This window comes from Cervus canadensis, chromosome 1 (genome assembly GCF_019320065.1).
Source record: "Cervus canadensis isolate Bull #8, Minnesota chromosome 1, ASM1932006v1, whole genome shotgun sequence".
NCBI lineage: Eukaryota > Metazoa > Chordata > Mammalia > Artiodactyla > Cervidae > Cervus > Cervus canadensis.
The window spans coordinates 119,116,359-119,188,447 of record NC_057386.1 but is presented as its reverse complement, the minus strand read 5'-3'; positions in this window follow the sequence as shown (position 1 = coordinate 119,188,447).

Sequence of the window (72,089 nt, the reverse complement as noted above, 5' to 3'; positions counted from 1 at the left end):
TCCACCTGCCAATGCAGGGGACATGGGTTTGATCCCTTGTCCAGGAAGATTTCACGTGCCGTGGGGTAACTAAGCCTGTGAGCCACAACTACTAAGCCTGTGCTCTAGGGCCGTGAGCCACAACTACTGAGGCCCACGCACCTAAAGTCCATGCTCCGCAACAAGAGAAGCCACTACATTGAGAAGCCTGCGGAGCACAATGAAGAGTAGCCCCCGCTTGCCACAACGAGAGAAGCCCACACACAGCAGTTAAGACTCAGTACAGCCAAAAATAAATAAATAAATAAAAATTTAAAAGAAACAACAACCAAAAAATCACATGGGACTTAATACACAGGCAGGTGTGCTCAGCCCTGTCTGACTCTTGGCAACCCCACGGACTATAGCCCACCAGGCTTCTCTGTCCAAGGAATTTTCCAGGCAAGAATACTGGAGTGGGTTGCCATTTCCTTCTACAGATCTTCCTAATCTAGGGATCAAACCCACATCTCCTGTGTCTCCTGCATTGGCAGGCGAATTCTTTACCACTGTGCCACCTGGGAAGCCCCAGTAAATGGGCACGGGTGGCTAAGAAGCCTGGGTTCCTTAGTTGGGCAACCCCAGGCTGATGACTTGGCTTCTCTGAGCATCAAGTCCCTCACCCAGGAAGTGGGGAGACCAACAGGGCTCTGAAGTCAGACAGACACAGACTTAGATATGCAGAAAGTGCCTCATAAACATTAATTTGAGAATAAATAGGATGGAGGGGGAGATTTGGAATTAAAGGCCACCAGCATGGAGCCAGGAGACAGACCATCCTGTCTGCTGATTCTCCCTCCAGCCCCAGAATTAGAGCGCCCTCAGCTCTTCAAATGAGTTACTGTCTCCCAAGCCACCAAGACTGTGGGTGTATTGACGGCTATAGACAGAACCAGGTATTTTGCAAGGCCAAGTGCAAAATGAAAATGTGGGGTTCTTTGCTCAAAAATTATTAAGAATTTCAAAAGGGGGACAACCGAGCATGAAACCAAGCAGGGGGCCCTTCTAAGCACAGCGCTCTGGACTGTTAGAAAATACGAACCATGAGGTGGGCACTGGGCGGGGAAATGTGCCCTCCAAGTTGCCTCTCTGGGCCTCTCAGAGGTCACCCTGCCTCCAGCCATAATCCTGCTAAACACCTGGAAAGGAAATTAACATTCTACAGCCCCCACCGTGGACTGGAACACAATCAGAACAGAGCCTTATAAAGTAGGTAATATTATTATCCCACGTTACAGATGAGAAAACTGAGGCACACAGAGACGGGCCACCAGGCGGGCCGCCAGAGGGCGCACAGCTGACTGGTGGTTTAAACCCAGGTCTTTGGGAACCCGCGCCCCAGGGGTCTGGAGGAACCTGACCTCCACTAGCTCATTCCTTCCAGAAGATGAAATATACATTTCCGCCACCCCCCTCCCCCACCGCTCCCTGCCCGATGCAAGCAGCCTCTGATGAGGTCAGATTTTTAATCCCAGCCTCGGTGGGCACCTCCTGTCCATTGCACCCGTTTCCTCCAGCAGGGAGCCCCCTGCCTCCAGCCAAGTTTCTCCCCAGGCCGAGGCCAAGAGTTAACGTCGGAAGGGAGCCGGGAGAGTGTGCGAGCGGAAGGACATGTCAAATCAATCATATTTAAACAAAAGCCTCTCCCGCCCAAGGGCCCTTTTAAAAGCTGCTTATTTAATTAAAAGTCCCATTTTCCATATTTATGGCCCTTATTCAGTTAAATATTAACCGCTGGGGCCAGGGCTGCTGTGTGCTTTGCGAGCGGCGTGTGGGGAGGTTCATTACCGAGGCCGGGATTTCTCCGATGGCGGCGCGGCCGCGGGATCAATGCGCCTCCTTGGACAAACACCCGCTCCGCCCGCTCCGCCCGCTGCCCGGCTGCGCGAGTCTCCCTCGCTGCCACCGCTGGCTCTGCCTGGAGCCAGAGACCAGGGGCCGCGAGAGACAGCGAGGGGCCTGGAGAGACGGGGAGAGGACCCCCCCACCCCACACACACACCCAGGGACAGAGAGCCAGAGCTGGAGGGAGACCGTGAGAGACAGTGAGAGACCCAGGGAGACAGCGAGAGACCCAGAGAGACGGTGAGACAGACAGGCCCGCAGAAAAAGTGAGGGGCGGGAGAGACAATGCATCGTTTTTCTCGGTGTCTCCCTGGGACTCAGTCCGGACCAGGTACTTTGTGGGGTCAGTGAAAAATGAAAATGTCCAAAGTCAAGACGCAGAAGACGGTCCTGCATGACTGCACCCGGTGGGGCGGGAGGGGGCGCCCTGGTGTCTGTCAAGAGGGAGGTGTGTGCTGGGTCCCGGATGGCAGAGGTGCCGGTCGCCCCCCGGGGTGAAAAGGAAGGGCCCACGCGGACCCCACTCACTGCTCTTCCTGGCCTCCACTTCACTGGGAGATTGGCCAAAAAGAGGGAAAGGGGGAAACTGGCATCTCTTGTGTTTGGTCCCCAAAAGCTCAGAGATAGGAGGTGTGGGGTGGGGGGCGGGGGCGGTCCCTGGCCAAATATAGCCATTACAAAGAAAGGAACCTTCGGGTGAGGAAGGTGTCTGCACCCCAGGAGGGTGCTGGTGACTGCAGAATCGTCATCACAGTGCAAACTTTACCCAGGCTTCCCACGAGTCTCTCATCACCTCAGTGCTGTCCAAGGATTGACTCATGGAATCCTCTCTTCCATCCTGCGAGGTCGGTACCAATTCTATCTCCATTTTCCAGATGGGGAAACTGAGGCTTGGGAAAGTTCAGTAGAAGTCCAGCGTCACAGAGCCAGTGGGAATCAGAGTTGGGATTTGGCCCTTGTCCTCTGACTCCTAAAGGAAACCAACCCTGAATATTCATTGGAAGGACTGGTGCTGAAGCTGAAGCTCCAATACTTTGGCCACCTGATGCCAAGAGCCAACTCATTGAAAAAACCCTGATGTTTGGAAAGGTTGAGGGCAGGAGGAGAATCGGGTGACAGAAGAGGGGATGGTTGGATGGCTTCACTGACTCAACGGATATGAGTTTGAGCAAATTCCGGGAGATGGTGAAGGACAGGGAAGCCTGGCGTGCTGCAGTTCATGGGGTCACAAAGAGTCGGACACGACTGAACGACTTAACAGCAGCAACAACCTCTGACTCCTAACCACACAATAGAAACTGCCAGGTCACTAAGACCAGGCTGAGGGCTGCCAGTGACTTTTATAAGCCCTGGGACCTCAGGAAAATTCCTGACCCTCCCTGAGCCTCAGTTTCCCCATCTGGAAAATGGGAAGAGAAGCATTGGGGGGCCATTTTGCATCTGGTGTTTGGTTGCTCTGCACCGGGTCCTACACTGCATGCTACAGCCCCTGGTCACTGCAGGTGGCAGACACACTCAGCCGGGTCCAAGAACCACTGCGCTCCCTCCCACCCCCTACCCCTGCCCCCCTTCCTCCTGCAGGTCCCGCCAGCCCTTGTTCTGCCACGTGACATGACCTCTGGATGTCCGAGACAAAGCCAGAGTGCTCCATCATCAAGTATTCAGTGCTCAAAGGGGCAAGGCTTTCTCTGCCCACCTTCCGGCACCACTGCAGGAAGCAGCATCATGAATGGAAAAGGCCCCTTTAGGGCCACAGGGTCCTAGGTTCGAATCCCACCTCAGCCAACTCGGGCTGCTTCACATCACCTATCTGAGCCTCAGTTTCTCCACCTGAAAAATGGGGGATAATGATAGAACCTCCTGTTAGTTATTTCAAGGATTAAAGGACATGGTTCTTATAGAGGGACTGGCTGAGCCTGGCACCTAGGGAGCATCACTGCCAGCCCCACAGGGCCTGGGAGGGGTGACTGCCGCACAAGCTGCTGGCCTGGCCCCCTGCCAAGAGCCATGGCTCCAAAGAAAGGTGATACTCCAGTTGCCACGTCCACTTTGCCCATCTCCCAGAGTACCAACAGGTCGAAGCTTGGGCTCCAATGCCACCTACTATGATCTCAGTTGTTAATCATGCCGCTGTGCCTTCTGGGGCCTCAGTGTACCCATCTGTGGAATGGGGATTGATGGGTGTAGAAAATCTGAGTGCCATTCACAGGGCTGGCACATCTCAGCAGCGGACAGGGTGACGAACTTGACCTGAATGTGAGAATCTTGGTCAGAGGTGCCCGTTTATGTTCTAGAAGGACCACGTGAAGGCAGAGGCAGTGCCCAGACCCTCAGAGGGGTCAGGTGCCCACGCCAGGCTGGGCAAAGTGCCTTCTGCATCACAAACACACAGGGACGCCCATGGACACACGCACACACTGCATGCACCCACACACCCACACACCCGCACACCCACACACCCACACACCCACACACCCGCACACCCACACCGCACGTCGGGCCTGTGCTCTACCTCTACAGGCGCATCCTGTTAGGAGCCTGGTTCCTTCCCCCACTACCCCCTCCCCCAAAAGAAAAAAAATTCTGAAAAGCCAGATTAGAACTTCACACACGCATCGCCGGGAAAAATCTATGTCACATTTTCATATCTAGCAAAATAAAATGACACCAGAACACTCTAGCAAACCCCTAGAGGGGGAAGCGTGTCTGCTGAAGATGAGGGGTGGGGGGCGGGAGACACCTTTCCCAAAGCGGGGAGGCCCCAGGGCCAGAAACACAGGAAGGGGCCTCGGGCCTGGTAAGAGGCTGGGGGTGAAATTGATCAGACTATTTTCTCCCGGGGGGGTCGGAGCAAGGCTGGGGGTGCCTGGGAAGAGGCTGGGTGTCAGGGGTGGGGCTGAATGGGGGGTAGGGCTGAATGGGGGGTAGGGAGGAGAGAGAGAGGAATAAAATCCAGGGGATGGTGGTGTGAGTGAGGGAGCGGGAGAGAGAGACACTAGGTTATCAGAGAAGTGTGAAGACAATAATACAATCTGACATTTCTGAAACAAGACCCCCAGGTTGCCATGGCAACGTCTCATGTGGGAGCAGCTCCCAGGAGACGGCTCCGAGATGTACTATAAATGATGTTTGATTAGAATTTAAATCATTTAGGCAGAGAGAAGATAGGCCTTTTGTCAGCAAGGGGACCTGGGAGTGGGGAGGGAGGGGGACCGGGGGTGGTGGCGGGGGAGGGGGTGCGGCCAGAGACCGCAGGCTTCGGCTCCGCCAGCCTGGGCGTGGGGAGCGGGGATCGGAGGTCAGCCAGGGGGTTGATTACTTTTGCCCTCGGCTTCATTCCCGTTTACAGTAACCTTTCCATGGTGGCCAGAGGGACTTGGAGGGCAGGAGAGGAGAGGCCTGGGGGGACAGGGGGCGTGGGAGGGGTGTGAGTGAGAGTGGAAGAGATGGGGAGAGACAGAGATCATGAAAGGGGAGAGAGACAGATGGGGAGAGAAACCGGAAGAGACAGAGAGAGGGACAGACTCACAGACCTGCAGAGGGGCAGATATGTGAGAGGCAGAAGGGATACAGACCAAGATACAGACTGAGAGACGTGGAGAGAAGGTACAGAGCCGTAGGAAAGAGACGGGGGGAACAAAGAGGGACAGAGAGGCCAAGGAATAGAGAAAAAGAGACACAGAGACAGACGGGGTCAAAGCCAAAGCATTGGTTGCTAAAAGAGACAGGAAGAAACACTGAGACACGCAGGCAGAGAGACAAGAGACTAAAGTGAAAAAGATGATTCCTGAATCCACAATCTGGGAATCACTCTCTAGCTTCTATAAATAAAATGCATCTTGAATGTAGGGGCCCTGGGATGAGGTCAGCACTTAGAAAAAGCTCCCCTTCCACCTCCCACTCTGGTTTCTCCCGCTGACAGGGAAATTCCCTGGGCCTGGAATTCCTGGACAGGGCATAGGGACCCACAGAAGAGGCACTGCCTATTTCTGGTCTCAGAAAAATAGGTCAGGCTGACCCTCCCCACGAAATCTCAGGCAAATCACTTCTCCGCTCAGACCCTCAGTCTCTTCATCTATAAAATGAGCAGTCTGAGTCAGATCAGCACGTGGACAATGAGTTCCGTCTCATTCAGTTTTGATTTTTAGTTGCATTTGTTGCCAAGGAGACCTCATATAAATATTTGGATTTCTTGGTTCTTTATAAAAAATAGGGAAGTCTAACCACACTGGGCCTGCACTTCTGCGTGGCAGCCACCTGCTAGAGCTCAGTCTCACCGCTTTTAGGCAGAGCATCAGTCTCCAGTTTGCCACAAGCCCCACCACTCCTTTTTGTCTTATACTCAGCCACATTTTACTCATTTCCAGGTCTGTAGGAAAGGATAATCCTCTTCTGTTTCTGTCTCCACATTTTACTATTCCTGGATATTTTTTTTTTTACTACTGGGAGGTTAGACTCTTGACTAGACGTGGGCACCTAAAGAGTGACTCCCAGAAAAGCTAAGGCTGACAGGCAGAGCTGGCAGCCTGGGAGGCAGGGAGACGTCATCTGATAGTTTCTGAGAGTAGGTGGGTCATTCAACGTTGCCATGCCAGTGAGCTGCACACCTTGAACTGGAACTCCCATTAGGTGAGAGGCCCTTGGGGGCCTGGGGAATTTGCATGTCCTTTTTATTTAAAAAATGTTTATTTTTTTGTGCCAGGTCCTAGCTGTGGCACGTGGGATCTTTGATCTTTGTTGCAGCATGTGGGATCTTTACTTGCAGCATGCAAACTCTTAGTTGCAGCACGTGGGATCTAGTTCCCTGACCAAGGACTGAACCTGGGGCCCCCTGCACTGGAAGCATGGAGTCTTAGCCACTGGACCACCAGGGAAGTCCCCCAGAATATCCTTTTGACTAGAATGGAAGCATAATCAAGATATTGCTTGTGGTACACTTAGCACAGTGCCTGGCCTCGTGGTGACTGCTTGTGGCATCTGCCTCTGGGTCCTGGTGTCATGTTGCCTCAGCCCACCTCTAATCAAACGCAGGTTCTGTGCAAGCAAGCTGAGATGTGTTGACAGCATCCTGTCTTAAGCAGATCTCTGTGTCTTTCCTCCCGCCCCAGATCTCGTCTGATGCCATGCGAACCCACTCCCACTGAGTGCAGCCTGGACATTGAGGTTATAGCTTTGCATTAGTTTCCTGTGACTATTGTATCAAGTTCCCGTGCTTCTTTCACAGGAACCCAAGCTCAAATGGTGCTCAATAAATGGTAGCTATTGCATTGGTTGAGCTGGAGGTGATAGATACAGCCATAGTGGCTTGAAACAACACACATTTATTATCTTACGGTTCTGGAGGGCAGGAGTCCAACATGGGTCTCACCAGCCAAAATCAAGTGCCGTGTTCCTTCTGGAGGCCCTGGGGGAGGATCACTTCCTTGCCTTTTCCAGCTTCTGGAAGCTACTCCACAGTCCTTGGCTCCTGGCCCCTTCCTCCATCTTCAGACTCAGCAACATTAGGCCAAGTCCTTCTCCCACTGCCATCGCTCTGGTTGTCCATCTTTTTGCCTCCCTCTTCCACTACATGTGTGTGTGTGTGTGTGTGTGTGTGTTTACACGTATATATGGGCTTCCCAGGTGGCACTAGCAGTAAAGAACCTGCCTGCCAATGCAGGAGATGTAAGAGATGAAGGCTTGATCCCTGGGTCAGGAAGATCTCTTGGAGGAGGGCATGGCAACCCACTCCAGTATTCTTCCCTGAAAAATCCCATGGACAGAGGAGCCTGGCTGGCTACGATCCATACGGTTCCAAAGAGTTGGACACAACTGAAGCGACTTAGGCGCGCACGCACACACACATATTAATATATATGTATTTAAATGGGGCATAGTTGCTTTACAATGTTGTGTTAGTTTCTGCTGTGTGACAAAGTGAATCAGCTATATGTATACATATCCCCTCCCTCCCGCCCTCCCCATCCCACCCCACTAGGTCATCACAGAGCACTGAGCTGAGTTTCCTGTCCTGGACAGCAGACTCCCACCACCTGTCTATTTCACACATGGTAGTGTATATACGTCAACACTGTTCTCCCAGTTCATCCCACCCCCGTGTCCACACGTCTGTTCTCTGTGTCTGCATCTCTATCCCTGCCCTGCATATAGGTTCATCTGTACCACATACATGCGTTCATATTTAGTATTTGTTTTTCCTTCTTCCATTTATAAGAGTTCTTACAATGACACTGGGTCCACCAGGATGATCTAGGATAGTCTCCATATTTTAAGGTCAGCTGATTAGCAACCTAAATTCCATCTGCAAATTTCACTCCCCTTTGCCATGTAGCCCAACACTGCACAGGTTCTGAGGTTTACGACATGAACAGCTTTAGGGGTTTTTACTTGCCTATCACATCTCTCAAGAGTCAGCCCGTCAGTGGAGGACAGAAGCCAGGGGATAATGCTCCAACCTACTGGTGTTCAGTAGATAATTCTGGAAGGCGTTCTCTGCACTCCTCAGGATGTGCTGGAGAAACCAAATCCCAATCGTCTGCGGTAGCAACCTCAGTAACGCACCTTTATTTCAACTCTCCTCCTTCCCTGAGTCACGCTCCCTGTGCCTCACTCCTGCTCCCAGAGATCAGCTGCCAAATAAACCATCTGCACCCCAGTCCTCATCTCAAGCTCTGCTTTCAGGGGAACCCAAACTAAGACAGTGCTCAATAAATGTTAGTTATTGCCTTGATTGAGCTGGAAGGGGAGGGAGGTGATACACACCCAGTTCAAAGTGGCTTTCCGTGTATTGTACTGTGCTGAGTTGCTTCAGTTCAGTTCAGGTCAGTTCAGTCGCTCAGTCATGTCCGACTCTCTGCGACCCCATGAATCGAAGCACACCAGGCCTCCCTGTCCATCACCAGCTCCCAGAGTTTACTCAAACTCATGCCCATCGAGTCGGTGATGCCATCCAGTCAACTCATCCTCTGTCGTCCCCTTCTCCTCCTGCCCCAAGTCCCTCCCAGCATCAGGGTCTTTTCCAATGAGTCAACTCTTCACATGAGGTGGCCAAAGTACTGGAGTTTCAGCTTCAGCATCAGTCCTTCCAATGAACACCCAGGACTGATCTCCTTTAGGATGGACTGGTTGGATCTCCTTGCAGTCCAAGGGACTCTTAAGAGTCTTCTCTAACACCACAGTTCAAAAGCATCAATTTTTTGGCGCTCAGCTTTCTTCACAGTCCAACTCTCACATCCATACATGACCACTGGAAAAACCATAGCCTTGACCAGATGGACCTTTGTTGGCAAAGTAATGTCTCTGCTTTTTAATATGCTATCTAGGTTGGCCGCTTAGTCATGTCCAATTCTTTGCAACCGTATGGACTGTAGCCCGCCAGGCTCCTCTGTCCATGGGATTCTCCAGGCAAGGATAATGGAGTGGGTTGCCATGTCCTCCCGCAGGGGATCTTCCTGACCCAGATATCGAACCCAAGTCTCTTGTGTCTGTTGCATTGAGAGGCAGATTCTTTACCTCTAGTACCACCTGGGAAGCCCAAACTGACTTAAGCAAAAACAATTTATTTTTCTCATTGAAAAGTTTATAGTTATATCTAGGACTTCAGGTACAGTTGGATCCAGGTCCTGAAACAATGTCATCAAGAATTTGTCTCTGGCACAACATTGTAAAGCAGCTATACTTCAACAAAAATTTTTTTTAATTGTCTTTTTTTCATTTTGAAAGTTGTCCTTTCCTCTTAGTTGGCTTCATCCTCAGGCAGCCCCTCCTCACACTTTGGCAAAGATGTCCTCCAGCTGCTCCAGGCATCAACCACAGGAAAAACCAAAGTGACTTTTACCCAAGAGTGCCAGCAAAACATCAGTTATCCTGTTCCTTAGCTCTGATTGGCTCATCTTGGGTCATGTGCCCATGCCTGAACCAATCACTATGGGCAGAGGGAATGTGGCCCTCTCATTGGCCCGCCTGAGGTCACCTGCCTATCCCAGGACCAGGGGGTATGGTAAGCCATTTCAAGGCCACCTGACTGATAGCTAGTTAAGCTGAGCTCCCATAAGGAAATTGGGGTGCTTTTAATGTAAGAAGTAAAAAGAAAAACACAGACATCCTCAGCAAGTAAGATCATCATGTACTGTTAATTTTAGGCAAACCTCTGCCAGGGTTGGGAGACAAGATGCTGCGCAGCAGGTGGGGGCCTGGAGCTGGGAGGAAGGGAAGCCAGGCATGGTGCCAGTCAGCAGTGCCAACCCGTCCTGGCTGGAGGGAATTCTCAGGATCGGTAATCTGCAGTCTGAGAACTTGTCTATGTTTTTGCAATTTCTATTTTCTTCCCTCCAAAGCTGAGGGAAAGCCAAAGGAAATAAAGTTCCTTTCAGAAATGCCAGGTTATTTGTGCTGTATGAAACGGCATGTGAAGAGAGAAAGCACCTTTTGTGGCAGCTTCTGGAGAAAGAAGAGAGGGTAGAGGCCAGTGGTGGCAAGGGAGAGGTATGGGAAACTCCACCGTCTGGGGAAGAGGCAAACAAGGATGGGGAGGGAGAAAAGGGGTTTTTTTCTGCACAGGATGAGTCCAGGGGAAGTTTGAGTCTCAGTTGACTATTGAGAATCACACAGACATGAATGTGAATCCCAGCCCTACCACTGTGTACTGGTATGGCCTTGGGCATAATTTTTCATAACCTCTGTGAGCCTCAGTTTTCCCATCTGTGAAATGGGGATGATAACAGTCCCTCCTATGCCTCTTGTGAAGATTAAATGAAATGAAACAGATGAAGCCATTAGCTTGAATCCATGATGAACAAAATATCACAATTTTAACTAAAGACACCATCTAACTGTACTTTCTTTCTTTCTTTTTTTTTTTTCTTTTCTCTAATCCTGACCTGTCTGGGATTAGACTGTAGGCTAGAAGCTGGTTGTTTCTGGGGCACTACGGGTGGGCACAGAACTGTCAAGACTCAAAGCTGGCCTTCTGGTTTGTTATGATGACATATTTGTCCAGGCAGGAGGATAGAACATATTTTATTTATGAGTTTGTTGCACCAGCTTCTTATTGCAGTGGTTTCTCTGCAGGGATACAGTCCATGGGGTTGCAAAAAGTCAGACATGACTAAGTGACTAAGCACAGCACTCTTTTTTCAAAGCATGGGCTATAAGTGCTTAGGCTTCAGTAGCTGTGGCACACAGGCTTAGTTCCTCCACAGCTTGTGGGATCTTCTCAGACCCGAGGATCAAACCCCTAGCATTGGCAGATGGATTCTTAACCACTGGACCACCAGGGAAGCCTTATAACTTTTAAATACTCAGACATAAGGCTCAGTTGGTAAAGAATTTGCCTGCAATGCAGGAGACCCAGGTTCAATCCCTGAGTGGGGAAGATCCCCTGGAGAAGGAAATGGCAACCCACTCCAGTATTCTTCCCTGGAAAATCCTATGGACAAAGGAGCCTGGTGGGCTGTAGTCCATAGGGTCACAAAGAGTCAGATATGACTTAGCGACTAAACCACAACCACCATGGTGTGTGAGCTTCCCCTGGTATTCTTATCCCTGGGCTTGCTGATGTTAGCGGCCAGTGGTCCTCTCCTGAGTCAGACTTATGCTGTGCTGGGTGCAGGACCCCGTACCTCCCAGGCTAAAGGGGCAGAAACATTGTGGGCTAAGATCAAAGGACAAGTGCTGGAAGAGGAGGGGCAAAGAAGGGGAAATAGTGGGTTTGCCAAGAAGGGGCAGGGAGTGAGCTGGGTTGAACTGTAGTCCCTCTGATTTGTGTCCATCCAGAGCCTCAGAATGTGACCTTATTTGGAAAAGGGCCTTTGCTGACGTATTTAAGAATCTCAAGAGGAGGTCATCCTGGATTTAGGGTGGGCTCTCAATCCAATGCCTCATGTCTTTATTTTTAAAAAGTAGGGAGGGAGGAAGACTTGAAACAGACATACAGAAGGGGGCACAACGTGACGATGGAGACAGAGATTGGAGTCATGCATCTACAAGTCAAGGATTGTCAGCTTTCCCCGAAGCTAGAGAGGGGCATAGAACACACGTTCCCTCAGAGTGTCTTGTCTAAAAGGCACCACACTTGCCAACACCTTGATTTCAGACTTCTGGCCTCGGGATCTATACAAGGTTAAACTTCTGTTTTTTTAAGCCACCCAGCTTGTCATCGTTTGTTATAGCAGCCCCAGGAATTCAATACAGGGAAAAGAGGCACTTGGGGCCGGGGACCAGCCAGGGCAAAGGCCTGAAGGTTCTGGGATGCTTATACAGCCTTAGACAAGGTTGGACATTCCCATCAGGGCTACCCAGATGCACACACCTTTGTTTTATATGGTTAAAGCACTAAGACATGTGTTAATTTCCCAATATGTCTCAATACTAGACTGTGAACTCTGGAGGACAGTGACATCATATACTTTAAAGATGCCAATGCAAGCTTTGGGTTAATGAAAACAAATGAAGCCTATGTTAATTACTAATAGTATATTGCATGCTCGTTAAGCACCATGTGCAGGCCAAGCATTTTATATACATGATCTCTCTGACTCCTCACCTCTCATTGAAAGGACTGATGCTGAAGCTGAAGCTCCAATACTTTGGCCACCTGATGCGACTCATTGGAAAAGACTCTGATGCTGGGAAAGATTGAAGGCAAAAGGAGAAGGGGGTGGGCAGAGGATGAGATGGTTAGATAACATCACCAACTCAATGGACATGAATTTGAGCAAACTCCGGGAGATAGGGAAGGACAGGGGAGGCTGGCGTGCTGCAGTCCATGGGGTTGCAAAGAGTCAGACACACCTTAGCGACTGAACAATCTCTAAGGTAGATATATTAATATCCCCATTTTTCAGGTAAATGTTCGAGCTCCCAAAGAATCGCTGCATCAAGGAAAATAAAACCAACAGCTCGTATGTAATGAAAACAACGAGGTCACTTCCACAATGCTCAGATGTGCCTGTTAACAGCCTAAGAGTTTTGCATATGTGTCAACCCATTTCACCCTCAGGGTGACCTGATAAGAGACTTACTATGGTTTGGTCCCATTTTACAGATGAGGAAACAGAGGTAAGGAGACATTCAGCTCTTGCTGAGGATGGGGCTGGAATTTGCACCCAGGCAGCACCTCTCCAGTGAAACTGCTTCTCATTCATGGAAGGCTTGTGCCAGGCAGCAGGCTGGACATTCTACATGTTGAATCCTCCCAACCATCCTCAGGGAAGTGCAGAAATAGTGATGACTGTTTCATACGGAATATTTGAATAATAAGCAGATGACAGCAGAATGCAGGGCTCAGAGGTAAAGAATCCGCTTGCCAATGTAGGAGACGTGGGTTCAATCCCTGGGTCAGGAGGATTCCCTGGAGAAGGAAATGCAACCCACTCCAATATTCTTGCCTGGAGAATCCCTTACACAGAGGAGGCTGGCGGCCTGCAGCCCATGGGGTCTCAGAAGAGTCAGACACAACTTAGCGACAGAGAACAACGATAGCAGAATGCAAAGGGACAGTGACACTGTGCTGCCTTTGGACCTTAACTGTTTTTCTGTGTATCCCCTGCCCTCCTTGCAAGACTCCCAGAGGGCATGGACCATTGATCTGGAACATGGATCCTTGGGTCCCAGATACACAGGACGGGGCCTGGCACATAGTAGGCATGCATGTTTCCTGACCTTCCCACTGCCCACATGCCTCCTTCATCTGCCATGGCCCAGAGAGGGGCAGAAGGCTAGTGAAGCTATTTGGCTGAATTTATGCCCTCTCTCCCTCCCTAGGGGCCAGTGAGGAGGAGGAGGAGGAGGAGGAGGTGGAGGCAGGATCCTCTCCAGTGCTGCCTTGATGGGCCTATATATCACCCAGTATAAATGGACCCACTCTGAGACGTATTGAGCGGAGTGAGGCAGGTGTTGCGAGGGAAGCATGCCTGCTCGACCATCAGAGCTGCTGCCCCAGGCGAAGCCACGGTGGGGCCCCTAGCAGGCTCCATCAGGGCCCCCTGCCCCCAGTTATCCCCTTGGCAGATGGGTGTGGGGTGGGGGCGACTATCACTTGAGGATAAGCGTCCTCTTATGGTCCCAGCTGTCCTGGACCCAAGCTGGAGGAATGATGGACAGACAGAGGGTGACAGTAGGATGTTTATAGTTCTGATGGGGCTGGGGCAGAGGCAGGCAGGGCCAGGGGAAAGGTCAGCGCAGTCGACGGTATTTCCATCCGATGGATCTGGGGGGTCCAAGGCAGATGACCACTGAGACAGCCAGCCTCCACCATAGAGAGTTCAGACCCATGGGTAGGGGACCAGTGGCCACATATGGGCAGGTGGAAGGTGTGTATTTTTAGAGATGAGTTGGGGAAGATGAGAAAAAGCATGGAAGCTGGAACAGTTTGGGCAGCTCTCAAGGGAAAAGACCAGAGACCTCTGGGTGCTTAACTCTTTCTCACTCTTTCTGTCTCTCCTTGTCTCTATTTCTGTCTCCTTATCGCTCTGCCTGCTTCTCTCTTTCTCTGGTCTGTGTTTTAGCTTTACCCTGTCTCTCTCTAGGACCTCCCTCGTGACAGTAAAAAAAAATCCACCTGCAATGCAAGAGAGACCCAGGTTTGATCCCTGGGTGGGGAAGATCCCCTGGAGAAGGGAATGGCTACCCACTCCAGTATTCTTGCCTGGGGAATCCCATGGACAGAGGAGCCTGGTGGGCTACAGTCCATGGGGTTGTGAAGAGTCGAACTCAACTGAGAGAGAAATACACTTTCACTTTCACTGTGTCTCTCTACCCTTTACCTCCTGTCCTCCTTGTCTTCCTTCTCCCCCCTCCCCTCCCCCTCCTCCCTCCTCTCCTCCCCTCCTCCCCCCACTCCCCCTGCTCCTCCCCCATCTCCTCCCCCTCCTCCTCCTTCTCTTCTTTTCTCTCTCTCCTCTACAGGTATGTGGCATAGCTGGCATTTACTGGGCACGTGATATATTCAGGACACTGTTCTAAGCTCTTTAACTATATTTGCATACATTACCTTGTTCCATTTTCACTCAGCCCTGGAAAGTTGTTAGCTCCTGTGGATCCTAGTGTTGTAGAACACACGCTTATAGCCAATCTTACACCCAATGGTTTGTCGATCCCTCTTCCCTGCCCTTATATGGCCCCTCCCCCTCCCACTGGTACCCACTCGTTTGTTCTCTGTACCTGTGAATCTGCTTCTTTTTTGTTTTATCCACTAGTTGTATTTTTTGGATTCCACACATAAGCAACATCATAGACTATTTGTCTCTGACTTATTTCACTTAGCATAATGCCCTCCAAGTCCATCCATGTTGAAACAAATGGCAAAATTTCATAATTTTTATGACTGAGTAATATTCCATTGTGTGTGTGTGTGTGTATGTGTGTGTGTGTGTGTGTGTATCTTCCCAGGTGGCACTAGCAGTAAAGAGCCCACCTGCCAATGCAGGTAGTTATAAAAGACGGATTCAATCCCTATGTTGGGAAAACCCCTGGAGGAGGGCATGGCAACCGACTCCAGTATTCTTGCCTGGAGAATCCCCATGGACAGAGGAGCCTGGCGGGCTACAGTCCATAGGGTTGCAGAGTTGGACACAACTGAATCCACTTAACGTGCACACACACATATATATATATAAATGTCACGTCTTCTTTATCCATTCATCTGTTGATGGACCTTTAGGTTGCTTCCATATGTTCACTATTGTAAATGATACTAACAGTGCGTTTTGAAAGTGCTTAACATAGTACTTGGCACAGAGTAAGGACTCAATACATAATACTATAATAATAATTATTAAAATTATTATTAAATATTAAACTAGGGAGTTGGTTGTTCTTTCACCATGGCAGCTTCCCTCATTCACAGCTGCTAATTCATCAAAAGAGTTCTTATTTAGCACTGGCAAAACACTGAAAATTATCCAATGCAACCCCAAAACCACCTTTAAAATTGCACATAGGGACTTTGCAGACTCTCGAAGGGTTGCCACAGTAAAACCAGGTGACAGCTGCAGTACGGAATTGGTTCTTCCTACGATTATTCTTTTTCCAGTCAGTGGATCACGACTCTTAGCTAATTAAAATCATTTGGGACTTTTGAAACACTGTTAATGCCACTTGAAAACCTGCATCTTGGTGTGGGACCCAAACACTGGTATCTTCTAAAGCTGCCCAGGTACAGTTGTTAGGTAAAACGCAGGATGCCTGGTTAAGTGTGAATTTCAGATAGACAACAAATAAATTATTTTTAATATAAGTATGATCCAAATTTTGTGTGGGATATAAATATATATAATAATAAATATATTTATTTATTTAAAATAAATATATTTGTTATCTATTAGAAATATTTTATTTGCTAAATCTGGCAACCATATGCCCAGGGAGATAGGAAAGCGCTGGGGCAGATGACCTCCTTGTCAACATGGAAATCCAAAGATCTAAGTCTCGTGGTGCCAAGGGCTGGGGCTTGAACATCTACGCTGTGGTTTGGGTTGATTTTCTCACCACTTTTATGGGTGTATCACGGCATGACGGGCTCAGACACACCCAGGATGAGAAGCGGGCCTGGGACTTGAACCTGACTGCCACCATCCTGGCTTTGATAGAGTGATTAGAGGCTTTTTGCAATGGTCACTCTGGACATTACATTCTTCTCCCAAATATTGGTATGACAGTGTGCTGTAAGCATAACCAGTCTTATTATAATTTATAGGAGTTTCAGTTACTGGTCTAAATTCCACCAGCCAGGGAGCAGGCCTGTTTTGTTCTCTGTGATATCAACACAACGCCTAAGTGATGAGAAACACCCAATACTAATGGGCAAGATAGATAAATGATGAAGCCTTGCATCTCCCTGATGGTCCAGTGATTAAGACTCCACCTGCCAATGCGGGGGCACCGGTTTGATCCCTGGTCCCGGAAGATTCCACATGCCGAGGAACAACTAAGCCCACGAGCTGCAACTACTGAAGCCTTCGAACCTAGAGCCTGTGCTCCACAAGAGAAGACACTGCAATAAGAAGCCCAAGCACTGAAACTAGAGAGCTGCTCCCACTCGCCGCAACTAGAGAAAACCCATGTGCAGTCCAAAAGAAATTTTTAAAAACATAAATGATAAGGTTTTGGGGTAGCACCAGATCAGTTTCCTGGTTTGTGTCCCTTCGGTATATCACTCACTACATCTTCGCTACTCCACATGTGATCCATGGACCAGTCCCATTGGCATCACCTCAGAACTTGTTAGAAATGCAGTCTCAGACCCCACACAGACCTCCTGCATCCACTGATTGTAGTTTACTGCTTGCTTGTGGATCATTTCCTCCAAATCTCCAAGTCACAGTTTCCTCAGCTGAAACATAAAAGGTCCTTTACCACCTCCTTTTAACGCTGTCGCCTATCTCTGACGAGAGAATGCACTGGAAGGTGTAAACTTGAATATGCTTCTTGCAAGGTGGCGTTCTTATCATGAGTGTCTGCAAGATTATAAAATAGCTCTCTGTGTCCCCATTCCCTTCCCAGCTCATCTCTCCCTCTCTGTTTCTCTGCTCCACGTTCCTAGTCCCTAAATAAAACCCAGGTTTCCCTTCCTGCATCTCCTCACCCCTCCTCTCTGAGCTCCTAGGAGCAGGGAGATTCACCCAGGTGCTTCTCAGTTTGGATGGCTTGAAGCAAGCACTTGCATGCATCTATCTGAAGGAGGTCGAGGTGGGGGAAGTCGCTGGGTTGATAGCGGGACCAATTCCAACAGGATCTAGTCTCCTGCCCTCCGTTTTGTCTTTTTGCAGACGTGCTGTTTGATGCGGGCCTGATCAGACACGTCCCTGAACTGGGGGATGTGGGGAACAGCGGGAGGAATTAGCATTTTTCTCCTTGCAGAGCCTGCCAGTGTTCCATCTCCTCCTACACTTGGACCCCATGGGGATCGCATCCAATTATAAGTGGACTTCCAAGTCCAGGATCGCCTTTACATCCTGCATCAGCACTGAAGGTTTTCAAATGAGTGAGCTAACATCTATTAATGTTTTCGACGGGCTGAGCTGCTGCTTTACAAACATTTTTCTGGGGTTACTGGGGGAATAAAATGAAATACAGGGTTAATGCATTTCCTGAAATCGAAAATTCCATCAACTGTAGCTTTGCCCCCTTGATTTAATAACAAGCACATTAAATATATAAGGCGATGGTTTCCTGGCTACTCAGAAGGTGGTCCATGGGCTGGCAGCATCTGTTGTCACCTGAGAACTCGTTTAGAAATACAGCATCTGGGTCCCACCTCAGAGTTATGGAACCAAAATCTGCAATTTAACAAGAGCCACCAGGCAATCGATGAGCATTCCAAAACTGATCTTGGTTTCAGAATCCTTAAAATATGGGGGAGTGAAACAAGCTTTAGACACAAGGACGTAGAAAGTTTTCCACTTCAGATGAGTGTGTTGAGGCTCAGAGAGGCAAAGCAACTTGTCCAAGGTCACACAGCTTATAGATGACAGAGGCAGAATTTATAGCTCAGGTCTCCAGGGCTATGCTGTCAGCAGCTTGAAATGAGGGGATTAGAAGTGGCAGCAGCAGAAGAAAGAAGAAAGAGATGAGGGATCCAGCCCCGTGATCTTCCCACCCCACTGCACTCTCCTCCACCCTCCTCAAATGCAGAATGTCATTGTCATCAGTGATAATCAATACATGGTTTTTGATGTCAGCTCAAGATAGTTACCAAAGACCAAGTGTGTTTCTCCTGTCACTTTGAGAGACTGACCTTGTCAACCATTATGGGTCTGGCTGTGAATATTTCCAGGTTAAAAAAAAAAGTTCTGCAGGGTTTAAGGTTGGCAATGTTGATGACCATATTGTAATGATCAAATAGCGGGTGATTTTCTACAAAGAAGAGCTCTCTACTTGCCATGTAGTTCTCATGTATGTGTCCCGCCCCCAGCTAGAGGCTGTCCTTGGGGTCAGTTAGGCCTCCATCCCTTTCTAGGACATTGATGTATTGTAATTCTAAGTGTGGCCCTTCTCATTGATGAGATTGCTTATTTATTGACTTGCTTATGATCTGTCTTTACCCCACTGGAATATCAGCTCCCATAAGGGCAGAGATTCCATTTGCACAGTTCACCACCGGATCCCCATTGCTTAGAGAGGGCCTGGCACATGGTAGGTGCTCAACAGATATTTGTTAAGTGATAAATGAATAAATGCAGGCATTTTTAGATGGAGGAATTATTGTTTGGATGGATGAATGGGTAGATGAGCGGGTGGATGGGTGAATGGGTGGTTGGGTGGATGGGTAAATGGGTGGGTGAATGAGTGGATGGGTGGATGGTTAGGTGGATGGGTGGATGGTTAAGTGGATGGGTGGGTGGTTAGTTGGATGGGTGGATGAATGTGTAAATGGGTAGATGGGTGGGTGGATAGTTAGGTGGATGGGTGGATGGACGAGTAAATCGGTGGATGAGTAAATGGGTTTGGAAGGATGGGTGGTAGATGGTAGATAGATGATTAGGTGGGTGGATGGATGGATAAGTGAACAGATGGGGAGAGGGATTTTAGCCAGAGGATTTGAGAAGGATTCAATGTTCCCATTTTAGACTTTGAACCATCAAACCAAAGTCTCCAATAAAAACCACTTTAAAATTATTCCCATCAAAATGAAAGAAGAAACAATCCCAAGTGCTGTAACTGAAAGAAGTGAAAGAAATTAAGTTTCTTTGAAACTTAATTATGAAAGAAGAAAATTTACCAAAAAAAAGGTGGAGAAACGTTTGCTCGGCCCAATGACTCTCATCTCCAAGCAGTTGAGGATATTTTAAAGTCAAAGCAAAATGATAATCTTCCCTCTCTCCATTTTCTCGCTTTTTGCTTCTCTCCCTTATAATTCAGTGGGACTGAAACTGAGCCTTCTTCTTCTAGACTCTTGATAGCTTGGGGGCAGCTCCTGTGAGTCACCGGGTTCTCACCGCCTCTGAGCCAGGACCATCACGAGCCCATATGGCACTTTTGTGAAAACTAGAAAAAGACTTCCCTTCTCCCAGATGGGCATGGCCCTGGGTCACGGGAAACGGTTTGGTGAGCAGACCCCCAGGCGTCTCTCTCCTTGGCTTGGGACCTTTGTGCAGGGACCAATCTGCTCAGCTCTGCACGGTGGCCTTGTCTGACCCCCCAGGACTGCTTTGTTTTATGCTCACGGGCTCTGAACTACCCGTGACCTTGCCACATCTTCTGAAGCCCAACCTGATCTCCTTAGGTCATCCTTTTATCATTTCCTGAGCAAAAGCCTACTGATTGGGAGAGCTGGTTCTTAGTCCCCTCTACTGCCAACAGAGGTACCTTTAAAATGGCTCTCTCAGCCCAGAAAGTGCTCTCTCTCTGTCTCTCCATCCTCCCCTCTCTGTTTTCCTCTGCAATTAATTGCTGGAGTCTTCACTAATATAACACAGCTTCCCCAAACTCCCAGCGATGTGGGCTCCACCAGGTGGCAGTCTGAGTGATGAATCGCAGCCCCTCTTCCCTCAGCTCTGAGGACAGGTACGGATGGAGGGGCCAGCCTGCATCCTTGCTCATGTAAGGATGATTCTGAGACCCATGGCCAGAATCCTGGCCTTCCTGGACAGGGAGAAACTATGACTTAGCAGTGAAGAGCCTGAACATAGGAATTGAAAAGAATTGGACCCAGATCTGCTTGGTAGATGCGAGTTCAGGCAAGCAACCTGACCTCCTGGAACCTCTGTTTCTTTTTCTGTGAAACAGGTATAAAGATGCCCATGGGGCAGGGCTGTGACAATGAGAAATAAAAGGCTAGGATTGCCATTCTGATGGGAGGTCCTGGAAAAGTGGAGGGAGGGGGCAGGGAGATGGCCTCATGCAGTAACCAGGACATGTCATCCCAAGTGCCAGGGGCCCAAGGATGCTAGGAGAGATGCGGGGGCAGCATGGGGAGATAGGTCCACCCAGGACTGGGGCAATTTTTCCATCAGTGGATGGCAGGTTTGGTCCTCTGAGGTTGGAGGCACCTCTGGGCAATGTCTTATCCTCCATGGCCCCCTGATCAGCAAAGAATGGGAATTCAGCTGAAGATTCGTGAGTTCTAGCCAAGGCCAGATCACTGGGGCCCTTGGGTCACTTACTCCAGACTCAGTCTTCTCAGCTGCCCAAGGCTGATGAGGAGCCCCCTTAAAAGGCAGCTGATGGAAAGTGATGAGGGTGAGAGCACCCTGCAAAGTCCTTTACAAACTGGGAGTGCTTCACGGTGTGGGCAGGTACTTTTTAAACTGGAAAGTGCATTACAGATGGAAAGGTACATTATCCAATTAAAACCTGTGAGCTGCAGTCCCTGCCTGGCCTGAGACAGCTGAAACATCTCCCGCCGGGGTGATGTGGGTGGCTCTGAGCCGGGATACACAGCAGGTGGGGATCTTGGCGTTGGGAGACCAGAGAGCTGGGAGGGCAGGGACAGACCTCTGGCCCAGAAGCTGCCGGCTGGCAGCTCCAACCTCACCCTGGGGTGCAACGCAGACTCATTCCTGAGCCTGTGGCTCCCTTCTCTCCTGGCCCGAATCTTCGTCTCCCTCTGAATTGTTGTCCCCTTTGGGATATGGGGAGGGGGGGTTGTTTTTTAAATGCAGGTTCCTGGCTCCACCTTGAACCATATCCACTGAATCACCATCTCTGGGGGCAGGGCCCAGGAATCTGCGTGTTAACAAGCTCCCTGAGGAATCCCAATGCTCTGTGATGGCTAAGAGACACCCGGTGAACTCCTGAGCCCCACCCCATGCACGGCGCTCCTAAGACAGACTCTGGTGCATAGCAGGCACCCAGCATATGCTTGCTGAATGGACGCCTTAATGAATGAAATCTTTACAGGCCTCATCTATGAAATGGGAAGAATACTCATCCCTGCCTTGCCCACTGTCATTGGAGGCATTTCAACTAACAGCACTTCTTCTGAGGATGAAGTGAAGGTTCAAGGTTAAGAAACATGGTCCTAGATAATCCTTGAAGACCAGAGTGCCCTCCTTTTGTTTTTCTTATATTCCAGGAGAGCATTTTCTCAGTCCAATGCAAATGCTAAAAGTATAAAGCAAGTAATAAATGCCTCTGGGTTGGAGACTCGGGTTCTGTGTGGCTGAAGTGGATGCTATCTGCTTAGCCGTGAGCCAGATAAGTGTGTGCGCCTAGACGTGGCAGGCAGGGACCCTCCATGCAGACGTGGTCACAGTGTTGGACACCTATTGAGCACCAGCACTGTGCGATGCATTGCACTGGCCATAGATTTGTGGGTCTGCTGGGCAGTGACCCGAATTCAGTGCTGGGTAGAGTGCCGGCTGCATTGGGGGAGATCAATAAGCAATTATAATTATTATTCCCATTAATAATAAATGCTACATGGTCTGGACAAAGAAGCTACAATGAAGTGAGTGCCTCGGAGCCCAGGTTTCACATGTTGTCGGTGAAGTGGCCTGATGTTGCCTCTGATTTCAGCCCCGTGCAATTATAGAGTGCCGCTCTGCATGGAGAGACGGGGAGGGGTCTGTTCTTACAGTCTCTGCCCCCATGGTGTGCTTATTCGTAGCTTCCCTAGAAGGCTAGGAAAGAGTCAGGGATCCACAAGGAAAGCAGAGTGGTCAGGAGACACCCCTAGGGGTTGACTGTTTATAAAGGGAGTCCAGAAGATCCCGTTGGATGATTCGGCTCAATGGACCTCAGTCCCACACTGGCCCTGGGCAGAGTCCATTGTCCCTTCCCCCACTCACAGTCCTCTGCACACTCTCTGGGAGAACAGTGCTCGCCTTGAATGCATGTGATAACAAGGTGGCAGAGTCTCCCAATGGTTAGGCATGCAAGCTCAACAGCTGGGCCTCCTGCGTTCCAGTCTAGGCTTTACCACTTATGAGCTGTGTGTCCTCAGACAAGTCACTTAACCTCTCTGAATCTCAGTTCACTCTTTTGTAAAATGATGACAACAATAGTGCCCATCTCATGGAGCTTTTGAGAGGATGTAACTAATAAGTATAAAGTGTCTTGAATACAGTAACCACTCCAGTGGTCACTGTGGATGTTTACTTTCCTGTGTCTTGTTCGTCACTGAAAGGCTGGTGTCCTGTGCAGAGAAGGGGCTTGGACATGTGGGTAAATCAGTGGCTTTCTGAATAATCACAGCCAGTATTTACTAACTGCTCACTTTCGCAAAGCATTATTCTAAGCATCTGTTTGCATCTATTAACTAGTTCGTCTTTGCACCAATTCTTAGAGGGAAAGCCTTTTACTGTTTCCATTGAACAGATGCATTGCTTATCTCACTCAGTATCGTTCAGTTAGTGAGGGATGAGCTAGAACCTGAACCCAGTCTTCCTGGGCTCAGAGCCCCTGCTCCTAACCACTGCACTGGACTGCCTCTTGAAGGAAGGAAGAAGGAAGGAATGGGAGAGAGAGAGAGAAATGAGATCACTAGATGGATAGCTGATAAATTCATGGAGAGATGAAAGAGTGAGAATTGACTTTAGAGAGTTACTGTGAAGATTAAAATGAGTGAAGAAGCTGGGGCTGGAACATAGTTCGTGCTCAATAAACGTCAACAACCATGATGATGTGATGATGGTGACAATGAAGACAGGATGGTAAGTGGATAAATACCTCTTTGATAGTGAATGGGAACAGACCGTGGGCATTTGGAGACTCTGACCAGCCAGATCTCGCGAGATGTCAGCATGTGAGATACCCAGAAGCTTGGATTTCTACTCCCATTGCACAGATGGGTAATCTGAAGCATTAAGAGTGGAAGGACTCTCCCAGGGTCACGCCGCTGAGACCGGAGGCAGGATTCAATTCCAAAGCAACCCCCTGGGCACAGGCTCTGTCCTTAGGGGTCTGAACTGGCTTCTGCCTGTATCAGAATGATGGGAACTTTCTAAAGGACTGAGGCAGAAGTAGAGAGCAAAGCTCGTATTTTTCAGTTCACCAGGCACTTGTCAAGTGCCTCCCATGTCAATGCATAGCCCCATGTGAGAGGGTTTCTGATATGCTGATCCACTTTCTGTTCACGTGCCCGCCCCCCCTGCTCCTGGGCCCTGGGGCCCTTCTGGAGGGCAAAATCTTGGTGGGTAGGACTGGGCCGGTGCAGTGGCTGCCTTCGGAGGGAAGGAGGTTTCTGGCTGTTATCAGTCAGGTTACACCATGATCCTGGTTACTGACCGCCGCACAGACTACGGGGAGGAGGAGGGGCCTGTGGCTACAGGTACAAGCTGTTCATTTGCTGCTCCCGCGAGAGGCCGGCCAAGGGGCGGAGCCTGAGTGCAAGGCTGGGGTGGGGCTCAGCCTGTGGTTGGGATCAGGGTTCTGTCCTGGACCGGTGTTAGGGCTCCGTCTGTGACTAGATTTGGAGTAGTGAGCATTTGACTGTGATCAAAGCTCAGTTTGTGACTGGGGTGGAGCGGGGGAGTCAGGAAAAATCTGTGACTGTGTTTAGGCCTCAGTCTGTGACTCAGGTCAGGGTTCAGTCTACACCCAGGGTCAGGACTCAGTCTGGAGCAAGTTGTGTTGCTGTTCAGTTGCTAAGTCGTGTCCGACTCTTTGTGACCCTATGGCCTCCGGGCACCCCAGGCTTCCCTGTCCTCCACCATCTCCCGGAGTTTGCTCAAGTTCGTGTCCATGAAGTCAGTGATGCCATCCAACCATCTCATCCTCTGCCTGCCTCTTCTCCTTTTGCCTTCAATCTTTTCCAGCATCGGTGTCTTTTCCAATGAGTCGGCTCTTCACATCAGGTGGCCAAAGGATTGGAGCTTCAGCATCAGTCGTGCCAATGAACATTCTGGAGCAAGAGTCTGGGCTTAATCTGGGGCCAGGAGGAGGGTCCACCCCTTGGCTAGGGTCTGAATTGCCCTGCAGCCCAGTGGTTCCTACCAGTGTCCAAGGCTGGAGCCTCACACACCCCAGGAACCCCTGATCAGAGCATCCGTCTTAGCCCTACCCTCAGACCCAGGCCCCCAGTCCTGCTTCCACTTCCCCAAGACGACTGTCCCAGAGGGGCGCACCTCTCCCTCCCTTGCCCGGCGGCAGCCCCAGGCCAGCCCAGCATGGTCCGGCATGGCCATGGGCACCGGGGGGCACCCTCAACCCTGCCCGCCCTCCGCGCGCCTCCCCGCCGCCTCCCTCCCTCCGCCGCCAGCTGCCGGCTCCGTCTGCTCCCTCTCTCCCCCGCTCCCCCGCTCTGCCTTAGAGACAGCTATAAGTCTCCCGTGAAATATATACAGTGTAAATATATAAAAAGCTTGTGCCTGCCTGCTGCTTATGTATTCATGAAATAGTAAATAAATTTTATGGGATAATTTGAAGGCTGCCAGGAAGCCGGGAGATGAAAACGAGAGCCTAATGAGATGGAGTACCAGGGCGGCGCACGCACAATCGATCTGCAGCCGCCTGGGCCCGAGCCGGGGAGCCCATCTCCTGTGGCCCAGGGCCTCGCCGCCCGGCACACTTCGGAGGGGCTTCTGGGGGTCATAAACCACGGGTGGCTGCAGCCGGGGAGGCCCGGGCTTGGGGAAGCCAGGATGGCGGGCTGACAGCAGCCTTCTGGGAAACCCAGGGAGGGGCAGATGTGGGCTGGGGTCCTTTTCCCAGCTCTGCCTGGGACTTGCTGGGTGACCTTGAGCCAGTCACGTTCCCTCTCTGTGTCTCCATGTGGGGAGGAAGGCCTAGAAGGAGAGAGTTCCCAGGCTGGGCCACGGGCCGGTGACAGAGTCCCCTGCTCCTTGTCACCTGTTACTTGTTGCAGTGCGCAGCATGGTCTTGGGTGCATGTGTGCTAAGTCGCTTCAGTCGTGTCCAACTCTTTGTGACCCCATGGACTGTAGCCAGCCAGGCTCCTCCATGGGATTCTCCAGGCAAGAATGCTGCAGTGGGTTTCCATTTCTTTCTCCAGGGGATCTTCCCAACCCAGGGATCGAACCCCTCCTCTTTTAGGTCTCCTGCATTGGCAGGCGAGTTCCTTACCACTAGTACCACCTGGGAAGCCACAGCATTGTCTTATTTTATGAATGAAAATGAGACCGATGAATATCTGTCTCCCCACTAGACTTCCATTCCATTTGGACAAGGGTCTGTGTCTGTTTTGCTTAGTGTTTCGTATCAGGTGTCTGGTACAGAGAGGGTTCTTAACAAATATTAAATATTTACTGGTGGGATGGATAATGGAGTAAATGAGTGAATGAATGAATGAGTGTATGACGGAAACATCCAGAGCAGATCCAATCCTGCCCACTGCCATGGTTCAGGCCACCATCATCTCATACTCAGACTGGTGCAGTAGCCTCCCATCCAGACTCTCTGTTTCCACCCAGCTTCACTATGGTCCATTCTCCCCCATGGCCACCAGAGGTAACCTGTGAAATCTAATAAGTCAGATCAAGTCCCTCCTCTGCTCAAAACCCTCCCATGGCTTTTATCTCATGCAGAGAATCAGTCCAAGTCCTCCCCATGGCCCACAGGGGGATGTGTGACCTGCCATTGGCCCCTCTGGCCACCCGCACCCCCTTCCCTTCTCCTTCCCTCCCTACTTCACTCCAGCCACGGGCTGCCTCTGCTCCAGGATCCCACCTCAGGGCCTTTGCACTGGCTGTTTCCTCATTGCCGGGAACACCCTTTACCTGGATAGCCTCATCGCAAACACTCTCACCTCTCTCAAGTCTTTGCTGAAATCGGATTCTCTCTCTCTGAGAATACAGACGCTACCTCTGTCCTCAGCCAGCACATCTATAAAAGGAAGCTGCAGGTCACACCTGCAGTGTCCCCGGGCCACCAGGTCGGGTGGGAGTCTTTGAGGAGTGCGTTGCTGGATGTTAATAAGATGGGCTCTGCGTGTGCTTGACGTCTGTCCTTCCTGGAACGTGCGCTTGGGAAATCCAGTGCTTGCCACTGACGGGCTCTCCCCACCAAGCAAAGAAATGCCTCACCTTCCGTGGTGGCTCAGTTGGTAAAGAATCCGCCTGCTAAGGCAGGGGGCGCAAGAGACAGGAGTTCAATCCCTAGGTCGGGAAGATCCCCTGGAGGAGAAAATGGCTACCCACTCCAGTATTTCTGCCTGGAGAATTCTATGGACGGAGGAGCCTGGCGGGCCGCAGTCCATGGGGTTGCAAAGGGTTGGACACAGCTGAGCACAAGCAAGTGTCCGTTATCCCCATCCCCCTCCTCCCCTCCCCCTCCTCCCCTCCCCCTTCTCCCCTCGCTCTCCTCCTTGTCTTCCCCCTCTGGCTCCTCCACCCCCTCCCTCTCTTCCCCCCTCAACCTCTTTCCCTTCTCCTCCCCAATCTGCAGCTGCTTTCCCACCCTCCCCATCCTCCTGCCAGTTCTCCTCACAGCAGTGAGCACGTGTGGACCTTGGCACTCCAAGGGGCCCCGTTAATCCTGGCAAAACTTTTCCCAGCAAGCCCTTAATCCGCTTCCTCCCACTAACCCAGAGAAGGCAGACGCACCAGCCGCCCTGGGGTCAGCCAAGCCTGTGGGCCAGACCTTGGGCTCCTCTCCCCTCCCTTCCATCCCCTCCCCTGTCCTTCTTGGGGCTGCCTCCTTGCGGAAGTAGAGACAGCCTTTTCTTCTTTTCCTTTCTCCCAAAGCCAATCTTTATATTGATTTCTTACCTCCAGCTGCAGTCAACAGGCATTGAGACAGGCTGAGCTTGTCGGTTTTGCTTAAGAGTCAGCCTAGACTTCAGCTATGGGCTGCTATTTCCTCCTCCAGGGGATCTTCCCGACCCAGGGATGGAACCAACTGCCACATCCATCTGACTACAGGGACCTTGGTTGCCTGGCACAGACATCCCTGAGGCTCCAGAAAGACACAAACAAGCACCCATTGACAGGCAGGCTGGATCCATCGTTTATGCCCTAGGCATTGTCTGGGTACCTCGTGTGTGCCAGGGTCAGCGCCTAAGGTTGAACCACTGAATGCTTCATTCAGCTAATGTTTAGTGAGCACCTACTATGTGCCAGCACTCTGATAGGTCCTGGGATACAGCTGTGAGCTTCATTCAGAGATGAAGATCCCCTCCCCTTGAGGGTGTGGAGGAAAGGAAACCTTCCTGCACTATTGGTGGGAATGTAAATTGGTGTACCTATTATGGAAAACAGTACAGAGGCTCTGCAAAAAGTTAAAAAGAGAGCTACCATATGATCCAGCAATCCCACTCCTAGATGTATATCAGGAAAAGAAGAAAACTCTAATTCAAAAAGATACACGCACCCAAATGCTCAAAGCAGCACTGTTTACAATAGACAAGACATGGAAACAACCCCAGCACCCTCTGACAGACAAATGGTTTTAGAAGTGTGGAAATACAGTGGACTATTACTTAGCTGTGAAAAAGAATGAAGTGTGGCATTTGCAGCCACGTGGACCTAAAGAATGTGATACTAAGTGAAATAAGCCAGATAAAGATAAATATTATATGATATCTTTTATAGGTAGAATCTAAAAATAATACAAATAAATATATACACAAAATAGAAACAGACTCACAGACATAGAAAACAACCTTATGGTTACCAAGGAAGAAAGGGGGTAACGGAGGGATACATCAGGAGTATGGGATTAACAGATACAAAGTACTACATATAAAATAGATAAGCAGTAAAGATTTACTGTATAGCACAGGGAACTATAGTCAATATCTTATAATAACCTATGATGGAAAATAATCTGAAATATATATATAACTGAAAAATGCCTCTCCTTATAGAATGGGAAACAAGAGAAACAATAAGAAGATTAATATGTCAGATGGTGGTAGGTACTCTGGAAAAAATGATGTAGATGTTCATTGAAAGATTCTTTCACCTTCAGGTGTGAAACTTCATAATGAAATGTTGGAGACCAAGAGGTTAATAAGACCCGCCTCACAGAGTCAATGTAAGGACCAAGCAGGATGAAAAGCTATGACAAACCTAGACACCATGTTAAAAAGCAGAGACATCATTTTGCTGACAAAGGTCTGTACAGTCAAAGCTATGGTTCTTCTAGTAGTCACGTATGGATGTAAGATTTGGACCATAAAGAAGACTGAGCACTGAAGAATTGATGCTTTCAAACTGTGATGCTGGAGAAGACTCTTGAGAGTCCTTTGGACAGCAAGGAGATCAAACCAGTTAATTCTAAAAGAAATCAGTCCTGAATATTCTTTGGAAGGACTGATGCTGAAGTTCCAATACTTTGGCCACCTGATGCAAAGAGCTGACTCATTGGAAAAGACTCTGATGGTGGGAAAGATTGATGGCAGGAGGAGAAGAGGATGTCAGAGGATGAGATGGCTGGATGGTGTCATTGATTCAATGGACATGAGTTTGAGTAACTCCGGGAGATGGTGAAGGACAGGGAAGCCTGGCATGCTGCCATCGATAGGGTCACAAAGAGTCAGACATGGCTTAGCAATGAAACAGCAATAATGACAAAGCAGGATGAAGTTTGCATAGTGACCAGTCCAGAGAGGACATGATGCGTAAGAGTTATTGTGATAAACAGAGATGCTGCGTGGAGCATAGGGAAACGTTTGGAAAGGAAAGTGAAAAGATGTGAGATTTGTCAGACCCAAGTTGGCTAATCTTTCTATTATTGCAATTTTAATTTTTACCTGTTTTAATTGGTAGTACTTGCATGTAGTACAAAATTCCAAAGCCACAAAAGAACATAAAGAATGAAAATTTTTCCTTTCCTTGGCCCCCTGGCTACCCAATTTTGTCCCCAGAGGCAATCAGTGATAATTGATTCTTATTAATTTATTTCTTATAATTCTTTTCAGGGATACTCTCTATATCCATCATTGCATCTTACATCTTTTCTCTAAGATGTTCCAGAAAAACCTGAATGAACTTTTTGACCAACCCAATATATGGTTTCTTTTGTCATAGTAGAATGACATACACTGCTCTAACATTTTTTACTTAGCATATCCTGATAATAATGATTGATTATGTGCTCAGTCTTGTCTGGCTCTCTATGACCCCATGGACTGTAAGTCCACCAGGCTCCTCTATGCGTGGGATTCTCCAGGCAAGAATACTGAAATGGGTTGCCATTTCCTCCTCCAGCGGATCTTCCTGATCAGGGAGTCAAACCCAGGTCTCCTGTGTCTCCTGCGTTGCAGGCAGATTCTTTACCTACTAAGCCATCGGGGAAGCCCATGGGCTGGTTGCTTAACCTCTCTGTGCAGATTCTATAAAATATGGATGGATATAATACCTGGCTCTGTTGCCTCCCAGCTGGATGGCCTCAAGCAAGTTGCTTTTGGAGGCACATTCTTTACTGCTAAGCCATGGAGGAAGCCCAGTACTTCCATATCAATACATGTAATCCATTCTTATTCTTTTATATGACTGCATAGTACTCCATTGACTGTATAGACCATAGTTTATTTCTTTGTTCCCACATTGTTGGGCACATGGGTTGTTTCCATTGTTCATTAAACAATGGTGTCATTGTTTTAAAGACTTTGAAACTGAATCTCGCATCTCTCAATAAATTGAGGAATTAGGGGGTTTCTCTGATCAAAACCCATGGCACATGATTAAGTCCTTGGGTTTCTTCACTCCAGCTTTTATTAAATTATCCCAATTTGTCCTTTCAAATAGATGTCTTTTCTTAAGTAGTGATTTACCACAATTAAGCCCCCCAAAATTAAATTAAATGAATTACGTCTCTTAGGTTGGGTGTCTGCGGGAACCGAGGTTGGGCGCAGTAATGGTCCAGATGCTATTAAAAGCAAAGGCAGGAGGATGTGCGCTGGGTTAGAAGGGAAAATTCATAGCTCCACTGATACGCCATGATAAATAATTATGAGTTATTAATTTTAAATTACATCTTTAATGCGTTGCATGATTTTAATTCCCCCTACAGTATTAATATCGGACTGGCTTTGATTAATTTAAAGCAGAACAGAAAGGTGCCAATTAAGGGAACTAGCTGGGAACTTTGAGGTGTTTATATCTGTCTCTTGATAGCCCCCACGGTGGGGGGCAAGGTCATTGCTCAAGGGAAGCGGGTGATTATCCAAGAGAACCCAGGGTGGGATGTGTCAAGAAGAGTGGGAGATGGATATTAACCCTTTTTGTGTCTTCGAGTGCCGGGAAGGAGAGAGAGAAGGATGGGAAAGCAGGGGGCGGCTGTACAAGTGCTTGGAATGAGCCCAAAGCAGGTCGGAGCAGGCTGGACATCCCATGGCCACAGAGAGGACTCCAAGGACCAGGACTCCTGGGTTCTGGGGTTTGCTGCGTCACCCCAGACCAGAGCTTTGACCTCCCTATGCCTTTATAGATTTCAAGACTTGGAAAAAGGGAGGCTCACACTCAATAAATATGAAGCCATAAGTCAAAGAGTTGCCTACCTAGCTAAATGGTAGCAGAGTAATGCATGGGACAGCAGCCCACTGTTAATGGCATACATAGAGACGCTTTGGGGTAGCTGATGGGCAAACGTTTTATTTTATTTTATAGCTAAGCATTCACTTTCATGTATACTAGAAAGATATACATAACCAGCCCACTGAATTCATGATTTCATATATGATATTGCTTAGGTTGAGGCTAAATTTAGAACAACCCAAAACAAAGTGTTGAGTAATAGTAGTATTTGGTGTGTGGCTATGGCAAAAAAGAATAATAATGATGCTTGTGATGATGATACAGAAGTAACTAGGTTAGCATCATCAAATTAATGTCATTACAGCCACATATGACAGCAAGCCCTAGGTTTGGGAAAAGGAGATAGCACTTGATAAATACTAAGCAATGAATCAAAGTGTTTTCTACTCAGCTCAATGGTGAGAGGGTAATGCCTGGTATTAGATACTGTTAGGATATAGCACCAATGAGGATACCCTTTTTTGGGTGGGAGGGTGGATATTATTTTACTCAATAGCAGTGTTTAGTGGAATCAAACTTTTGGTTTCATGACTAGTATCACTTAGGTTAAGGTTATATTTAAATTTTTTTAAAAAAAACCTGTGATTCCAAACAAAAGCATCATTTTATGGGGTATGTGACTATGGCAAGTCATAATAATTATGTTGATGATACACGAGTAACTGAGGTTGGTGAATATCAAATTAATGTCACTACAGCCCCATGATAGAAATCCTAGTCGGGGCTCTGAATTAATGACCCTGGATGTGAGTGAGCTGAAAAAGAAGTCACCACAAGCCACTGTGTGAATTTATGACCCCCTTCTTTTCCATGACAGAACAGCCTTGATATTGCCAGAGCTCTTTCCCATTTGGTACATCCGATCCTTAAAATAAGGTATGCAGTGCCGAGGAAAGTGCCTACGTCACGGCGGGTGCCTGATCTGATGGTGGAGGGAGGGAAGGAAGCAGGAGCAAGAGAAACCAGGATGGAGTGGAGGAAGAGATAATAGCAGGAGTTTATCAACCCTCACATGATTGTCCCGCACCAAGCACCGTTTCAAGCGCTCAGCGTGGACCACCCCATTTGGTGCTCTCACAACAACCCTATGAAGCAGGTGTTAGACATTCTCTTTGGTCCTGATTCACAAACGAGGTCGCTGAGGCTCAGAGAGGCGAAGCGACTTGCTTGAGGTCATTCAGCTGGGAGGCCACAGAGCCAGGCATTGTGCCTACCCATATTTTATAGAACCTGCACAGAGAGGTTAAGCAACTGGTCCAAGGGCACACAGACATTAAATGGCTGAAAGCCAGGCAGTCCAGCTCCAGAGTGTCGGCTCTGAAACACAGAACAGTATGTCTTATAAAAGAGATACCCAATATGTAGTTGGGGAAAACTGAGACCTAACACGTGCTAGTCCTAAGGGTACCAACTCAGATTGAACCTGGGTATCAGGACTCCCTGCCCCAAGTTCTGGCCATCCCAGGCGAATGTCTGCATGACCCCATTAAACTGAAGAAAGGTCTCATAGCAGGCTGAATCCTGTCGAGCACACAGTAGGTGTTTCCACGTGGCCTCCTCCACCCTGGCTCTGCTCACTCGGGACTCCGCTCCCTGGCCGGCTAGACTCCCACAAGAACCCCCTGGGGTCTCCCCGGCTCTGGGGGCGTCCGGAAGCCCAACCGAAAGCCCCAAGCTCAGGCTTCCCAGCGGAGCTGCGGAAGCGAGACAATCGCATTAGGTCCCTGGAGCGGATTTGGCAGCCTTGTCATGCCCTTGAAAGACCAGGATCGGCCGCTGGACAGCGGGAGCGGCCGGAACTGGTGCCCGTTCAAAGCTCCTTCCTCCAGCGGCATTAAAGATGGATTAGAATTCAGAGGGTTAGAGAAGGGCCACTGAAGCCAGCCTTCGTCCCAGATAAGATGACCACGCAGGTGGGAGCTTCCTGTCAAGGGACAGCCGGGTCCAGAGACAACAGCAATGGCCACAATAACAAGAATCGTGAGCACCTACCAGGGGCCAGTGCTGTCTAAATGCTATAAGTCACTCGTCTTAACTCTCACGGTCCCCAGATGAGAAAACCAAGACACAGAGATCAGTTAATCAGCCGCGGCAACACAGCCGGTTGGTTACACGGCAAAGCTCAGATTCGGACTCACAAAGGACACATTTCGTGCTTTTCACTAGCTTGTCCCCCAACAGTAATGAGTTAACTGTCTGAACAATTGGCTAAGTCCCTGTCTTCCTTCTGGAGGAGGGAATGCAACACACTGCAGTATTCTTGCCTGGGAAAGCCCATGGACAGAGGAGCCTGGCGGGCTACAGTCCATGAGGTCGCAAAGAGCCAGACACCACTGAGCATACACACACTGTCTTCCCTGCTGCTTACAAAATCAAGGCCAAGTTCCAAGTGTGTTTCACTCCCATCATATCTCCAGGGTCAAGCAGAGTGAGGAGTACAAAGATCACACGGCAGAAGGTGTGAATGGGGGGTGGAGGGACACTGGGGACCAGTTTTGTCACCTACAGCACCATGGTTCAATAGTCAACAAATGTAAACTGCATGTCGTAAACATCTCCCTTCTATCACCAACTCATGACAACCACTGTTATTGGCTTTTTCTATATCCACCTGGAGATATTCTCTGATTTTATAACATTTATAATAATTTTCATGCCTCAGTTTTCCCGACCTACTTCTTATTATCCTTCTAAACTCAGCACCGCTGACTGTGTAAAGCAGAGGTCCCCACCATCCAGGCCATGGCCCAGTACTAGAATGGGCACACGCAGCAGGGGGTGAGCAGTGGGATAGCAAGCGAAGCTTCATCTGTATTGACAGCCACTCCCCATCATACACTTCGGGTGTCACTGTCTCCCATCACCCCCAGATTGGACCATCTAATTGCCTGAAAACAAGCTCAGGGCTCCCACGGATTCTACATTATGGTGAGTTGTATAATTATTTCTTTATATATCACAATGTTACAGTAATTCAAAAAGATGAAAGTGTTAGTCGCTCAGTCCTGTCTGACTTTCGCAACCCCATGGACTGTAGCCCACCAGGCTTCTCTGTCCATGGGATTCTCCAGGCAAGAACACTAGAGTAGGCTGCCATGCCTTTCTCCAGGGGATCTTCCTGATCCAGGGGTCAAACTAGGGTCTCCTGCATTGCAGGCAGATTCTTTACTAAACTGGGCCACTAGTGCACAATAAATGTAATGTGCTTGAATCATCCTGAAAACATCCCCTGACCCTCGTCTGTGGAGCAATTGTCTTCCAAATAACTGGTCCCTGGTCCTGAAACGGCGGGGGACTGCTGGTGTGGAGGCTGTGATGTCAGCGCCACTTCAGATCACGTCTGTGATGTCTCCACCACCTTTGGCACCTCATTTCCACTCTCTGAGCCTTATTTTCTTCATCTGTGAAATGGGCATGATAGTGTGTCCCTGATGGGGGTTATGATGAAGCATAAACAACGTGCATGAAGAGTGTCGGCTATATAATTGCTAAATACTTGGTCCGTATGAGTATTGTTGTTGTTGTTAGCTCAGGAAGGCACGATTTGCTCCACTGGTCTCAAGACTTCTGGGATTCCCAATGGGAAAGGGCTTTCCTTGCCTGGGAGCCAACTGACCATCTGCCAGGAGGGCTCTCTGTTTAACAAGCTCTTATCATCTTTGCTGTGATCACGACTCCCTTCCCTGCCCGGGCTGTCCTCTGGGGCCCAGCTGCCTCTTCGGCTAAGCCCCTGCTGAAGCTCTGAGGATCCAAGCGCCTGACCTGCATTTCAATACACCCAGCCTGTCCCTGAGCTTGAGTACATCCTGAGACCTGCTCCAGGAAGGCAGTTGCACATTCTCCGTCCTTCCAGAAGCTCCTGCTTCCCCATCACCAGAAACAACGATTCATCCTGGTCTTTCACTCAATAAATATTTACTGCATCCTCCACTATTTGTGGAGCCCTGTCATAGACCTCGTAGCGATCGTCAGTAACATCTGACCGCTGCTTCTGAATCTCCAGTGCTGTTAGGGCTTCTTGAAAGGAAGTTGAAATGCTTGGCCAAAAACAGAGTCATTAGACCCAATTTATAATTAAGCACGGGCTTCCCTAGTGGCTTAGCAAGGTAAAGAATGTGCCTGTCAATGCAAGAGATGCAGGTTTGATCCTTGGGTCAGAAAGATCCCCTGGAGAAAGAAATGGCAACCCACTCCAGTATTCTTGCCTGGGAAATGCCATGGACAGAGGAGCCTGGTGGGCTACAGTCCACGGGGTCGCAAAGAGTTGGACATGATTGAGCAACTAAACAACAATAAACAGTTAAACAATCCACTTGCTTCCACAAGTTCATCTAAAGTCTCTGTCTTAGGGAACCCTAGATGAGTTCTCTAGAAGCACACCTGTGATGGGGTTTCATAAAGAGTCAGTGACTGACTGAGAAAGCTCTCAGATGACACTAGAGGGGAATGAGGGAGGAAGGAATGGGCAGGGGGAGAAGCCAAGCAAAGATGTGACATCTAGTCCCAACCCGATCCCCAAGGGAGCTCTGGATGGTAAGCTGCACTGCAGAGTCTGTCCCACCTGAAGGCAAGGGGGTGGGGCTTCTGTACCCCCACATGAGTCATCCATTGGCTACAGGCCACCCAGGTGTCTTGGGGAGGCACATGTCATTCCAAGGCAGTTCCGACAAGGCCTCTTCCATCATCGTCCAGGGCAGTCCTCCAGGGAAAAGTTGCCGGAGTGAAAGCAGAGTAGCAGCACCTGCAGCAGCTGAAGGGTGGGTCCACTGAACCAGAAAAGAAGCCCTGTGGAAATAGACAGGGCCCCTCTGTACCCCATGGGATGAGATAAAGGTCTGGGGATGGGGATGGGGTGAATACCCTTCCTTGGGGTCCTTTTCTGTTTGGGTTTCTGCATCACCTCTCTTTCCCTGTCTCGGCTTCTAGGAGCCTTGACTATGTCACTGGTAGCGTGACTCTCCCTTCGATGGATGAGAGGCGAGGTCCCTTGCCCAGGCACAGGCACGGCATAGGTGGCCGAGCAGAATTTGGCCCTGGTTTGTCTTAGGATCATGCTCAGGCTTGGCTGATCTCGGTGGAAGCCTGTTGCAGCGGAACACCTGCCCTGCGGGGGCGGGGGGGGGGGGGCGGGCGCAGAGGACATGTGGGCACTCCATCAGGGGTTGAGTGGAGCTGGGTCACAGAGCCCCTCTCCATCGAAGACACAGGACCTGCCCTTTGGGATGAGGTCACTGGGCAAGCAGGGAAACAAGAGATGGGGCGGGAGACAGGGGAGGAAGGGATGAACTGGAGACTATTCCATCAGGTAGGGGGGCAGGGGACCACCCACACTCCAGATGGGCCAGGGTCTCAGGTGGCTGAGTTACCCAGCCCTGAGTCAGACAGAGCCAGCTTCACTCTCCACTTCAGGGGTACTCAGCGTTCCAGCAGTCATCGGGGACATCGAGACCTGTTCTCGTTCTGGCTCAGGGCACCTGCCACTGAGATGGCACGGCTGAGCCAAGGATATCTGCAAGCGGCCAAGAGCGCCCCACATGCTGTCAGGGGCTGCTGGCTTTAAAGGTCACATCCAGAGAGAGAGGCTTTCCTGCACGCCCTCGTCTCCCAGACATGGATGCTCTGAAACTGAAGAAGGAATGCCAAAGGCCGTTTTGTCTATGCGTGCGTGCTAAGACGCTTCAGTCATGTCTGCCTCTTTGTGACCTCATGGACTGTAGCCCGCCAGGCTCCTCTGTCTGTGGGATTCTCCAGGCAAGAATACTGGAGTGGGTTGCCATGTCCTCCTCCAGGGGATCTATCTGACCCAGGGATCGGATCCACGTCTCCTCTGGCTCCTGAATTGCAGGCGGATTCTCTACCACTGAGCCACCGGGGAAGCCCCATGCTGCCTATCCCTACTTCTCAATATGGTCTCTGTCCCAAACCCTGCATTAGGGAGTGTTGCTGACATTTACCCATCACCCCTTCCAGACAAAGAATCCATTCTCTCTACAGACTGGCAGATTGGTCCATGTCATCACACCGTCTCCCAGTGTCTGAACACATCTTGCCTGGGAATGTAATGAGGGAGATGCCAACTCATTCATTCCATGCAAATGAATTGAGCACCTACTACATGCCGGGCTTTGTGGGATCCAGCGATGGACAGTTTAATTGGGGGTGGAGGGATACAGACCAAAAATAGTAAACACACAGCTAATGTGTGTCAAGTCACTGATAACAGGATTAACCCTGCAGAGGCAGGGCACTTAATTAACTTTGGGGACCAGAGAAAGGAAGAGAAGACAAGGTTCTTAAAGGGACAGGTCGATGGAGCTCATCCTGTTCAGTGATCAGCCAGGACTCAACCAAAGGCATACAATCTCTCATTCAGTAAGTATTGATTGAGTATCTACTGTGTATCCAGCACCATGCTAGGTACTGGGTAGACAGGGATGAGTGAAACAGACAAAAATCCCAGCCCACGTGGAGGTGGCACTCTTGTGGGAAAGATTAAAAAACACCATTTGGGGACACAAATAAGTGCATATTATTAATAATAGCTACTTATGTGTATTAAGGCTTCATCTCTACCAGGAAGTGTTAGGTGCAGACATGCAGGAGGATACAAAATAGTGAGGATCACTGCCCTCCCCAAAAAATGTTGTTCTTTAGTCGCTAAGTCATATCTGACTCTTTTGCAACTCCATGGATTATAACCTGCCAGGCTCCTCGGACCATGGGGTTTCTCAGGCAAGAATATTGGAGCAGATTGCCATTTCCTTCTCCAAGGGATCTGCCTGACCCAGGGATCAAACTCACATCTCCTGCATTGACAGGCGGATTCTTTACCACTGAGCTACCAAGGAAGCTGCTGCCCTAAGCCAGCAGCTCAATGGACAAGTTCATTGTCAGGGGAGATTGGGCTGAGAGGGCATAAGCCTCAGGCATCTCCTCTGGAAAATGGGGACAACGGTGGTACCTCTCCCACACGATTAGAATTAACCTCATATAATATGTGTGGGAGATGCTCAGAACAGCACCAAGTGCCTTGTAAGAACTGTGTCACTCTAAGGCCGAGTTGTTATTTAAAATCAAGGGAGCTCAGTTCTACCCTGGCAAGCCTCACAAGCTCCATTTCCTCTGCCTGTAGCACAGAAGGAGGAATGTCCCCTCCTGGGGTCTTCGCATCTTCCTTCATACCGCAGAGCATCCCAGAGGCTGTTTCCACAGCAACTGTGGAGGACCCACCCCTGTGCCAGCCTCACAGCCAACCTGTCTGCCACCCCTACAGCAGCTGGCAAGATTGGGTGAGCCACAGTCATTCCCGTCAGCGTGTTCTCACCATCATAACTCAGGGTTGGGTAGACTGTGCCCATTTTCTAGATGAGGAAACCGAGGCTCTCCTAAAAAGAGTTAGTAAGGGAACCAGAACTTGCACCCCCAAGGAAAGCCAAGAATTCTCAACTTTCATGATCTTTGTTCTTGCTCCATCTTCTCTGTCTAGACGGCTTTTGCCTCTGGTCTTCACAGCTAGCTCCATCTCCATGCTCTGATTGGCCAAACCCGGGTCACACAATCTCTCACAGAGACCAGGAGGGTGAGCCCCATTCAAGACATGCCACCTGAGCATGTGGGAAGGGAAAGTTCCAAAAAGGAAGGTCAGGCAAGATACTATTATTTCTTTAGAGTGAGACAGATTCAAACAAGTGGAGGTGACATTTTGTGCTATGATGGATGAAAGGGGGCAGACTGACACAGCCTCTTTTAGTGAGGATTTTACCCTTTGATTGGAGTGAAAAATGCTCGGGAAACAATTCAGGGACAGGGGGAAAAAGAAACAGAATGGGCAGAGGTAAAAAGACATGGGTTAAAATTGTACATCTGCAATGAGATAGCTCATAAGTGACACTCAGGGCTGAGATCACGACAGTCCAATAGAAAGATGTGAGCCACATATGTTATCCTGAATTTTCTACTGGCCTTATTAAAAAGAAAAAGTATAAAGACACAGCTGAAATTAATTTTTAAAATATATTTTATTCAACCCAGGGTGTCTAGGATATTATTTCAACATACAATCAATTAAAAAGTATTAATGAGATATTTTACATTTTTTTGCACTAAGTCTTTACAACCCACTGTATGTTTTACACTTAGGGCACATCTCAATTTCGATACATCACGTGTCAAGTGCTCCATAGCCACGTGCGTCTGGTGGCCACCATGCTGGGCAGTCCAGCTCTAGACCCTACTCAAAGTGTGATCCGCAGGCCTGGGGAGCTAGAGATGCAGAGTCTCAGGCTGTCACAGACCTCCCGAAACTGAGTCTGTGTTTCTTCTAGTTGTTCAGTCCCTAAGCTGTGTTCAACTCTCTGTGACCCCATGGACTGCAGCACGCCAGGCTACCTTGTCCTTCACTATCTCTCAGAGTGTGCTCAAACTCATATCCATAGAGTTTGTGATGCCATCCAACCATCTCATCCTCTGTCATCCCCTTCTCCTGCCCTCAATCTTTTCCAGCATCAGGGTATTTTTCAGTGCTCTTCGCATCGGGTGGCCAAAGTATTGGAGCTTCAGCTTCAGCATCAGTCCTTCCAGTGGATATTCAGGGTTGATCTCCTTTAGGATGGACTGGTTTGATCTCCTTGCAGTCCAAGGGACTCTCAAGAGTCTTCTCCAGCACCACAGTTAGAAAACATCAATTCTTCAGCACTCAGCCTTCATTATGGTCCAGCTCTCACATCTGTACATGACTACTAGAAAAATTATAGCTTTGACTAAATGGACCTTTGTCAGCAAAGTGATATCTCTGCTTTTTAATACGCTGTCTAGGTTTGTCTGTGCTTAACTCTATGTTTAACCTTGTTTATCCCAGGTGATTCCTATGCAATGTTAAATTTGAAACATACTGATCTAAACCAGTGTTGTCCAAAAGAGCTTTCTGCGATGATGAAAATGTTTTATATCTGCGCTGTCTGACATGGAAGCCACAAGCTTCATGTGGATATTGAGTACTACAAATGTAACTGTGAGACAGGAAATAAAATTTTTTATTTCATTTTAATTTAAATAATCATAATGACTGTCTATTGGACAGCACAGGTTTAAATCAATATCCAGACACTTAGCCGTTATTATTGTTGTCATTGTTGTTATTGTTACCCAGGTACTTGGCCAAGGGGAAGCAAGAAATAAAGCAAAAATATATTAGGGTTTCCCAGGTGATGCTAGTGATAAAGAACCTGCCTGCCAGTGCAGGAGACGTAAGAGACACAAGCTCGATCCCTGGGTTAGGGACGAGCCCCTGGAGGAGGGCCTGGCAACCCACTCCAGTATTCTTGCCTGGAGAATCCCATGGACAGGGGAGCCTGGTGGGCTACAGTCCATGGGGCCGCACAGTGTTGGACATGACTGAAGTGACTTAGCACATACACAAGACGTATTTAGCAACACAGGCTCATTGTTTCTGGGGTGGGTATGGAATTATCCTCAATGAGCAGATTTGGAAAGTGAGGTTCGGGACATAGTAATGATCCTACCAACGTACATCATTGATCAAGCCCACCTGCATGTCAGGAACTCTGTATACTTGGTTTTTAATCCCTTCACTAACCACGGTGTGGTTATACCTGCCATGTTACTAATGGGGAGGTTTGGGAGACTCAGAGAGGTGGGTGACTTGTCCAGGGTCACACAGCATCAGGGTGGTAGAGTTGGGATGTGGGTCCCAGGCCTGTCTCCCCAGCTGAGGTTTCTCCCAAGGTGGTACCCAAGATGTACTCTGACTAGTTGGGGAGGCTAGCCACGCTTGAAGGGCCCTGCAACCTGAGGCACAGGGTGGATACTCTCTACCTGGAAATGCTGCTCAGAAGTCTGTTGGTGGTGGGGAACCACAGTGGCCTCCAGAGGCCCCTCACTGCCCTCCAGAGGGGCAGTGGCAAATGCCAAGCAAACACTGCAGCCTACGAGAGCCTCCACGTGCCACGTGGAGCAGTGTCGGGTCAGCCCAGGCTGCGGGCAACAGGCACCTGGGGACATCAGCTGCTTCCTGTGGAGCTGTGCAGGCAAGCGCCTGTGGCCAGCGAGGTTCGAGAAAGTTCCCCCTCTGCCTCCCCTGTCTGCCTGTCGCTGATGCCTTGCTCCATTTCCAAGCAAGCATGGGTGCTCTGCATTTGTTTGTCTAGCGACAGAAGGCAGCCTCCCAGGGAAAGCCGCCCCTCCTTCCCCGGCCCCCCTCCAGGCTCACACACCCCGCACAATGCTGCCTGGTGGGAACAGGCAGATGATCAGAAAGCAGTCTGGGAGCATCCAAAGAATCGGCTGCCCCCCTTGCCATCAGCCATTGCCTTCCACAAAGGGGCTCATCTGGACACGTGAGCCACTCCCAAATGTTAAAGACCAGGGGCTGGCCATCCCCATGTTGTGAGGGGAGTCTGAGCTGGGAACTTGGAGATTATGGGGTCCAATCCCCAACAGATGGAGAAATAATAACGATAACAGCAATGAAAATAGCAGGTGCCCTTAGTGGACATTTACTATACACCACACATTTCACACACATCAATCTTTTTTTTTTCTTGGCTGCTCTGGGTCTTCACTGTGGAATGTGGGTTTAGATGCTCTATAGTATGTGGGATATTAGTTCCCCCACCAGGGATTGAACCCATGTCCCCTGCTTTGGAAGGTGGGTTCTTAACCACTGGACCGCCAGGGAAGCCCCCGCACACTTCTACTCTGATCCATACAGGCTCTGCTATTATCCCCACTCTACAAAGGAGCAACTGAGTCTCAGAAAGGTCACACAGCAAGGATGGCAGAGGTAGGATTTGAATGCAGGTCTGCCTGAGAAACAGGAGGCAGGTTAGAACCATAGAGGGGAAAGTGTGGGTTTGGGAGTTTGCCGTCCAATTCTGCAACGTCTTTATTGTGTCACCTTGGGAATCTTAAGTGGCTTGACCTTCTGAGCTTCGGTCTCCCCATCTGTACAGTGGGGACAATAAAGCCAAATATTCATGAAGAGCAGGAGAATTAGATGAGAGACAGTGTTCAGGAAGGAATCAGTGGGTGAAGGAATACATGTAACAAATGCAGCATAGCGCCAGTATACAACAGGCACTTAATAAATGGTGAATCTACACCATAGAAGAAGTCTCTTCCCTTGGAAAAAAAAAAAAAGTTTATTCAGCTCCATTGCCTATTCTTTTAAAAGATTGTTTTGAGGTGGACCACTTTTCAAGTCTTTATTGAATTTTGTTACAATATTGTTTCTGTTTTATGTTCTGGGTTTTTTTTTTTTTTCTTTTCCTATTTATTTTATTATTTATTTTGGTGGAAAGATATATGGGATCTTAGTTCCCCAACCAGAGATCCAGCCCACATCCCCTGCACTGGAAGGTGGATTCTTAACCATTGGACCTCCAGGGAAGTCCCAGGCCCTCCCCTTTTAAATCTTTGGGCCCCACCACCTGGAGCAACAAGGTCTTATCCCCAGGGAGAACTAAGCATTTTTTTCCCATTATCTCATTTAATCCTAACCATACCCCTCTGAGTGTGATCAGCCCATTTGATAGACCTGAAAACTGAGGCTTCAAAAAGTTCGATCGTCTGCTGGGGGAGCTCAAAACTGCTAACAAGCATCTGAGCTAGGAAAACAGTCAGGCTCCAGTGGAGTCACCGTGCCAACCAAATGCCCTGTGGCAAACCAGGACCAGGCCTCCAACCAGGGCCACCTCTAGGGCGAGCGCCGAGGGTGGCAACTGAGATGTCTGCCCCTCGCAGATGGAAAGCCGGAGGGGAGCCGGTACAGACTGCCATTCTCGCTGACACTCACACACAGCTGCTGCTGCTGCTGCAAAGCGTCCTTGCCCAACTGCTGGGGACGGCCATCGCCATGGCAACCACCAAAGGCCAGCTGGCCTCAGGTGCAAGGAGGCGCCGTGGCCACCTCGAGCCCTGGCCCTGGTACCCTCTGACCACTCTTGATGATGTGTCCAGTCTGGCAGCCTCTGGAAGTCACCAACCCTGATGGCCGGGTGAAGGGAAGAATCCTGGGGAATAAATCCCGCTGGCCACACCCCAGCCTCTGCATTCAGGGTCCTCCTCTGGCCCCAAGGATGCTGTTGTCCTGAGAATCTGGGGTTCCTGTCCGGAGAAGGGCTGGAGGCCCCAGCTCTGTGGGCGGGAACAGCTTAGCAGTCACAGCTCTGTGCTGCAAATATTAATTATATCCTAACGACTCTCCAGGCAGTCATTATATCTCAGCTGCTGGCAGCTGTTCCTAAAAATCTACCCAAGCCGTCTCCAGGCAGAATGGAACCCGCCCCGGTGGCTAGAGGGGTTAAAAAGGCCCCACCAGCATACGGGGTCAGGATAGAGGCTGGGGGACTCAGGGAGGGAAGGGAACCTGCTGTCCTTCAGGGAGGAGGAGAATTCATGAACAGTGAGGTAGGGAGGGGCCTGAGTGAGAGAAGTTTCTGGAAAGACAAAAATTTAAGGCTGCAGAGATGCCCAGACTTTGCTGAAAATCACTTGCATTTACTTAGCGTTTGTAACATGAGTGCGTGCTAAGTCGCTTCAGTCGTGTCCAACTCTTTGCGACCCTATGGACTGTAGCCTGCCAGGCTCCTCTGTCCATGGGGATTCTCCAGGCAAGAATACTGGAGCAGGTTACCATGCCCTCCTCCAGGGGATCTTACCAACCCAGGGATCGAACCCGTGTCTCTTACATCTCCTGAATTGCAGGCAGAATCTCTACGGCTGGGCCACCAGGGAAGTCCGTAACATACCATGTGCTTTAATGGCTTGCTACCCCATGGCTCAGTGGTAAAGAATCTGCCTGCTAATGCAGTAGATATGGGTTGGATCCCTGTGTGAGGAAGATCCCCTGGAGAAGGAAATGGCAACCCACTCCAGTATTATTGCCTGGGAAATCCATGGACAGGGGAGCATGGCAGGCTGCAGTCCATAGGATTGTAAAAGAGTCTGACATGACTTACAACTAAACAACAACAACTCCGATTGTGGTCCACACACCTACCACCTCAACATCACCTGGGAGTCTGTTTCCTTATCTGTAAAATGGGAACAACCATAGTACTTGCCTTGAAGGTGCATGGTCCCAATTCGATAAGACAAGGTGTGGAGAACACTCAGCCCAGAGCCCAGGGTTATTCTTGTAAGATTGTTTCTAAAGTGTGGAGCAGGAACCAGGTAGTCACAGTAACTGTAAATGGTTCAGAGAAGGAGCATCAACTAATAAGGACAACAGAATGCAATAGGCATTCCTTTTTAATTCTCTTGACTCTACTGACACCATTGAAGAGAAAGGCTCAATTTGATGCTGCTGCATCTTTGACACCTTCTAGGTTTCCTCTTTTTAAATACCTTTCAAACAATTTTTATTGAGGTATAGTTGATTTACAATGCTGTGTTAATTTCTATCCTCTTTTTTAAAAAATTGAGGTATAACCACTTCTTGCACACAGTACTCTTAGATTTCTTTCATCAGCTTATTATCCGCTAGAGGCATCTGATTTTAAGAGCCTTGGCCTATGGGGTTTTATAAAGTCCCACTCAGGTTGGAGAGTCTGAAAGATGTGGTGAGACAAATTCTGATGGCTGAACAACCATTAAATGGGAAATAGCCATGCATGCCAGGACACAAAGCAAGGAACTGATATTTAATGTTAGGTCACTGACAAAGCTCCAGCTTTGGCGCCCAAAGCTGGGTTTTATCTCATTCAGTAGCTACATGACCTTGAACAAGTCATTTCTCTTCCCCGTGTCTGTTTCCTCACGAGTGCAGGGAGATACATCACAATGGGCATGTACAACCTTGCTTCTTCTCACCATGTTGTTCTTGTTTTTCAGCCACTAAGTCATGTCTGACTCTTTGCGACCCCATGGACTGCAGCACACCAGGCTCCTCTGTCCTCCACTGTTTCCCCGAGTTTGCTCAAATTCATGCCCATTGAGTCAGTGATACTATCTAACCATTTCTTCCTCTGCCGCCCCCTTCTCCTTTTGCCTTCAATCTTTCCCGGCATCAGGGTCTTTTCCAATGAGTTGGCTCTTCGTATCTAGAGGCCAAAGTATTGGAGCTTCAGCTTCAGCACCAGTCTTTCCAATGAATATTCAGGACTGATTTCCTTTAGGATTGACTGGTTTGATCTCCGTGAAGTTCAAGAAACTCTTAAGAGTCTTCTCCAGCACCGCATTTCAAAAGAATCAATTCTTCAGCCTTCTTTATGGTCCAACTCTCACATCCATACATGACTAGTGGAGTTCTCACAATAAACCCTCTGAATGCAAGGCACACAGTAGGTCTTTATCACAGGCCAAAGATCACCATAGTCATCCTCCCCCCTGGCCTTCCCTGCACGGAGATGCCCCCAGCAGCCACCCGGGCCTCTGTCTCTTTCTTTGGAGAGTGGCTGGGAGGACGTGCCAATAAGTAGCTAGTTAACTAAATAAATGAATGAGGCAGGTCTATGCTGATATAAATCTCTGGAAGAGAACATTTAGACACTCCATATTTGAGCTGGATGTCATTTAAATTACCAGGCTGCCTCCTCAGCCCGTAGCCCCTTATTACCGTGTTTTTAAAGCTCAGAGCTTAATTGCACATCGCCACAGCCTTTACCCACGGCGCTTGTGGAAATTAGAGGTGCTTGCCTGCCCACTCATTTGTAGCCCATCACTCCCTGGCCAGCACATGGCCTGGGGATTGGGCATTGGAGGAATGGGTGTGTGGGAAGCAGGATCCAATGTAATGCAGCAGGGGGCAGTGGTCCAGGGAAGAAGTTCATCCATCACCTGCCTGCCTCCATCTTTTGCCCCCTGATGGGCCATTCTCCATGCAGCAGCCAGGATGATCCTTCAGTATAAATTCCATGATGTCACCCACCCCAGCTCTGACTCCCAGATCTTTGACTCTCTGAGATTAAAAGCCAAACTCCTCACGTTAGGCCCACATGTTCTGTGGGATCTTAACTCCCACCACTTCTCTGATCTCCATTCGCATCACCCCTCTCACCCCGCTTTGCTTACTGTGTCCCAGGGATACCAGCCTCCTCACTATATCTCCCACATGCACTCTGCCCCAGGACATTTGCACCTGCTGTTCATGCTACCTGATGTGCTGTTCCTCTGATATTTGCATGGTGGGCCCCTCTACCTCTCAGGAGACTTATTATCTAAAATAGGTCCCGTCTCCTACACCGCCTGCGCCTTCTGCTTCATTTTTCTTCATAAATTTCATCACTGCATATATAAATATTTCGCAACTATTTGTGTATCTTTTTTTGGACTCTCCTCCACTGGAATGTCACACCATGAGGGCAAAGGCTTTGGAGAAAAAGCAGGGAACAAAGACAGGCCCTTCATGGTGCCTCCACAATAAAAACTCAACCAGCGGCCATTAAGAGAATACGTGAATTGTTATTACTGGATCACAATTCTAGCCGCTTTTACTATTTTGAGCATGTAAGTTCCCACATCACATTCTGCAGAAGTGATGGGAAGAAGCAGGTAGCTTTGCACCATTTGATAAATGAGAGGATTAAAGAGTAATATTTTTTGGATGTGCTGGGTCTTCATTGCTGTGTGGCCTTTCTCTAGTTGCAGCGAGCAGGGGCTACTCTCTAGTTGCAGTGCATGGGTTTCTCATTACAGTGGCTTCTCTTGTTGCGGGCACAGGCTCTAGGGTGCAAGGGCTCAGTAGTTGTGGTGGACAGGTTTAGTTGCCCCGTGGCATGCAGAATATTCCTGGACCAGGGATTAAACCCATGTCCTCTGCATTGGTAGGCAGATTCTTAACCACTGGACCACAAGGGAAGTCACTGATGGGGGAAGTGAAGCTCAGGGATGTGACATGAGTTCCCAGAGATCACACAGTAAGTTGGGGGGCACGTGTCTCCTTTACTCTCTGACCAAAATGTACCTCGTGCTTCCCACCACAGGGCCTTTGCACAGGCTGTTCTTCCTGCCTGGGCGGCCCTTTACCCCACCCCCTTGTGAAATCCTTTTCTTCCTTCAGGATCTCTGTTCCACATCACCTGTCCCAAGACTAGAGCAGACCTACTTTTCAGAAGTTCTCAACATCCCTTGTGTCTCTTCACAGTGCTGATCAGAGCTGTAAATGTAAAAACGTGAGAAAATATTTTTTGTTAACTTAGGAACCTCTGTGGAATGCAAATGTAAACCACTCTCTTTAGACTGGGCTCCTGCAAAGCAAATGCTGAGACAAAAGAGGGAGAGGAAGCAGTTTTCTTTGAGACATGGTACCAAAAAGCAGAAAGGAGGGATGGTAAGACAGGGGAAGGAAGAAAACTATACAGCATCCACTCATGAGCTGCTCTGGGGAAGGGGAACTCAGTCCCACCGGGGGCATTTGGGAGGCTGTGCAGAACGTGCCTTTGAAAGGCAAGGAAACCAGGATTTTGTCAGCCCGCTCCCATTGGTCATGGATGAAGATTGCTCCTGGGGGCATTAACCTGTGACCTACCCTGTGTGAGGATGGAGATCATTCCTATGACCATAGGAAGCCCCCGCGCAGAGAGAGGCAGGTGTTGGAGGTAGGTCCCCATCAGTTTGAGACTTCTCTGAACCTGGGATGGGGCCAAGTGACATGTGTGGCAGCTGACAGCATCTGCTACAGCTTCTTTTTTTATTTTTAATTTACTTGATTTTATTTGTTTATTTTTGGCCACACCAAGCAGCAGGCAAGACACAGGATCTTAGTTCCCCAGCCAGGTATCAAACCTGCACCCCTTGCATTGGAAGGCATAGTCTTCACCACTGGACCTCCAGGGGAGTCCCTGCAACAGTTGCTTGCTATAGTTACTATTCACATATTTATAAAACAATCACTCAACGAATACTGTATTTCCTAACCCTAACTGTGCATTCAGCTCTGAGCCTTGAGGATCATACAGAAGCCCAAGACCTTGGCCTTGCCACCCTGGAGCAGAAACGTGAGCTAAGGAGCCCAGACTCAAACACTCAGGACAGCTCAAAGAGCTGGGACTATTTCCCAAAGGCAGTGCAGTGGTGCAGAGAGGTGAAGTAATTTATCCAAGGCCTCACAGCTAGTAAGTGATAGTGCTGGAACTTGAACCCAGGGCCACATTCTTATTATCCATCTGCAGATCCCTAACAGTGCACCATTAATAGCAACTGTTCATGTTATTCTTGCCAGTGACCCTCCCATCATATGAGTACAGTTCTGCATCTCCCCTATCATCCCATTTTACAGGTGAGGAAACTGAGGACCAGCAAGTGCATGATCACAGGACAGCTGGGAGCTCAGAGATGCAAGTCAGTGACCCTCCTATCAGTCAGCTCCATCACTTTCTGCTTTCTTAGCCCTCTGGAGACTAGCAAGCAGATGACCCGGAAATAATGATCACTGCCATTTAGTGAGTGACTACTATTTGCCAGGGCCTTTTGCATTAACTAGCTCTAGCCATCAAATCATCCTCCTTCTAAAGTGTTAGTACACCCATTTCACAGCCAAGAAGACTGACAGAAGCAGGTTTAATTTTCTTCTCCAAGCAAGGAGCAGAGTCAGGACTCAAATGCTGGTCAGTCTGACCCCAGAATTAAATCCACTTTCCTGCTTAACATAGGAATTTCTGTTAGGAAGTCTGAGCTTGATTGCTTCCAGTGGATGGGGGGCTCCCTACCGTGCAAAGCATGCTGGGCACCTCTAGCTGCCTTCTCCCTGGTTGCCTATGAGGATTCAAAGCTTCAAGCCTCAGTTTCATTCAACTAAGCATCCTCAGAGCCCAGCAACGGGCCTGACCTTCATGGACTTTTGAGCTGCAGTCTCTTCCCTTGTAAATTCCACATCTTAGTCCACGTCTGTCCTGTGAGACACGAAAATGTCAACTTAATCTCTCTAGGGAGAGGTAGAGAGACAAGGAAATAAGCTGAAATCACACAAAATAGCAAATGTAAAGTCCAGACCAGCGTCCCCAGCACATGACACACATACACAAAAAAAGGGAAGCAGACATTATCATCATTATTATTAGTATTATTATTATTAGATTATTAATAGTGGCAGTAATATTGGAGCATTTAAGAACATTTAATGTTGTTAATAATGAACATTGTTTAACATTGTTAACAATGAATTTAACATGAACATGTTTAACATTCTTTTCTTTTGTCATTAGTAAATTTTTATTATAAAAACGCAGGGCTTTATAACATAAAATGTATACGAGAAATGCATAATATTAATCATCTAAGTCAAGAATTAGAAATTTGTAACTCTGAGTTAAGCTTTTCCCAAGAGGTAGTCTGAAGTGTACGATGTTTAAAATTCTTAATGTTGAAGAATTCTGGGCAGAAGGGGCTCTAAGCACAATCACCATTGGAAGCCACCCCCCACCACAGTGCATCCAATACATGGAAATTTACGCCCCATATTAAAGACAATTTTCTGTTAAAAAAAATCATTTAGAAGGAATTTTGTAATTTTGCTCTGGGTATTGCTATCTATTTTGATTTTGAAAGTTCCTCTTCACATAACAGAAGTAATATTTTTTTTCCTTCAGGTGTCAAGCACTCTTGTTTAGGAATTGGATGGGGAAACTGAGGCATGGGAGATGAAGCTTCTCGCCCAGTGAGACACACTTAGCAACACTGGCTGTTACTAACCCAGTGGGTCTGACTCCAGACCTGGCCTGTCCCCTCTAAGGCTGAATCAGAAGCAGCTCGTGGGAAGGGGTGAGTCATCTCAGGAAGTGGCTGGGGATGAAGGGTTGGCGGAGGGGGGGCCTGGGGAGGGGCGGGAGCCCCCTGACCCCCTCACCCCGCCTCCACCTGCTTAATTGCTCCCACTAAGGATTCAGGGCCAAAGCTTCGAAGAGGTCTTATCTTGGTCATCACCATTTTCCTTTCTGGGCAATGAAGTTAAAAATCCCAGCACTCCAATGGGGTTTTGTAAATGTAGCTTCCATATCACTATTTAACATGCACTGCTAAAAACTCGATAAATAGCGACCGTCATTTGAAGATTAGCTCTTCACATGACGAAATGATTTATTTAGAAGATTTCTCTCCCTCCCTCCCTCTCTCTCTCGTTCCTTGGCTAAGAACATATTAATCAGAAATTAAGGCCGGGGGAGGAATGGAGGTGAGACTGTGGGGGATGGTGAGAGAAGGGGTGTGGGAGGCAGAGAAGACAAGTGTGAGGAGATGCTTGGGGCAGCTGGCGGAGGGAGGGAGGGAGGCTGGAGGGACCAGGACGCTGGGGGAGCTGAAAGCGGGGGAGGTGAGGGGGAACAGAGAGCTCAGGGGAGGGTCTGGAGAGAAGAGGATGCAGGCAAGGGCTGGCAGGGAGGGTGGGCAAGGACAGAGAGAGGAATGGGCTAGGGCGGGCTGGTAGAGACACAGGGAAAGAAACAGCAGAGAGGAGAGAGAGACAGGAGAGACACAGAGGGGAGAGGGAAAGAAATAAATGCAGAGGGACAGAAAGAGAAGGTGGAGGGAAGGGAGCTACAGAGAGCTTTAAAAAAAAACAGAAAAAAATTGATACAGACGGTCATGAAAATAGGGGAGAGAAAGATGTGGGAACCTCCTTGCTGGCGGGAGATGAGTTCCCAGGGACCCGGCCACTTGGATGCTGCTCCCCTACCCCATGGGCCAGGCTGGCCACCCTCCTTTCTCCCCACCCCTGTACCCCCTCCCCTGCCACCACCAAGGCAGGTGGAGGGAGCAGAGCACACAGAAGTCCCTAGAACCTTCTCCATGACTCCTGTGCCAGGCAGAGGGGCCAGCCTGCTTGCAGCCAGGCTGCCTCACTGGGGAGAGAGAAAAGAGCTTAGCCTCTTGTTTGGTGCCTCCTTTTTTCTTATTTCATGCATATACATATATTTATAGCAATTTCTATCAAACATAAATATATATGTATAAATCTCTGGCTTTCTCTCTCTTGCAAGCCCACGAGATAACCAGGCCTGGAGCAGAGGCTACAACGATAAGAAGATTAGAGAGGATTGGTTCATTTGTTGTAAGATACTCCAGGAGGGATATTTCGCTCTCAGAAGACCAACCGGAAGGTTATCTAAATAGGCTAGGTCTGAACTCACCAGAGCTGCACCCCACTGGGACATTAATGGTACAAAGAGCGAAAGACAGGAGGGGCGAAGATGAGTTATAATGATTATTTGATTATCTTGGGCTTTAACAAACCCAGCCAGTTCGTCTGGGTGTGAAAAATTAGCTGTTCTCACAGCGGCAAATTTCACAGCATTCAGCGTTATATATCTTTTTCTCCAGAGAGGAGGCAGGCGCTGCACTCCAGGTCTCGGGTGACAAGGACACCCCCAATTCCTCTTGAATGGGGCCCAGTGGGCCTGTCCTCTGCACGAGGAAGTCACCTAATGATTCAGGGACAGTTCAAAGAATGTTCTGGTGCAACAGCTTAAAATATATATATATATATATATATATACACACACAGGTGGCACAGTGGTAAAGAATCCACCTGCCAATGCAGGAGATGTAAGAGATGCAGCTTCGATCCCTGGGTCGGGAAGATCCCCTGGAGGAGGAAACGGCAACCCACTCCAGTATTCTTGCCTGGAGAATGGACAGAGGAGCCTGGCGGGCTACAGTCCACAGGCTGCAAAAAGTTGGACACGACTGAAATAGCCGAACACAACACAGGAAGGTTTCGGGCAATAGCATCAAAGAGGAGGGATGGCAATCAGAGTCTGATATATGAAGAGGACAAGGGCTGACAGAGTTACTTTCCGTTTCCAGACACCATCCCGAGCACATTATTCAGGTGGCCTTGTTCCTTTAGTCACAGCTGCCCTGAAAGCTAGGGTCGGGGTTGTCCCCACGCTGACGTTTATTGAGCACTTACTGTGTCCCGGCCCTGTGCTGACTCAGCACTCACTCCCTCATCACCCCCATAGTCAAGGCTGGCAGGATCGTTACCTCCAAGGAACACATGTGGAAACTGAGGCTTGGACAGGTGAAGGGATTCACCCGAGGTCACCCTGCTCATGGGATTCACACCCCTAAGTCACAATGGGCAGAGGTCTTATTTCACCGCCTGCAAACCCAGAGACACGTAGGCTGAGCAGAGCATGGGGGACACATAGGGACGGGGGATATAATCTCCACCATCCAGATTCTCACTGTCCTTCTCCAGGGCAGTTGCTGCTTCAGGTATGGACAAGCCCGAGAGGAAGCAGAGGGGTCTGGGAGGGCTTCCTGGAGGAAGGGACATCCCACCAGGCCTTGATGAAGGAGGAGGGGCACGCCTCTGGGCAGGGCCTTCTGGACAGAGAAAACGGCAGGAGCACATGCCGGTAGGGCTTGAGCCATTCCGGCAGTTTGGGGGTGCCGCGTCCAGTTCCCCGGCTGTTCCACAGAGCTGCTGATAGCTGCCCCCGCTCTATCACAGGCAGCTGCCAACTTCCGCAGAGATATCAGACAGTAAGTGGCTTGAAAAGTGAAAGTGATCAGCAGATATGACTGTGACTCCTGTCACTGCTGCCACCCCATCCTTGCCCTCCCTCCACACCTCCTCTAAGCTGGCTTCTCTCTCCATAAAACCCCAAATCCATTCCCCTGCCTTGTCCCAGGCCCGCCCTGAATTTTAAGATGAGGCTTCAATTTGAATCCTCTCTGAGTGAAGAAAGAGAGGGCCAGGAGGGACCTGGACCACTCCGGGTTTGTGAGAATGGACCCTGGCCTGGGGCAGTCCTGGGGGTGAGTGCGGCCGTGCTGTGTGGCCTTGGGCAGTCACCCCACCTCTCTGAGCCTCAATTGCCCATCTGTCAAATGGATTGGCTGCTCCTTTCTAGGTGAGGTCTTCCATCAGCTACTTGGGGTCAAGGTACACAATGTGCTTCATAAATGCTTATTAGGAAGCCCCTGGGGTAGACACAGCTAATTGCCTACCCAATATCACAATATCATTTCCCCGCCTTCCTTGCTGAAGAGTCTGGATTTTATTCCAGGCAGCTCTGGGCCAGTGGAAAGAATGTGTCTTCTGGCTTTCCTTGCAGCTAAGCTGGCTGATAAGCTGTCCAGAGAAGTTGGTGAGTAGATGTCTTTAGGGCTCTTTAAAAGGGGCTCTCCCAGAAACTTCCCTGATGGCCTAGTGGTTAAGAATCTGGCTTGTAATGCAAGGGACACAGGTTCGATCTCTGGTCCAGGAAGATTCCACATGCCGCAGAGCAACTAAGCCCGCCTGCCACAACCACTGAAATCTGTTCCCTGCAATGGGAAGATTCCCAGTGACACAATGAATATCCCGACTGATGCAACCAAGACCCGATGCAGCCAAATAAATCAATATTTAAAAAAGGAAGCAGGAGCTACCCTAGCTGGACAATGGGTATCCCCTTTACATCCTCAACCTGCTCCATCCTTCCACCTTCTTTGAGCCCAGAATAAGGATGAAAGTTAAAGTTTTAGTAGCTCAGTCATATCTGACTCTTTGCAACCCCATGGACCATAGCTTGCCAGGTTCCTCTGTCCATGGACTTTTCCAGACAAGAATACTGGAGTGAGTAACCACTCAATTCTCTTCTGCAGGGGATATTTCCAACCTGGAGATGGAACCTGGGTCTCCTGCACTGCAGGCAGATTCGTTACCATCTGAGCCACGGGGGAAGAATAAAGATAAGGGGAGCTGGAAACTGGACCTCCTAACTGAAGTGGCACCTCATGGTCTGAACTCCCACCGTTTCCCGAGGCCCAAGGCAAGCGACCGGAGCACTGCTACTGCTGATGTTGCCCAGGGAGGGCAGGAAGGAAATTAACCAGTTCAGCCTGCTCTCTGAGGGCATTTTCCAGGGACAAGTGCTGGTGGCATCTTACCCTCATTATGATTATCGCCGTCATTGCCGTCGTTATTGTTGGACAAAGCCGGACTCCTCTCTCTTTCTCTAGCCCGGGCCCTGCCACCCTTCTCTCCCCGAGACACCTTGGCCCCTGCCTCGCCATTCTCTCCCCCGACTCCCTCCTTTTTCTTGTATGTTTTCTGCTCCCCACCGCCGTCTCCACTCCCCTTTCTCCTTCCTCCTTATTTTATCTCAACTTGCCACAAATCTGTTCCCCTACAAAGCAGCTGCCATCTTTGTTCTGGGCCATTATCTGTGGCAGCATGGCCCGAGAGGCGGACAATCACCGGGTAATAGAGTGTCTGCGAGCTATTGTGGAGTGTGTCCCGGCCGATCCATCACCCGCCGCCTGACACCGCGCGGGAGGCAGCCGGGAAGCCCGCCGGGCCACTCTCGGAGTCTCACCCTGCCCCTCCAGGAGCACGGCCAGGGGCCACTGCCTGGGCTTTCTCTCCACCCGAAGGCCATGCACTAGTCCTGGCTCTTGAGGTTGTAGCACATTTAATTCAGTCGCCAGCTCTATCAGAGGAAGGTGGCTTATTCCTCTCCAGTAAACATGTGACACTGAGGCTCAGAGAGGGGAGGTCATTTGCCCAAGGTCACACAGCAGAGTAGATTTCCAGCTGAGACTTGAACCTAAGTCTGTCTGCCCCAAAGCCGGTAGTCTTTTTTTTTTTCATTTATTTTTATTAGTTGGAGGCTAATTACTTTACAATATTGTAGTGGGTTTTGTCATACATTGACATGAATCAGCCATGGAGTTACATGTATTCCCCATCCCGACCCCCCCTCCCACCTCCCCGGTAGTCTTTTTTAATAGTGTTTTTTTTTTTAATGTTTTTAATATGGACTCTTTCTTTAAAGTTTTTATTGAATTTGTTGCCATATTGCTTCTGTTTTTAATGTTTTGGGTTTTTTGGCCGTGAGGCATGTGGGATCAGGGATCCCACCTTAGTTCCCAGGATCAAACTAAGGTTCGGAGGGATCAAACCTTCATCCCCTGCATTAGAAGGTGAAGTCTTAACCACTAGACCACCAGGGAAGTCCGAAGCCTGTAGTCTTTTTTGTTTGTTTAAAGAAGAAAGCTTTTTTTTTTTTTTTGGCTGCATGGCATGTAGGATCTTAGTTCCCAGACCAGGGATTGAACCTCTGCCTCCTGCAGTGAAAGCGGGGAGTCTTAACCACTGGACCACCAGGGAAATCCCCCAAGCCTGTAGTCTTATATATCCCCAAGATGCTGTTTTCCAGAACCTGCTTTTGCAGGACGGCAAAGTGTTATACATGTTCAGGACACAGTGTTGCCCCAATATCTTCAGGACCGTGCCTAGACACTGAGAAAGCAGTTATTAGACAAGACATACCCCAGGCATCCACCTACTCCACCCTGGAGCTGGCAGTCTAACGGAAAACCATGGGGGAAGCAGAAAGAAACATTTATCATGGTAGGAAAGACTGTGTCATTGTGGAAGCCTGGTTTGCCTTCCTGCTCTGCCACTTATGCTGTGTGACTTTGGCCAAATAGCTTCACCTCTCTGTGCCTCAGTTTTCTCACCTGTGATAATGATAGTCCCTCTGTCATGGGATGGCTGGGAGGATTCAATGCATAATGAAAGGGCCTGGCACTTAGGAAATATCCTGTTAGATATTTCTTTTCATCCTGGGCTTACCTGAGACCTAATGTGTTATTCACTTTACGCCACATGCCCAACAAAAAATCCATGCAAGGTAGGTCCATCCCATTTTACAGATGCAGAAATTGAGGCTCACAAATGTGCCCAGAATCATCCAGCTAACAAAATAACATTCTTCTTTGTGTATCCTTTAGGCATTAATTGAGTGCCTACTGCAGGCCAGGCTTTGTCAGAAGGGTTCCAAGAGCCACCAAAGGGTGCCTTTGTGCGGCTCCTGGGTTTATTAGGAGCCTTTCTCTCTGTTAAGCAGCTGAGCTCAGTTAATCCCCTAGCATTCCTCAGAGGAGGGGTCATTATGCCCATTTTACAGATGGGAACACCAAGGCACCAAGAAGTTAACTAACAGGTGGAAGATCTCAGAGTCCATAACTGGGACACCCAGGACCATGCCCTGGCAACCTGACTCCAGAAACGGAGGGACAAGAATTTCCTTGCCTGAGAACACTCCAGTCCTGAATTCACAGGGGAAGGTCAGCTGTGGAGGCCCCTAATTAGGGTGTCAAGACTTAGCACCACCCAAATGGAAAAGTCACCCCAACAGGCACTGGCAGATCAGAAGGAGAATTCAAGTTAAATGCCACTGACGGGATCAGGGAAGGCTTCCTGGAGGAGGAGGAGGGGCTGAATGGGGACCCCAAGAGCCCCCAGAGTGGAAGGTTAAGTCAGGCAGGGGCTCTGGAGCACCTTGTTTAGCTGGAAAGGGCTCACGGGAAAAGAAAATCAAGACATTCTGGCCATTCATCTGAGCTCATCACCAGGGCTCTGCAGGACATGGCCCAGAAATCTTGAAATGTTCCCCAGGGATCAGTCGCCCTTCTAGACATTTTAACTGAGTCCCTACTGTGTGTCAGACCCCTGCCGTGTGCTCCCTGGCCTTAAATTGCTCACAGTCAAGCAGGGATAACACAGAGTGACATGTGCTTGATGGAAAACATAGAGAACAGCAGGGTCTGCCGAGAGGGCCAGGGACCCTCTTAACTTGGGGAGCTCAGAAGGTTTCCAAGGGGAGCCATCATCTGAGTCGGCACCCAGAGAATGGGATGGGGTCTCAGGAAGAGGAAGTCGGATGTAGTTCCAGGCACAGGCACCAGTATGCAAGAGCTGGGAGGGGGGCCACGGATGGAGCTTGAGGGTGTCAGGTGGGGAGCAGGAAATAGGGTCTCAGCAGTGGTTGGGATTTGCAAATCAGCTGAACAAACAGGCCTGTGCCTGTGAGAGGGAAGTTCCAGCTCTTCATGAATAAGTCAGCACAGAAATGCTCAAATGGGTTACTTTGGGGGGCGGGGGGGTGGTTGCTCAGTCCACATCAAACTTAACGATATCCACACACCATCTCTATCAACCTCTTTCCATAATCCTTATTAGAGAGGTCCTATTATCATCCCCATTTTATAGATGAGGAAACTGAGGCTCGGAGAATAAAGTCACTTACCAGGCATCTGAATTCAGAGCCCAAACTTTCAGCTGCTGCAAAAAGCAGAGGCTTCTTCCCCAGAGGATGGTTGGGGCAGAGTCTTCTCTATCCAGCCATTGTGGAAGCTCCTCCCACCTTCCCAGCGGCCTCACCCTGCCCTGTCCTAGTCACACCCATCAGTGAGGCTCCCTGCCTCCTCCTGCCAGCCAGCTCCTATTCATCCTGCAGGACCCATCTCAGATGTGCCCACCCCTGGGGAGCTTTCTTGGCCAAACTGCTCCCCTCAGAGTCATTTCTCTCTGTGAAGGGCACCGTGTGCTTGGGGCCATTTTCTGGGTTTCTTGATTAATAGGCTGATGTCCCTCCATAGCAGCATCATCACTTTGCCGACAAAGGTCCATAGAGTCAAAGCTATGGTTCTTCCAGTAGTCATGTATGGATGTGAGTTGGTCCATAAAGAAGGTGGAATGCCAAAGAATTGATGCTTTCAAATTGTGGTGCTGGAGAAAACTCTTGAGAATCCCTTGGACTGCAAGGAGATCAAACCAGTCAATCCTAAAGGAAATCAACCCTGAATACTCATCGGAAGGACTGATGCTGAAGCTGAAGTTCCAATACTTTGGCCATCTGATGCAAAGGGCTGGATCACTGGAAAAGACCCTGATGCTGGGAAAGATGGAAGGCAAAAGGAAAAGGGGGCAGCAGAGGATGAGATGGTTAGTTAGCATCACTGACTCAATGGACATGAATCTGAGCAAACTCGGGGAGATAGTGGAGGACAGGAGAGGCTGGAATGCTACAGTCCATGGGGTCGTGAAAAGTAGGACACGACTTAGTGAGTGCACAACAATTATTTACCATTTATTAAACACTAGTACATTCCAGACACTGTAACACAGCAAATGTAGTAACAGTCATAGAAGTTTTAGACTAGTAATTATAACACTAACAGCCCCGATACTACCTGGGGAGGCCTCCAGCTCCAAGGAGGCAGGAGGGGTCCATGGAGGTGCAGGGAACTCAGGAGACAGCAGGGGGGGCTGGCTGACCGGAGAAGCCCTCCAGGACACGCGCCCATCAGGACGATGTCAGGGTGGGGAAAGGCCAGGGGGGCAGCAAGGAAGGTGGGAGACCCTGTGGGGGTCAGGAGATAGGGGCCCGGAGGCACTGTCAAATGGCATGACCCAAATCAGAGGTTTAATTGACTGGGGAGGGACTGAGGAGCGCGCTAGACTGTATGTCTGGGTCTGGGTGTGTGTGTGTGTGTGTGTGTATGTGGAGAGAGAGAGAATGGAGATGGGGTATGTGTGTATGTGAACAGAGGATGGAGATGTGGAGTGTATGTATGTCTGTGTGTGTGTATGTAAGAGGGAAGGACGGACTGGATTACCCTTGAGTATAAGGGAAGGATCCAAGAAGACCCCAAGTCTCCTCCTGCCTGCCCAATTTCAAGAAACATACATGCATAAACCCAATCGCCCGCAATTCTGCTTAAAAGCAAGTGCTATATATATATATATATATGTGTGTGTGTATATGTATATATACACACACTCATACATTTTTTTCCTTGAAAATCAAGAGCTGCCGCGAGTGTCAGGGAAGCACCCCGCGCCAGGCCCGGACGCGGTAATTAACAAAGGAGCCTCGGTTTCCCCGTGCCTGTATTTACTGATCTATGCGTGCGCACACAAGGTGAGATAGGATGAATGGCTAATTTCCCAGCGGCTTTTGCTCCTGCTTGCTGCAAAGTTGTGAACAAAATGACTGGCCATGCATTGAACTGGCTTACACAGCTCTCCATATGGAAATTAAGATAATCCCGGGCCCAGCTTTGTGTCTCGGCGACGGCAGGGGACCAAGGAGGGAAGGGGAGGGGCTGGGGAGGCTCCGAAGAGACGGGGTGAGGCTCCCGGGCCTTTCAGAAGAACAGTTTACTGCGCGGGCTGGGAATTTAGCTAGATTTTGTTGGTCAAACACTCGGGAGAATGTATTCTTTCACCTCCCCCCCTCAACCCCCACCACCCCCGCCCCACCCCCGCTCCCTGCCACCGTCTTTCTTCGGCTCAGACCTCACCAGGGATGGAACGCTGGGTCCAGGGTAGGAAGGTTTTAGGCAACCGCACAAAAGAGGAGGGATTATGGGTAAGGTCAGAGGGCGCTGGGGATTAGAGATATGATGTATTAAGAGGGCAAGGCTGCCAGGAATACTTTCCGTTTCTATGAAGCCTGTGTTAATTGATGGGAAAAATCTCTCCCTCCATGAATCCCCTCCCACAACCTCCTCTCCACGCTCCAAATTCAGCTTCTCTTTCTTGTGTCCTTGCCTAACTCTTGTTCCTTTCTATCTTTCCCCCTTCTCCCCTGCCGCCACCACCCCAATCTCTTCCTAGTCACAGCTTTTCTGGTGTGTTAGGGTTATAGGTGGGCTCCCCAGGTGGCACAGTGGTAAAGAATCCACTTTCCAACGCAGGAGCTGTGAGAGATGCAGGTTCGATCCCTGGGTCCGGAAGAGCCCTTGGAGGAGGAAATGGCGACCCACTCCAGTATTCTTACCTGGAAAATTCCATGGACAGAGGAGCCTGGTAGCTACAGCCCATGGGATCACAAAGAGCGGGATACAGCTAAGCACAGGGTTATAGGTAAAGGCAGTATGTTCTGGGTGAGGTGGTCTTATGTAAGGGGTGAAGTTTGGGCACCATGTCCCCTGCAACATACACACACAGATATTCAGACACACACAAACTATATATGTGTAATTAGGAGAGTTCTTTCATGTTGCTGAACCTCAATTTTCTTTCTTTCCTATCTTTTGTCCTCACCGTGCAGCATGTGGGATATAGTTCCCTGACCAAGAATCAAACTTGTGTCTTTGCAGTGGAAGCAGAGTCTTAACCACTTGACCACCAGGGAATTCTTTGAATCTCAATTTTCTGCTGCATAAAATGAGAATTAAAATAGCAATGGTTATTTCATTTTTTTTTCTCTTTTTCTAATTACCTGCTTTGGACCAAGCATTGTGTTGGGTTCTAGGGGTTGGACATAGTGGGGAGCAAGCCCCATCCCTTCTTGGAGCTCACAGACTAGTGGAAGAATCAGGCCACAGGCAGGGAAATCAATAAAGAAAACAGAGTGTGAGGTTGAAATAAGGGACATCAACAGGGCATGGGTGACCGAGGCTAACAAGGAGTAAAGATTGCAGAGGGAAGTCTGCACTGATGGAGGAATCAGGGCAGGCCTCCCTAAGGAGGTGTACCGAAAGGTTGAGAAGGAGCTGGGCTTGGGAAGAGCAGGGAATGAGCTAGGTTCTCCAAAACCCAGCAAATGCTAAGACCCCAAGGAGGGAAGGAGCTGGTGTGTATGAGTAGTTAAGGAGACTGGTGTGAAGGGGCAGAGGTTCAAAGAGAGGCTACAGGAGGTCAGGCTGGAGATCAGGTGCGAACTGGGAGAGGAGATTTATTAAACCAGAAATCTGGAAGTATGTATGTCTGTACTTGTGTGTGTCACATAAGGCTGTGTCTGACTCTTTGCAACCCCATGGACTGTAGCCCGCCAGTCTCCTCTGTCCACGGGACTATCCCGGCAAGAATACTGAAATGGGTAGCCACTGGAGGGTATCAGGCAGAGAACTGACATAAACCAGACGGGAGGTCTTGCATTTTTACAAGATCACTCGGTGCTGGGTGCAGAACACTTCATGAAAAGGCCACAGAGGAGGCCAGAAGAAACCGTGAGTTTGGTGTGGGGCATCGGAGCTAGATAACCTGGGTTTGAAGACCTGCCTTCTCTACTTGTCACTTGGAAGACAGTCAACAGACAAGGGAGTCAGGGAGAACCCTGGGAATCCAATTCAGAGTTGTCCAAAGATGAGAAGTGTTGCCTTGGTAAGGAGTGATCTCCCCGTCCCTGGTGGCATGTAAGCAGAGAGTTGATGATGAACATCTGATAGGGATGAAGTGTATGGTGAGAACATTTAAGTTGTATGCTCATAGAAACTTTCCAGTATTAAGTCATAATGCTATTGAACTCTTTCTTTTTTTACTTAAAAATAATTTTTAAGCTTCTTTTTTAATGTGGACCATTTTAAAAATCTTTATTGAATTTGTTACAATATTGCTTCTGTATTACGTGTTGGTATTTTTGGTCACAAGGCACGTAGGATCTTAGCTCCCCAACCAGGAATCGAACCTACACCCTCCACATTGGAAGGTGAAGGCTTAACCACTGGACCACCAGGGAAGTCTCTACTTTTAAAATTTTAATTTAAAATGAAACTATGCCATGATTATACATGGAAAACCAGTTTCTCTTGCCATAAATTGACGGTAACCATACAAATAAGTACAAGTGACAACAAAAACAAAATTATGCTATTAATTTAAGCCAATATTTTTACCTGTTGAAGGCTCCAGGCTCTTTCTGCTCTCTCTTCATTAAAAATAGAGGTGAACAATTGTTAGAAAGATGCTAAAGACCCATCGGCACCAATGGAGACTGTCTCCTTGCTGGAATCCCAAGACTGGAGGAAGACAAGAGAAAAAAGGCAACGATTTCTCACCATGTGATTCAAGATTATCTAAAGTTCTGTGAGCTACTTACCCTGGAGGAGGAAATGGCAACCAACTCCAGTATTCTTGCCTGGAAAATCCCACGGATGGAGGAGCCTGGTGGGCTACAGTTCTTGGGGTCGCAAAGAGCTGGACACAACTGAGCAACTAACACTTTCTGTTTTTAGGAAGTGCACTGTCCTAAATAAAGCTGCATAAGCCAATAAGACAGCCCATAGCCACGTGTGGCTATTTACATTTCAATTAATTTAAATTTAATACCATGAAGAATTCAGCTCTTAAGCCTCACTAGCCATATTCTGAGTGCTCCATCGCCACACATGAATAATGGCTACCATATTGGGCAGTGTGGAACATTTCCATCATTGCTAAAACTTCTGTAGAACAACACTCTTCTAAGGCATTTCCTTTCGAATCAGGGTTTGGGGGAGCTTACTGACATAAGCATGTTTCGAAACTCCCTTCTCTGAGTGCTGATGAAAGGGGTCAGGTCAGGTGTCTCTGGAGACAGCAGGGAAACAGATGGGGCGGAGGCTGCAGTGAGACAGATGGGGTGTCAGCTCTGCCCCTTCTGGAGCTCACCAGAAACCCCTCCCGTCTCTGCATCCTTCGAGAGAAGACCCCCTTGCTACTGTCTCCCTGAGCATGGAGCCCCCTCTACATCTCTTCAAGGCCTCTTTCTCCTCCCCACCAAGCAGCATCCAGAATACCAACCCAAATGCCTATTAATGCCCATCTCAGAGACAGGCCAAGGCACGGCTGGGGTGGGGGGTGGGGAGGGAAGAGGAAGATGGCTTAGAAATTAAGATTTTGCCCAAAGTGGTCACTGAGTCTAACTTGACCATCCAAATCAGAGGCTTTCCAGCTGTCCAGTTTCACATAATCAGCCATACTACTTAATTTTCAAAATCCTTTTTTTCCCCTCCTTTAGAGAGATGCAGGGCCAGTATTTGGATGGAGCATGTTGCTGTTGTTCAGTCACTAAGTCGTGTCTGATTCTCTGCAGTCTCATGGATGGTAGCCCGCCAGGCTCCTCTGTCCATGAGATTCCCCAGGCAACATTCCTGGAGGGGGTTGCTATTTCCTTCTCCAGGGAAACTTTCCTCATTAGGAACATAACTAGCCACCTATTACCTCGATTCAAACCCTAACCCTGCCATTTGTTAGCTGGACAACCTTGAGCAAGTTGTTTAACCTCTCTGAGCCTCAGGTGTTCTGCCTGTAACATGGGGATTCATCGTAATATAGTGCTCACAGGATTAGGTGAAACAACATATGTAAAGCCCTTGGTGCATGGTTAATGGTAAAAGAAAATGTCAGTGCTTATTTTGAGCATTGAAAAGATTAAAAAAGATATCTGTGGATATCCTGCAGAGAATATAAAGAAGTACAAAAACAATAAGGATGGTGATGGGAATGTTGCTACTAGTAACTGAGAATTTTAATATTCTGGAGGAAGTTACTCTTGGGCACCCCATTTCCCAGACCCCCAAAATCTCTGATCCCCAACATTCTAAGAACATACAGTAGATATCGTTAATATCCATCCATATCTAGGTCTCTAGTTCCAGGTTCAGAAAAGGTTACAAGTTCTCTTTCCCTTGAAAGTAGGTGTGATCATATGACTGGATTTGGCCAATTACATATGAGCAAAAGTAATTGCTCATTACATTGCTCATTAGAAAAAAAAACACAACTACATTGCTTCCTGGCCAAAGCATTGACTTCAGGATGCTTAGACTCCACCGTCCTCTTCCTCTAGTGCATGGATCATGGAAATGTATGCTGAGATGTCAACAGCATAAAATGGTGACTGTTCCTCCAGCGGCATCCAGGAATGGCTCCAGTGAGCAGAGATGTACCAGCTGACCTACACTGGGCAAATGGAAATGAACTTTCATTGTTTTATTTTTTATTTTCTTTAGTTTATAAAAAATTTATTTTATTTTCTTGGTTGTGCTGAGTCTTCATGGCTGCATGCGGGCTTTCTCTAGTCGTGGAGACTGGGGGCTGCTCTCTAGTTGCTGTGCGAGGGCTCCTCATCGCGGTAGCTCCTCTTGTTTCGGAACACGGGCTCTAGGCACAAGGGATGCCGTATCTGCAGCACGCAGGCTCGGCAGTTGTGGCTTGATGGCTCTAGAGCTCAAGCTCAGGACTTGTGGTGCATGGGCTTAGTTGCTCTGTGGCTCGTGGGATTTTCCCAGACCAGGGATCAAATCCACGTCCTCTGCATTGGCAGGAGGACTCTCAGCCACTCTACCACCAGGCAAGTCCGAACCTTTATTCTTCTAAACCGTGAGATCATCAGACTATGTTCTAACAGTAAGACCTAGCCCATCCTGACTCATACAACGCAGTTAGCCCTTTCCCAAAGGCGGCATATGAGAGGCAGAATTTAGGTTTGCTCCTACACTGGGTGGGACTTCCCAATAGCTCAGCAGGTGAAGAACCCACCAGCAATGCAGGAGACCCAGGACACTTGGGTTCAATCCCTGGGTCGGGAAGATCCCCTGCAGAAGGAAATGGCAACCCACTCCAGTATTCTTGCCTGGGAAATCCCGTGGACAGAGGAGCCTGGAGGGCTACAGTCCATGGGGTCGGTAAGAGTCAGACACGACTCCGTGACTGAGCACACACCACAGTCAGTTGCGCCTTACACCACTGCTGAAGGAGTGATCAGCTCTGAATTCACCGAGGCCCTGAAACCTCCCGTGCCCCCAGAACTTCAACTTCTGCCCAGCCAGTGATCCCACACACTGTCCAGACTTGGGATCCAGTTGGGACACAAAGACCTGGATCTCACCAGCCAAGAGTTACAGAAAGAATTCCAGCCCTTCACCAAACCTCCTCCTCCCTGCCTGCCCCAAATGCCTGCCAACCATTATGTGATCTGGCTCAAGTCCAGAGACATATTAGTCATGACACTTTTAAAAACCCGCATCAACAAACAAGACACCATGGAGAATTCACTCCCCTCTTTCCAAACAAGAAGAGCCATATTGCTCTTCCAAAGAGCCACATTGCTAATTACGCAAACACTCTCCTAGTTACCAACAGCAGTGAGCTCTTTGCAATACTGTTTGCATGCTTTGGTTTGAAGAAAACTAAGAAAATAATTACAAGATTCTAAATTATCTGCTAAATGAAATTGTTCTTCAGTAGACTGTTGATTTTTTTTTTCTTGGCAGCTTCAAGGGTTGTTTGGGGGCTAAAACTGCATTCCGTACTAATTGTGTAATTTGTATGACATTTGTCATTTCCTTATTTGAAGCAATAAAGCAACAATAATCTCAAAACTAATAAGAAAATCCCTTGGTCTTTGGATTTCCTGGGATGCTGTTGAGCCTGTGAGGAAATTCTGTATTGGTTTCTGGAGCCCTAGAATACAGCATTTGAGAGGCTGGGGTGAGAACCTGACCTTTGAATTATCACGGAGCCCTCGGAAGACTCCAGAAAAGTAAGCCTTGACTCTTGCCCTTGACCTGATTGCTGAAAGGATTATCAGCTCTGGACCTCCTCAAGGCCAGCCTTGCCCTCGACTCATCTGATCTTAGTGTGTAGTTTTAGAAGCAATATTTTTGTTGGCTTTCCTGTTAAAACAAACACATAATGAGATTCATAAAAAAATCATTCCCCATCCCTTCATGCAGTTCTCACCATTGTTAACAGTTCGGTAAAAATCTGTTTAAAATTTGGAATGAATAGTAAAACATTCGAGTATGTTAAGGAGCACAGATATTATGGTTGTAATATAGTCCCCCCAGGTCATTGTTGACTGAGCCACATGTCACTGTGATACCTGCAACTTACCACCTTTCCCTTTTCTGAAAAAAAAAATTTATTTATTTTTGCCTTTTCACACTGTTCATGGGGTTCTCAAGGCAAGCATACTGAAGCAGTTTGCCATTCCCTTCTCCAGTGGACCACGTTTTGTCAGAACTCTCCACCATGACCCATCTGTCTTGGGTGGCCTTGCTCTGCATGCCTCATAGCTTCATGGAGTTACACAAGGCTATGATCCATGTGATCAAATTGTGGTGCTGGAGAACACTCTTGAGAGTCCCTTGGACTGCAAGGAGATCGAATCAATCAATCCTAAAGGAAATCAACCCTGAATATTCACTGGAAGGACTGATGCTGAAACTGCAGTACTTTGGCCACCAGACACAAAGAGCCAATTCATTGGGAAAGACTCTAATGCTGGGAAAGATTGAGGGCAGGAGGAGAAGGGGATGACAGAAGATGAGATGGTTGGGTGGCATCCCTGATTCAACGAACAAACTCTGGGAGATAGAGAAGGACAGGGAAGCCTGGGGTGCTGCAGTCCATGGGGTCGCAAAGAGTCAGACATGACTTAATGATTGAACAACAAGGATGCCAGCCTCCTGGGTTTCATACCCTGTAGAGGATGGGCAGGGCTTTGACTTGCTTCTAACCAATAGAATACAGCAAAGGTGGTAGATGTCACTTCCTTGATGATGTAACACAAGACTGTCACTTCTATCTTGCTGGTCAACCCTTTCTCTTGCTGATTTTGATGAAGGCAGCTGCCGCCTCTACCAGGCAGAAGTCGGCCTCTGCTCCAGCGATGAGAGCAATGCACTGGGCACAGCTTTGTGTTGCAGCAAAATTTCTGGGAGCATGTTTCTGCTTCCTCAGAGGAGGAACAGTCTTTAAGGAGTATAGCATTTTTTTAAAAATTTCATTTCTTTATTTATTTGGCTGCATCAGATCTTAGTTGTGGCATGCAGGATCTTCACTGAGGCACAGGGGCTTAATTGCCCCATGGCATCTGGGATCTTAGTTCCCTGGCCAGGAATCAAACCCTCATCCCCTGCATTGGAAGGCAGATTCTTAACCACTGGACCACCAGGGAGGTCCCAGGACTATAGCATTTTAATTGCTAATTAAGTAGGCTCATTGGCAATAATACAGAAATTTGCTGAGTGCTTCATACAAAGCATGCTAGGCACTGCCCAAAGCACTTTACCTCTCTTCAGTCTTCAAAAACATGTTGTGAGATGGGAATTGTCCTTATGTCCATTTTACAGATGTGTAAATGGAGGTCCCGAGGGATTCTATAGCCTGCTTGAGGTCACCCAGAGACTGAACCTGGATTTGAACTTTATGCCACCTGCCTCCAGAGCTCTCATCCCAAGGCACTGTACCTTGTTACGTCTGCAGTTGCTATTTCCCAGTGAATGTTAGTTCTGCATTTAGAAATTCAAGGCCTTCATTTAGAATTTTATATGAAGGAAATTGATTTCTTATTGATTGGGGGATATTTAGTTTTCAGAACTGCTCCTCATTCATGCCCCTCTTTGCTCCCTCCACACCTCCAAATCAGAGAGGGGTGATTGTTTATCTCCAGCATTTGCACTGGTATTCACCCAACAGTTGCTTTGATAAAATGACCTCTGAAGGTTTCCTACCCTGACTCTCACATTCCCTTTGGATTCCATTCTTGTTCCTTATAATTTAGTTTCAAGATTGTGAGCACATCCAACTTTTTCTTTATATACCTCGGACCAGCCATTGGCCCACAGCAATTTCATCCTCAATATTACTCCTTCTACAAACATTTCTGAGATACAGCTTTTGCAGACCCAAAGCCTTGGGCAAGTGGCAGGATGCTCAGAATTTGTGACCCCTGGGCCTGAAATCCCCCCGAAATCCCAAATCCACACATAGCTTGGTGCCCAGGATTGAAGAGTTTTGAGCCTTTGTCCCCCTCAGTGAAAGAGACTTTGACTGGCAGAGCCAGAGGTAGGTAAGTCGAAGGAAGTTCTTAAATCAGACTCTTCACGCCAGAGCGTGTGAATACATAATCTCCCGCATATGCCAGGATACACAATACATCATCATCCATAATCGTAATATGGCATCATATATCACCTGCTCATAATAAATAGCATATCATCTGCTCATAATATTTTATCATATAATATCATGACACCTGCTCACAACATCATATATTATGTGATCGACACTCAGCATTTCCTCCTAGAAGGAGCGTCCTCAGATATATTTGTTTAAAAAAAAAAAAAGTGTTGCTGACTTTCGTTAGAAGGTGGGGTGTTTTCTAAAGTCCTGAAGGCTGACTTGAATAGACTTAGAAGAATCCTAACACAACATTTCAGTGGCAAAGACTCCACCGCCAGCGCAGGAGATGCAGGAGATGTGAGTTTGAGCCTTGGGTCAGGAAGAGCCCCTGGAGAAGGGAATGGCAACCCACTCCAGTATCCTTGCCTGGGAAATCCCATGGACAGAGGACCCTAGCAGGCTACAGTTCATGGGGTTGCAAAGAATCAGACATGACTGAGCGACTGAGCATGCAATAACAGCACAACATTGCATGTAGCTCCTCATCCATGTCCCAATGGTTTAAGTGGGACAAAGAGAAAAGGCATTTGCTTTCATGGTCTCAAATCCTGGGAAAACAAAACTGGTTACACAGTATGCACGTATCAGACTTCTCAGTGGACAATTTAACACATGGTCCCCAAATTCTTTGACACGTCTCCACTGAGTGGGGGTCATCTATGTCCTGCCTCTTCAATCTGCGTGGGCATGTGACTCTTTCAACCAATGAGATAGGGCAGAGGTGATGTGTGGCTTCCCACTCTGGGTCATAAAAGACCAACCAGCTGACCACGACATAAGCTGTCTGACTACCCTGAAGCCTCCATGCTGTGAGGAAGCCCAAGGTTACATGAAGAGGCCATGTGCAGGTTCTCCAGTCAACGGACCTTTCCTCTGAGTCACCCCAGCTCAGTCTCCAAACATGTGAGTTGAAGATGATTCCAGATGAGGTTAGCCCCTAGCTGCTGTTATATTCTGCCTTCAAAGGTTGCCTTCCTGACCCAAGGATGTCTTTTAAACACATGGTCCCAGACAGCATGGAGCAGAGACAAACCACCCCACTCTGCCCTGTCTGAATTCCTACCAGACAAAATCTGGGGTTATTTTTTTTAATTAATTAATTGGCCACATCAGGTCTTAGTTGCAGCATGCAGGATTTTTCACTGCAGTGCATGGACTCTCCTGCTGTAACTTGCAGGCTCAGTAGTTGCAGCACGTGGGCTCTCTAGTTGTGGCCTGCAGACTCCAGCACTCTCGAGCTTCAGCAGTTGCCGTAAGTAGGGTTAGTTGCTCCGAGGTACATGAGATCTCATTTCCCTGACTGGGGATTGAACCCATGCCCCCTGCATCGCAAGGTGGGTATGTAACCATTGGACCACCTGGAATTGTTTTAAACCACTATGTTTGGGGTCTTTTAGTTAGGCAACTATAGTAACTGGCACATCATGCATGGAGGCCAAACAGAGCTATCAATGATGATAGTTATAGTAACAATGATAACAATGATAATCGCCAAAATTTGGTGAGTACTTCAATGACCCTATGGAATTGGTATCATTGTTATCATGCCCATTTTACAGGTAAGACAACTAAGGCACATGGATTTAGTCAATAAATAGATATTAAGGATCTGTATAAGGCAGACACTATCCTAGGGACTGGGGGTACAGCAATCAAACAAAACAGAGATCCATGGGAGAAGCTGACAATAAAAAATAAACCCCCCAAAATTAGTGATACCCAAAGTAAGTCAAGATGCAGAAACTGGAGCCCAAGAAGTCTAACTGAAGTCATAATTGTCTGGCCCACTGCTTGCTAACAGTCAAGGACATTGTCCCTATATGGTCACCTGGACCCAGATGATTTAGAAATATTTACCTGCAAGTATTTTTGCTATGCCCAGATATAGACTAAAAGGTGACTCAAGATGTTAACCAACCTTGACGGCAATAGCACATCCTTTGACCTCACAATGAAACGTGAGTCAGAAGCCTGACTAACCCCAGGAGCCGGTGAGAAACACGTAGTCTCGGGCCCTGCCCCAGACCTGCAGAATCAGACTGCAAGTTGATAAGATCCTCAGGTGATCTGAGAGCATGTGACAATTTAAAAAGTGCTGTTGGACACAGGATGTTCATAGTCGGCTGCTGTTAAGTAGAAGAGATGTTTTTGAACTGTGGTGTTGGAGAAGACTCTTGAGAGTCCCTTAGATTGCAAGGAGATCCAACAAGTCCATCCTAAAGGAAATCAACCCTGAATATTCATTGGAAGGACGGATGCTGACACTGAAGCTCCAATACTTGAGCCACCTGATGCGAAGAGCCAATTCATTGGAAAGGATCCTGATGCTGGGAAAGACTGAAGGCAAAAGGAGAAGCGGGTGGCAGAGGATGAAATGGTTAGATAGCATCGCTGACTCAATGGACATGAATTTAAGCAAACTCCTGGATATAGTAGAGAGGAAAGGAGCCTGATGTGCTGCAGGCCATGGGGTCACAAAGCGTCAGACACGACTTAGCGACTGAACAACAGCAAAGTAGCCGGAAGAGGGTCCTCTGGGTCTGTATCCGTGCCCGGCTCAAAACAGCAAACAAGCAAGGACAATGTGTGACTCCACCCTCATGGGCCAGGGGTGCCTAAGAACAGGTACCTGCACATTCTCACACACACCTCCAGGAAAGATTCTCGAACCTCAGAATCAGATCCCAGCAAGCACCATGCATTTCCACTCAGCGTGACCATTGCCTGGCCAGGGGCGTTCAGGCTGTGAAAATTTCTATCAGGCCAAGTATTTTTTAAAACACATTTATCTTTATTTTATTTTTGTAAATTCCCCAAGAGATCACCAAAGAGCTGAAATTACCTAAGTAAATACAGATTTTTATTCTTGTATTTAGCATCTGATCTCTGGTTTCTTAATCCTGTCTTTTAGAAACTATATGTATGCGACTCCCCTGGTAGTCCTGTGGTTAAGACTCCACACTTCCAAGGCAGGGAGTGTGGGTTTGATCCCTGGTTGGGGAACAGGATCCTCCATGCCACATGGTGTAACCAAGAAATAAAAAAATTAAATAATGTCAAAAAATAATTATAATGTTAAAAAAAAATAAGTAAAAACTATATGTACAAATGCACAGGTACTTCCCTGTCATGAAATGAGACTAGAAATGAGAAATCTAGATTTACAGAGAAACACTTTTTAAAATTTAAATTAAAAAAAAAAAAAACTCGATTCCAGGATTTCTCAACCTTAGCACCATTGAAACCTGGGCTGGATAATTCTCTGTGATGGGATCGAGGCATTGGAGGGTGTTTAGCAGCATCCCTGGCCTCTACCCATGTAGCATCTACTAGTGGCATCTTCATTCCCAACCAAACATGTCCGCAGATCTTGCCAGACATCTCCTAGGGGTCAAAATCATCAAGGTCGAAAACCACTGTATTATCCTACAAATCAGAGACTGCCAACACCTTGGTGCAGATCCAACCCCAGTTCCATCTTCCCAAGATGTTTTGAATGGTCAACATCCTGGGTAGATGGGACAGCTGTCAGTTAATGCCTTCTCCTCACCCGGTCTGTTTGTGCCCCAGTGTGAACTCCTGGGCGACCGTGTGTGTGTGTGTGTGTGTGTGTGTGTAGTACGTGTGTGTTATTCCAGTAATTCTTTTATCTACTTCTCACACCCTGAGCTTTATGAACATTCATCAAAATAATTGACGCGGATGAAATTAGCACTTCCTGCTATGTCGGGCAGATAAACTTTGCTGAATATTGATTTCACACAAAGAAAATGACATGTGCTTAGGCCTAACCCTTTATCTGGCCGGGCCAGGGAAATACGGCAGGAGGGGGACGGGCCGGCCGCCGCCGGTGGAGAAGCGGCCATAAGAATTACTTTTATCTCTTCTTCCACAAGAAGACAAGGGAAGATAAGGAGCCAGAAAGAGAGAAAGCACAGCCCTGGGCATTGGGGAAATCCACAGAAGGCGTGGGACAGGGCAGCACTCCGGGGACCGGGGGGACTGGAGCTGATGAATTCAGGAGAGGAGGAGAAACGGGGTGGGAAAGGCTGAGGGGGGTGGGTCCTGGGGGACAGGGGGCTGAGGGGAGTTGGCTGGCCTTGGGTTCAAATCCCAGTCCAGTCGCTTAAAATGAGGGTGACCAAGCATTCCAGTCTGCCCGGACTGAGGGGTTTCCTGGGATGCTGGAATGTCAGTGCTAAAATGGACAGTCTTAGGCAAGTCGGGATAGATGGGCATCCTACATTTTAGCTGCATGGCACCAAACCAGCTGGTCCTCGGTGTTTTTTTTTTTCCTTTTGAGATTTGTTTATTTATTGGTTGCTCTGGGTCTTTATTGCTGCATGAGGGCTTTCTCTACTTGAGGTAAGTGGGGGCGACTCTTCGTTGCACTCTGAGGGCTTCTCATCACGATGGCTTGTTGCAGAACACAGGCTCT